We start from the raw sequence: 72,089 nt of genomic DNA, 5'->3' as shown, positions 1-72,089 counted from the left end.
AGTGTCATCCACAGATCCCCCTCCTATAACAGTGTCATCCACAGATCCCCCTCCATAACAGTGTCATCCACAGATCCCCCCTATAGCAGTGTCATCCACAGATCCCCCTCCTATAACAGTGTCAGCCACAGATTCCCCTCCCTATAACAGTGTCATCCACAGGCAAGTAGGACTTTTGCGGTGTCCCTGTTGCGGTTTTAGGTATTGGGTAAAGTATCGCAGCATTTCTAAGCATACTGTCACGGCTGAGTGTTACCCCTGAGCAGCGATATAATGATCCCCACCCTCCGTTCCTCATCACCAGAGGAATGGGGAAGAAGACGAAAATGGAGTTTGCAAGCCTCTCTAAAACGCACAAAATTCTCACTACCCCCGGAGAACGTATCCGGGAGCGAGATCTTAGGCTCAGAACAAACTCCATGAACGCAAGCTGAACCGGTCACTTGAAGCTGAGAAAAAGTCTTACGGAGATCAGCTACCTCCAATGAAAGACCCTGGAAGCGTTCAGCCAAAAGTGAAACCGGATCCATGCTTGAGACGGTTATGGCGGCTTATAATGTCACGGAAGGTGTACAGGAAACAAGACAGCACAAAATGAATATACGACTCACTGGATCCAAAACTAAGGAACAAAAAGGGAGACCCCTGCATCAGACCTGGCACTCTCCCTGACTGCTCAGCCTATGTGAAAATCCCAATGGTAGATGATCGCATATCCTCGTACCTCGACTGTATAACACCTGAACACCCTATAATAGTGAGGGGACACGACCACCGGCTCCCTACACTAGATACGGAGGGAGTCAGGGTCACCTGGGATCCAGCAAACAGAAAATCACAAATGAATGCACAACACTTATCTTGTAGAAGACCGGAAGTAGGATTAGCATGCACACACACTCCAGGAAGAACTATAAACCGCACACTAATGCACTATGGGGAGGAATTTAACCCCTTAAGGACACAGGGCGTACAGGTACGCCCTTGTGCCCTGGTACTTAAGGACACAGGGCGTACATGTACGCCCTGTGCATTTTCGATCACTGCCGTGCGGCTGGCAGTGATCGGAACCCGGTGCCTGCTCAAATCATTGAGCAGGCACCTAGGCTAAATGCGCGGGGGGGTCCCGTGACCCCCCCATGTCGGCGATCGCGGCAAACCGCAGGTCAATTCAGACCTGCGGTTTGCTGCGATTTCTGCAGTTTCTGATCCCCGCGGTCCCTGACCGCGGGGATCAGAAACTTTTGCATTCGTAAAATATATCCCCCCTGCACCCCTGAGTTATTCGAGCACGGTGGGAGGTGCAGGGGGAGGGTTGCGGGCGGTGCGGGCGGTGCGGGAGGCGGGCGGTGCGGTAGGCGGGATCGCGATCCCCCGCCCGCCTCCCATTGCGTAATCGTTGGCGTCTAGTGGGTTATACCAGGGTGCCAGCAGTTTTGAATACCTTGAGGGGTGTAGTTTATAGAATGGGGTCATTTGTGGGTGGTTTCTATTATGTAAGCCTCGCAAAGTGACTTCAGAGCTGTAGTGGTCCCTAAAAATTGGGTTTTTGTAAATTTCTGAAAAATTTCAAGATTTGCATCTAAACTTCTAAGCCTTGTAACATCCCCAAAAAATAAAATATCATTCCCAAAATAATTCAAACATGAAGTAGACATATGGGGAATGTAAAGTCATCACAATTTTTAAGAGTATTACTATGTATTACAGAAGTAGAGAAACTGAAACTTTGAAATTTGCTAATTTTTCCCAATTTTTGGTAAATTTGACATTTTTTTATGCAAAAAAAAATATTTTTTTTAACTTTATTTTACCAGTGTCATGAAGTACAATATGTGACGAAAAAACAATCTCAGAATGGCCTGGATAAGTCAAAGCGTTTTAAAGTTATCATCACTTAAAGTGACACTGGTCAGATTTTCAAAAAATGGCCTGGTCCTAAGGTATAAAAAGGCTGTGTCCCTAAGGGGTTAAAGGGGGAACCTGGTGCGCGGGATGCTAAAAACTGAGCAACAGCAGCATGGGGGCAAGCTGGGCCGTCAATCTTATGTAACGGGAGCCACGTGCCTTTCGCAAAACCATCCGTTTTTGATTGCCTGATTAAAACCCTAAGAGCAGAATCGTTGAGGAAAACATCACTAACGCCTAAACCTCCTAGTCGTGTGACAGAAGGAGATACCAACTCACCAATACGTATGTAACGGGGTTTTGAGGGCGCCCCCTAGTGTCTTTGGGGTCCCTAAACCTAGTTAACTCACTATGCCTGACAGGCGGATCCTGAGCCTCCGCTATCTGGGAGCTGGGGTACATGCCTGCGGCAGTGCCTCCACCCAGTGGAGCATCCGGGGTAGGGATGTGGGGTCCCACTGGGAACATACTTGGTGCAATGAGACTGACACAGCCTAACTGGAATTCACTTTATATAGTAAGCAGCAAATTAACCATCATACATAAGAAAATACAATAGAGTAATACAGGTAACAATGCAAATGTGGATTTTCCTCTCCCACCCACAAGCACGCCTGTGTCCCACCCGCTTATCTTCGCCCTAGTGGCCGTTGGTGCACATGGGAGAGTTGGGGCCCTTATAAGTCCTGCTCTGCAGGGTCACTGAAGCAGCCTGAGCTGTGTAATGTCCGTCACTGGACCTCAGAGTCTTTACTGCGAGTGAGGAGACAGGTGCCCCGTGGTGATACAGGGAGAGGTTTGGCTTACCCTCACAACACGATTAGCCCGGTCAGTCAGCAGCAGTCTCCTCTCACTGGATTCACCAGACGTCTGGACTCAGTGCTTGTCTTTGCCAGCAGGTCCCTCTCTGAGCAGGTGTGATCTTGGGTGAAGCAGGTTCTCTCAGCAAGGTTCCATCTCTGTGCTGCAGTCTCTCACAACATGTCCTTTCTCTGGCTGAGCATGTAGTAACTTCCAGAAAACTCCAGGACCTACGATGATGTCACAATCATGTGACCAATGCTCAATGTTTTATTAACAGCATACTGAGTCCATCTGCCATCTACTGGGCATTTCAGCTAATGCAGCCTGTGTAACTTCACAGGGTTACATGCTCCCCCTTGAAAATACTTGCCTTCCACTGGCAAGTCCTAGCCAGGGAGCTTAACAAAAAAACTCAACAGAAAAAGGTTTAGCATACATACAGTACAGTTAACACAGTAACATCCTAGCTAGCTAGTTATCTAGGGTAAAGAGTCGCTAACATTTACCACTTCAGCTAGTGCATGTAGGAAAGTGGCCATTTTAGATGCTGCTTGTGTCAGCGGGGCATAACTGGGCTCTCCTATATTATCATAAACTAGGGCCCTAGGGGGTTGCCGCACTCTGGTGCTGTGTCTCAGTTCTCGCTGTGGGAGAGGATCTTGGGACATCAACTGTGGAACTTCAACTCCTGCCCTCGAAGTAGAGTCTCTAAGGGAAGTTCCAGGCACAAAACATGGACTTTCTGGATTCAACCTTGGAGAACTTTGTGACCCAGGAGAGGTTTCGGGACTTGGTGAAACCACAGGAGTTAAAGGAGGCAATTGCTGTGTTTCTTCTGCGGGTGATGACCACCACTGATCCTCTGCACTGGGAGTTCCCGGGGTCTCCTCTGTCCCATTTCCAGGACTCTCTGCTGGGTTTTCCTCCAGTTCTTCACTACTCTCTTCCTCTTCATCAGCATACACAACTGGAAGCAGATGGTTTCTATGCCAAGCCTTTATTCGGCCCTCCGGGCCCCTAATGTTGTACACTGGCAGTCCTTCCAGTTTGGACACAACCTCAAACAGGATATCTTTCCATCTGTCAGCCAGTTTGTGTTTTCCAGGCACACCTAGATTCCGGAGAAGAACTTTATCCCCTGCTTGAATCTCCCGATATCTCACCTTAGAATCATACCTTCTTTTGTTCCGTTCTTCCATTTTTGCTGCAGCTTGGGTAGCCAACTCATAGGCCCGATGAAGGTTTTGTTTGAGGTTCCTCACATATTGAAAGTGTGAAGTTGAATCTGTTCCATCAGGAGACACTCCCAAACGGACATCTATCGGCAATCGAGCTTCTCTTCCGAACATTAGGAAATAGGGTGAGAACCCTGTAGATTCATGCCTTGTACAATTGTATGCGTGGACCATGGCTTCCACATGTTTACTCCAAGACCGCTTCTCGACTTGCTTGAGAGTCCCTAGCATATCTAGGAGGGTCCTATTGAATCGTTCTGGCTGTGCATCCCCTTCCGGATGATAAGGTGTGGTTCTGGACTTCTGCACCTGCAACATGTCCAACAGCTCCTTGATCAACTTACTCTCAAAGTCTCTACCTTGATCAGAGTGTATCCGATTGGGTAGTCCATAGTGAATAAAATACTTCTGCCAAAGGACTTTGGCTACAGTCACAGCCTTTTGATCTTTAGTGGGGAAGGCTTGAGCATATCTGGTGAAATGGTCCGTTACCACCAGCACATTTCCAATTCCCGCTGTATCGCTCTCAATGCAGAGATAGTCCATGCACACAAGATCCATGGGTCCCGTACTTTTCAGATGACCCATAGGGGCAGCTCTCACAGGAAGGGTCTTCCTCTGGATACACCTCCTGCATGTCTTTACATGTTGCTCGACATGTTCCCTCATGCAAGGCCAATAGAACCGATCTTGTACTAGGCCATAGGTCTTGTCCACCCCGAGATGCCCATGTTGATCGTGGAGAGCTCTCAGGACCATGCCACGGTGTCTGTGCGGTAGTACCAATTGTTTTCTGTCAGGGTGATCATGATACTTCACAACCCTATAGAGTACTCCATCTTCGAGATGTAGTCGGCTCCATTCTCTTCGGTATAATTCTCTTTGACTCACAGGTAGAGAAGTCAGCAATTTAGGATTCTTAGTCTTTATGGCTCTGATAACTATCCCAATATACCAGTCCTGCGCTTGAGCCTTCCTCTTGTCTTCTGTGGTTATACTGGACCACTGTTGAAGCATGACTGGAGCATGGAACACCTCAGGCACGGCTTCTGGAGAGTGGCTAATGGAGTCTATCCCTCTTAGCTCGGCAAATTCTTCTTGACTCTCGGCCACCACATACATCTGACAAAAGGCTCCTACCCCCGGCCCAGGGATCTCTTCCCACTCCTCTTCTTCTTGGTGAGGAGGGAGTCTAGGTCTGCGGGACAGGGCATCTGCGCTGACATTCTTGGGCCCAGGCTTGTACTTCAGGCTGAAACTGTAGCTTGACAAGGCAGCCAACCACCTATGTCCTGTGGCATCCAGCTTAGCTGTAGTCTGGATGTAGGTAAGTGGATTGTTGTCAGTCCTTACTTCGAATGTTGCTCCATACAAATAGTCATGCAGCTTATCCACGATGGCCCACTTGAGTGCCAGAAACTCCAATTTATGGACTGGATAGTTCTTCTCTGCTCCTGTAAGACTTCTACTTATATAAGCCACCGGCCTCAATCCTTCTGGATAACTTTGGTGCAATACACCCCCTAGGCCTTCCATACTGGCATCCACATGGAGGATATATGGTTTCTCAGGGTCTGCATAGGCTAAGACAGGAGCTTCTGTAAGTCTCTTCTTCAATGTCACAAAGGCATCTTCACATCCTGAAGTCCATTTTTCTCCAAAGGGGTCTTTAGGATATAGTGCCTTAGCACCCTTTACGTCAGAGGTAATCTTCAGTAGGTCATGTAACTCCCGAGCAATCTTTGAGTAGTCTTTCACGAACCTTCGGTAGTAACCACAGAATCCGAGAAAGGACCGCAACTCACTGATGTTATTTGGTCTTGGCCAATTCAACACTGCTTCAATTTTAGCAGGATCTGTGGCTACTCCTTCAGCGGAGACTATGTGCCCCACATAAGTGACAGAGTTCTGGGCAAATCGGCATTTGTCCACTGATAGCTTCAGGCCTTCAGCTTGAAGTCGATCCAACACCTTTAGCAATCTTTGTTCATGCTCCTCTGGTGTCTTCCCGAAGACAATTAGGTCATCTAGATACACTAGACACTCTTTGGGATTCATATCCCCCACAGTTTTCTCCATCAGCCTCTGAAAAGTAGCAGGAGCTCCTGTGACTCCCTGTGGCATTCTGGTAAACTGGAAGAACCCCAAAGGGCATATGAACGCTGTCTTTTCCTGATCCTCCTTCTTCATGGGTACCTGATAATATCCAGACCTCAAGTCAAGCACACTGAACCACTGGCTGCCAGATAGGGCGTTCAGAAGATCCTCTATCCGGGGCAAAGTGTACTGATCTGGCACAGTCCTCTTGTTCAGAGTACGGTAGTCCACACATAGCCGAACTGAACCATTCTTTTTCCTCACTACCACAATAGGTGAGGCATAGGGGCTCCGGGACTCTGTGATGATGCCTGCTCCTTCCATCTGCTGGAGTATGTCCCGGACATCTTCCACATCTCGAGGGGGTATTCTTCTTGACCTTTCTCTGAAAGGAGTAGGATCAGCAAGTCTTATAGCATGGGTGGCACTCTTAGAACACCCCACGTCCATCTCTGCTCTGGAGAACACTCCCTCTCGGGTGGCCAGTTTTGAACGAAGGCTGTCTTTCCACTGCTGTGGTAGAGGAGAATCTTCTAGATCAAAATCTAAAGGTGCTTTCACATGATCCTTCTGTTCTGCACTCACAGACATGATGGACGAAACTTGATCTAAAAGGTGTATCACACCAATCTTTTGATGACGATCAATCCGGATTTCTGTGGGGGTTAAATTCTGTACCATCACAGGAAAGCTCCGACACCACCTTTTTCGCCAATCTTTTACCTCAGGTATGAGAGTCCACCCCTTCTTCTGATCCTCTTCAGGCAGAGACTCAATAAGGTATTGTCCAGTTCCCCCCAACATTTCATGGTGCATTGAGGCTATGGCTCGTAAGGTTTTGGTCTCACCAGGCTTCACAAATGCGGATTCTGTTCCTGAATAGTGGCACGACCCTGGTTTTGTTTCAAGGGCTAGTCGTCTACACTCTTTTCCTAGGACAGGGCTGACCTCCATCAATCGGTCTAAGGAGACGTCTCCCACTTCGGTCAGATAGGCCTTGAATACATCCTGTACCATCTTTGCATTAGTACCCAATATTATTGGGGCACACACTTTCTTGGCTGCAGGGCATATCAAAACTTCCAGCTCCATAGGACATATCATCCCGGTGTTTAACTGGGGAATAGTTATGGTCACTTTTATGCATCCCTCCACAGGTTGAGCTTGAGACCCAACGCCCCATAGCTGAAACTCTCCTGCAGGTTCCATAGGAATGTGTTTCAAATGACGTTCATAGAAGTCTCTGTAGATAATGGTGACTTGAGAACCTGTATCTAGTAATGCTGAAGCATGAATTCCTTCTACTTGCACGTGTATCAAAGATTTTGGCCCAATCTTGGCCCCTACAGATAAACTATTTGTAGGCCGGGTCTTCCGTCGCTTGTAAGACCTGGTCATTTGAGTCTCCTCAAGCTCGGTTGCCAGCACCTCCACATCCACCTCCATGGAATTCGCAGGGCACTCCCGCTGAAAATGCCCTGACTTTCCACATTTAAAGCAGTCCCCTCGGCGGGGTGAATCCTCAGGAAACAGTTTTTTCTGAGTCTTCCTGTGTTGCCCCCCACTTCCAGGGGGAGGATCTGCTCTCTCTGGTGGTGATTTGCATAAGAGCTCCAATTCAGCCACCTTCTTCCTAAGAGCTGACAGTTCTGTATCCTCTTTCTCCTTCTGTAGGGGTGGACACGTCTGATCTTCCAATCTCCTGGCTGTATTTATTAATGTGGAATAAGGCAGAACTTTATCATCCAACTTGGCTCTCAGCAGAATCATAACTGGATTATTGGTCAAACCACCTCTCTGAATTTGCTTAGATAGCCGAGCATCCAACTCAGAGGCAGTGACTGCTCCTTTATGGAATAACTTTCCAAGCGATAGCTGTAACCGGTTGATATAGTCAGTGGCTTTTTCATGCTCCTTCTGCTTAGTGGCTAGGAACTTAACCAACAGATCATCCAAATCTTCTGATCTCCCATAAGCATCCTGTAAAACTTGTAGATAGTCGTGCACAGTAGCTTGCCCATTTACTCCCTTGTACAGTCTTATCATGTCTGTAGCGGGAAAACGGAGACTCTCCACCAACCGCTGTTTCTTTATGGTATCCGTACAAGACCATTCCTCCAACAACTGCATAGCATTATCCTTCCAGACCTCAAAAGGCTCTTCTCCTGAAGGAACAGGCTGATTCCCAGAAAACACCTTTAGTTTGCGGTAACTATGAGTGTGGTTTGCCGTCACTATGGCTTCTGAGAGTTTCTGTAGTATGTCCGATACATCACTACCTCCTGTAGGCAGGGTGCGTACTTCAGGGTTGTCTGGTTTCAGTAATGCTGTAGATGGATGAGATTCTGCTTTAGGAGTAATCATCCCCTGTCCTCTAGGAGGATGGGCAGCTTGTTTAGGAATGGCTCCGGTCTTTCCGGGGATGGGAGTCAGGAGCTTAGAATAATTTTCTGTGACATAATCTCTCTGTTCTAATTTAAAGGGTTGTTGCAGTGAGACCCTTTCTTTCTTATCAAGGAGAGCGTACACTAAGGAGCATCCTTCATCCGGGGCTCCATATAAATGAACGTTGGTAGGCATCTCATGGTCTCCCAAGTCCGTATGACAATATATTAACATGTAAGTTTGGCCTCCGGAATCCTGCAGGATATCCCTGACGGTCGCCATTTCTATTCCCAGTCGAATTTCTACACACAAGATGACGTGATTCATCTCACAGCAGGATGGGACTTTGCATAACATCACAGCTTGCTGTAATGGTACATTTCTTTGCTGGGCCCACTCTTTTGCAAAGGAGGGAGTGGCCTGAGGACTTAACTTATTCTCACTGGTTGTACCCCAGTTCATCTCAGCAGTGCCTCCACATGTAACGGGGTTTTGAGGGCGCCCCCTAGTGTCTTTGGGGTCCCTAAACCTAGTTAACTCACTATGCCTGACAGGCGGATCCTGAGCCTCCGCTATCTGGGAGCTGGGGTACATGTCTGCGGCAGTGCCTCCACCCAGTGGAGCATCCGGGGTAGGGATGTGGGGTCCCACTGGGAACATACTTGGTGCAATGAGACTGACACAGCCTAACTGGAATTCACTTTATATAGTAAGCAGCAAATTAACCATCATACATAAGAAAATACAATAGAGTAATACAGGTAACAATGCAAATGTGGATTTTCCTCTCCCACCCACAAGCACGCCTGTGTCCCACCCCCTTATCTTCGCCCTAGTGGCCGTTGGTGCACATAGGAGAGTTGGGGCCCTTAAAGTCCTGCTCGGCAGGGTCACTGAAGCAGCCTGAGCTGTGTAATGTCCGTCACTGGACCTCAGAGTCTTTACTGTGAGTGAGGAGACAGGTGCCCTGTGGTGATACAGGGAGAGGTTTGGCTTACCCTCACAACACGATTAGCCCGGTCAGTCAGCAGCAGTCTCCTCTCACTGGATTCACCAGACGTCTGGACTCAGCGCTTGTCTTTGCCAGCAGGTCCCTCTCTCAGCAGGTGTGATCTTGGGTGAAGCAGGTTCTCTCAGCAAGGTTCCATCTCTGTGCTGCAGTCTCTCACAACATGTCCTTTCTCTGGCTGAGCATGTAGTAACTTCCAGAAAACTCCAGGACCTACGATGATGTCACAATCATGTGACCAATGCTCAATGTTTTATTAACAGCATACTGAGTCCATCTGCCATCTACTGGGCATTTCAGCTAATGCAGCCTGTGTAACTTCACAGGGTTACACGTAGCGCTGCGAAAAAGGCTAAGCAAAAAGCTGCCCTAAATAATTACACCTCATAAGGAGATGAACAAACAGAGGGAAGAACCTGGCAAATGCGCGACAACAAAGAATATGACACAGGGCGACGACATTCACGCTGAACATGTTCTTTGCGTTATCCTTTGATAGCCTGTCTAATCAAGAAATGCTGGGTGACATCCGTCCAACCACGCAGTCTAAGGTGGAAACCTACTCCCCATAGACGACGCTGCGCAGTTAATACTAAAAAACCTCTATTGCGCAGTTTCAACAGATAAGGAATGGTCACCTCAAAGCATGCAGCTGGCAATGTAGCCCCCTTGGAGTCAAGCACCACCGCCCACCATTCTGCCCAGGCCTTACCATATGCCGACCAAGTTGCTGGAGCCACTGAAGCACGTATCATCGACATTAATCGAGGATCGATAAATCCCACAGCATCGGCGGGCAAGGTAAACCCTCTGGGATTGCCCCTGGCAAGAGAGTACTGAAGTCCTGCCAACGAAAGCGGGAAAGAGCATCAGCCAACGAGTTGTCAACCCCAGGCACATGACGAGCCCGAAACCAAACATTAAACTCCAAACAACGAAGGACAAGGTGGCGCAGTAAGGAGAGGACTGGAAAAGAATTGGACGTTAGAGCATTAATACAATAAACCATTAATACAAAAACTGATCCTTTTGTTTTGGGGGCCCCATAAAATAATGGCCACAATAATTGGGAACAATTCTAACAGGGTGATATTGGAACAAAGACCAAGGTTTCGCCAGGTGTCCAGCCACTCAGCAGCACACCACTCACAGCCAAAGATGACACCAAAACCGGTAGACCCGGCAGCATCCGAAAATAATGATAATTCCGGGGACGAGAGTTCACCTGATTGGTAACAAGTATGACCATTATATTGAGCTAAAAAGGAATTCCAGACATGTAAATCCAATTTTATTTGCTTGACCAAGCGGGTTCGATGATCCGGCTTTTTCACGCCGCAGGTAGCTAAAGACAGGCGATGGGAAAAAACACGAGCCATAGGCATAATACGGCAGGCAAATACCAATAGTCCCATTAAAGACTGCATCTGCCGTAGCGTAACAGATTTAACTGCCAGGAATCCCAAAATCATACCTGTTAACTTTTGTAGTTTATCAACGGGCAACCGGAACACCATCAATTCGGTATAAATTTCAATACCTAAAATTGTGAGGGTCGTAGTCGGGCCGACCGTCTTATCGTCTAAGAGTGGGACACCAAAATGGGACATGAAATAACGGAATGTATCCAGTAGGAATTGACATGCATTTGAATTTCCCGAAGAAACAAAAAGGAAATCGTCCAAATAATGAATAATATTCTGCAAATCGGTTTCATATCGGATGACCCATTCCAGGAAGGTGCTGAACATTTCAAAATAATGGCACGATATAGAGCAGCCCATCGGTAGACACGTGTCATAATAATAATGGTCCGCAACCATGCAACCTAGCAAATGATAGCAGTCAGGATGAACAGGAAGAAGACGAAAAGCCGCCTCAATGTCTGATTTGGCCAACAACGCACCTCTTCCTGCCCGCCTAACCAGCGAGACCGCCCTATCAAAAGACACGTAGGACACCGAGGCCTCCTCCTTGGAGATGCCATCATTTACTGAGGAACCTTTCGGAAAGGACAAGTGATGGATCAAACGAAATGAACCCGGTTCCTTCTTAGGGTTAAGGCCTAGGGGAGAAATACGTATGTTTTTAAAAAGAGGTGAAGGAAAAGGGCCCATTATCCAACCAAGGGACACTTCCTTAGCTAATTTGCTTTGTAATTAGTCTAAGTGATCGTTAGCTGATTTTAGGCTGCGTGCAATTGTCGGATGAGCAGAAAAATAAAAGGGGTAAAACCAGAATGTATTTGGGCCGCCGCTTGTTTATTGGGGTATTGGTCTAGCCACGGGGACATCGCGAGCGCACTTACCGGGGTCTTTCCCTCCAATGGCAGCTGGGGTCTTGGGAAATGCTGTGTTGCGTTGGCAACGTATGGAGGGATGTGAACCTCCGCAGATGGAGCATTCATGCTTATATTTACAGAGGGCAAAGAATTTGCAATGACCCTTGTTATACAACCAGCAGGCTCCTGGTCTGCGTATAGCCACTGTCCCTTGTGAATTGATTGAGGAAACAGTGGCCACTGAGGGAAAGGGCTGATATTTTTGCGCCATCATCAGGCGTAGCCATAAATAAGCTGCTTTTACGCCCCAGCAATGTCTGGGTGCAGCGCCAACCGGGGGCGGAACTCCTCGTTGTATCGCCACCAGGCGGATGCGCCATAGGATTTAAAAGCATTATAGATCGAATCCATATATACAAAGAGTTCAGCCGAACGTTCCGGATGGCGCTGCACCATAGTATAACCTAGCACTGAAAAGGCCTGAATCCAATTCCCTATCGTGCGAGCCACTTTAGGCCTACGATCTATAAAACGCTCAGCGTTAGGACGCCGCTCCTTGTCCACTGTGTTTTGATCTACAGAAATCAACGACCAAATATCAATGTACTGATTAGCCCATATCTTATTTCTGATATCCTCGTCTAGATGAGTGCCAAGCGGCGTCAGGCCGCAAAATAATGATTCCTTATGGTCGCTAGGTCTCGGCTTATCTGCCTGAACGACCGCGGGGACTGACTGCTGGAGGCTAGGACTAGGATCTAACTACGCTAGAACGCTCTAAGGGCAGGAACTAAACCTTTGGCTACAGTGTTCGCCCCCCATGCCCCAGTAAAATAAAACTCACCGGAAGGCGTATTATGCTGCGTAGGAGGCAGGCAAATTGCCGGAGGAGGTGGAGCAGGAACCACGCTGGTGGGCTCAACCATGCGTGACGACCTACTGGTTCTATGTCTGGAAGCACGCACACTACGGGTTTGTGACCTGCCGGAACTGGAGCCGCAGGAGCTCAAATCTGAAGAGGACGGAGACTGCCACCGCACTGATCTTGACCGGGTCGCACGTCTACTCCGGCTACTGGGACATTTGGACTTGTGCAGCAGGAACAGTGGGGGGGGGGGGGAGTTCCTATGGGCTGCTGAAAAAGAGGAGGGGGGTGCTGATGTACTGATGTATCAAAGGGCTGTATTGGGGGGGAAAGGGGGGGCATTAGCATGGCAGGATGTATTATATGCATCACAGGCAGCTGTACTGCTGCATCAGTGCCAGGGGGGAAAGGTCTCATCTAGTGCCTGAACTAGTGTTTATGCAATTCAGTGGTCACTAGGACCGAAGTGTGGCTTTTTCTCACCTCACTGACTAATTATTTTCATAAAACATACATTTTAATGGTTAATTTTAAAATATTTATTTATTTCCACTCTAAATTTAAAATTCCTCAATAGTTGGAGAGATGGGAATTGTGTATAGTACTGACATATGAACTTATTCCCTATTGGGGTGCCTGATAACTTCTCAGGGCTATCTCCCTTCTTTTCATGTGTCCTACTCCTATCTGTCAGTCTATTTTGTATCCTTGCTCTTGTTTTACTATATGTACTTTCTCCCCTGTTGGGGTTCCCCTCTCTCCAATATTGAACTAAAAATCAATGTTACTCCTGCATCCCTACATGTTTCGCCGTACAAACGGCTTCTTCAGGGGATGGCGTGCAGGTAACAACATGTGCGAGGCTATTCCTAGGCTTTATGCCTTCTCTTTGTGTGGGCGAGTGTCATCCTGCCAATCGCTGCGAGATTCAGCTTGATTGACACCCCTTGCGGCCAATAGGTGTTTATTGCCGGTATCCTGTGTTGACGTCATCAGTCCACCTTTGATGACTTAACGTCGCCTACCCGTGACGTCTCTGCTCTGCGTCCCGGGTCCTCCTATAATGACGTGTATTTTCTCTTGCGATTCGCATTACATTCTTGCTTCGCGCATGCGCCAGGACTTAGAGATTTTCAACATCTCGATCGGTTTCTCTCCCCGACTACCTTACCTGCGCCTGCGCCCGAACTTTATCATTTTCTATAGGAGAAGGTGGGTGATGGAGGTGGGGGAAGAAAGGAAAGAGGACCATCAGGAGAAAACTAATTTTGACATTACCTACATTTATCCCACTTCAGGGGGAGTATCTCATCTATTATTTTGTTTTTTTAGGGGAGCTGTTATACTTTTAATCCATATTATTCATTGTTTATTGATTTATTATTTTCAAATTAATTTCTTTCCTATGTTAATTCTTAGGAAGAGGGAGGAGAACTAAACTTATTTTATGATACTTATAATAAGGCTGTTAACAGCCTGCATTTGTGGGAGGGGCGTCTGGCTATTTATCCCCCTACCTGCCGCTCAGCCAGGCGCCCGAGCCTCACGCATCTCCTGCGTATCGCGCTTCCTCATTTCGTCCGTCCAAGTGGCTTCCGGTCTTCTGCGCCTGCGCCACCGAATTCTGGATCGTCGATCGTCTGGCTCCCAGAAAGTAATCAGGGCTCGGCTAGCTTCGGTCTAGCTCAGCTCCTCTCCCAGCCGGTTTCCAGCTCCCGGGGCTGGTTTTAGACGCCGCTCTCCCCCAGCACGGATCCCCCTCGCTGGTTCAGGTGACGGGGGCGGCGGGGGGAGCGGCGTCACAGTACTATGTTTTGCCTCTCCGCTCTGAGATGTGTGGGCTGCTCAGGCAGGCTGACATGATAATCATACGGTGACACTCCAGCAAGTTTTTTATTATATTAAGGCTCAGACCGCTCTTTTAGGCGAAAGTAGCATTACACTCTGGAAAAGGAGTTCATTTGATGGTATTCCAGCGGATGAATGCACGCAGTGCGATGCTGCGCTATCAATAATTGTGGCAGCATCAGTGCAGCACATATAGCAAGGGTCAATTGGGGTTGTTAGGCGTTTAGTCAGGTTCGGATCCGGTGTGCATATGACTCTGGAGTGGGGTTGGTCGCCATGGCATCGTGGATGGGTCCTTGTGGAGAGTTGGCAGCATGGGTAGTTTTCCTAGGAATATGGTAGCATGAGTCACTTGTCTAGCGTTCTGCAGTTGTCCGGCGAGCTATTTCAGTGGTTGGTCTGGCTCCATTTAGGTATTGGATTGCCCAGGGTCTCAATGTGCCTGGATCGCCCAGGGTGTCTGTGTCGCCTAAATTAAAAAAAAAAAAAAAAAAAAAAAGGTGGTCGAGGCTCAGCTCGCTCCGTTCTAGCTGCGTCTCGCACCCGACCTGGTTTCCTGCCCCCTGCTGGTGCACGCTTGATTGCCGCTCCCCCCAGCATGTTGCGCTCGCACGTGTGCGGGCGGCAGGGTTGGGGGAGCGGCGTTCTAGTCAGGGAACTGCCGGTCACATGCCGGCTCAGCATGAGAGCCTATTGTGTTAAAAATGGTGTCAGAGGTTGTTTTCACATATAACCATGCTATCTTGCATATCTATTAATTCTGGTTTTGGGATGCAGGTTGCCCTCCCGCTTTCAGGGGGGGGCGCAGTTTTGGGTCCCCTGCCAAATTATTTGGGGCTCTGTACGTTTAATTTTTAGTTTATCCGCCTTGCATCACAATACCAGAATTAGCAATTTACGTGTTTTCACTTCACGGTCTCAGAAAACACAGGTTTTTCGTTTTCCGGTTCCAATCTGCTTCTGTCTCCTGGTCTTTACGTATGGCCGGGGTCCCCTGGCCCTCCCGGGATCTCAGTGCCTCCCAGATCGCCCAGGTTGTCAGTGTTTCCTGGATCGCCCAGGTTGTCAATGTTCCTGGATCGCCCAGGTTGTCAGGGTCCCTTGATCGCCCCGCTTGTCAGCGTCCCTGGATCGCCCAGGTTGTCAGTGTCCTTGGATCTCTCAGGTTTTCAGTGTCCCTGGATCGCCCTGGTTGTCAGGGTCCCTGGATCGCCCAGGTTGTCAGGGTCCCTGGATCGCTCAGGTTGTCGGTGTCCCTGGATCGCCCGGGTTGTCGGTGTCCCTGGATTGCCCGGGTTGTCGGTGTCCCTGGATTGCCCGGGTTGTCGGTGTCACTGGATTGCCCGGGTTGTCAGTGTCACTGGATCGCCCCGGTTGTCAGTATCCCTGGATCGCCCAGGTTGTCAACGTCCCTGGATCGCCCAGGTTGTCAGTGTCCCTGGATCGCCCAGGTTGTCAGTGTCCCTGGATCGCCCAGGTTATCAGTGTCCCTGGATCGCCCAGGTTGTCAGTGTCCCTGGATCGCCCAGGTTGTCAGTGTCCCTGGATCGCCCAGGTTGTCAGTGTCCCTGGATCGCCCAGGTTGTCAGTGTCCCTGGATCGCCCAGGTTGTTAGTGTCCCTGGATCGCCCAGGTTGTCAGTGTCCCTGGATCGCCCAGGTTGTCAGGGTCCCTGGATCGCCCAGGTGGTCAGGGTCCCTGGATCGCCCAGGTTGTCAGGGTCCCTGGATCGGCCAGGTGGTCAGCGTCCCTGGATCGCCCAGGTGGTCAGCGTCCCTGGATCGCCCAGGTGGTCAGCGTCCCTGGATCGCCCAGGTGGTCAGCGTCCCTGGATCGCCCAGGTGGTCAGCGTCCCTGGATCGCCCAGGTGGTCAGCGTCCCTGGACCGCCCAGGTGGTCAGCGTCCCTGGATCGCCCAGGTGGTCAGCGTCCCTGGATCGCCCAGGTGGTCAGCGTCCCTGGATCGCCCAGGTTCTGTCTTCGTTTAAATGTCAGTGTCTCTGGATCGCCCAGGTTGTCAGTGTCCCTGGATCGCCCAGGTGGTCAGTGTTCCTGGATCGCCCAGGTGGTCAGAGTCCCGGGATCGCCCAGGTGGTCAGTGTCCCTGGATCGCCCAGGTGGTCAGTGTCCCTGGATCGCCCAGGTGGTCAGCGTCCCTGGATCGCCCAGGTTGTCAGTGTCCCTGGATCGCCCAGGTTATCAGTGTCCCTGGATCGCCCAGGTGGTCAGCGTCCCTGGATCGCCCAGGTTGTCAGTGTCCCTGGATCGCCCAGGTTATCAGTGTCCCTGGATCGCCCAGGTTGTCAGTGTCCCTGGATCGCCCAGGTTGTCAGTGTCCCTGGATCGCCCAGGTTGTCAGTGTCCCTGGATCGCCCAGGTTGTCAGTGTCCCTGGATCGCCCAGGTTGTCAGTGTCCCTGGATCGCCCGGGTTGTCAGTGTCCCTGGATCGCCCGGGTTGTCAGTGTCCCTGGATCGCCCGGGTTGTCAGTGTCCCTGGATCGCCCGGGTTGTCAGTGTCCCTGGATCGCCCAGGTTGTCAGGGTCCCTGGATCGCCCAGGTTGTCAGGGTCCCTGGATCGCCCAGGTTGTCAGGGTCCCTGGATCGCCCAGGTGGTCAGCGTCCCTGGATCGCCCAGGTGGTCAGCGTCCCTGGATCGCCCAGGTGGTCAGCGTCCCTGGACCGCCCAGGTGGTCAGCGTCCCTGGATCGCCCAGGTGGTCAGCGTCCCTGGATCGCCCAGGTTCTGTCTTCATTTAAATGTCAGTGTCTCTGGATCGACCAGGTTGTCAGCGCCCCTGGATCGCCCAGGTGGTCAGCGTCCCTGGATCGCCCAGGTGGTCAGCGTCCCTGGATCGCCCAGGTGGTCAGCGTCCCTGGATCGCCCAGGTTCTGTCTTCGTTTAAATGTCAGTGTCTCTGGATCGACCAGGTTGTCAGGGTCCCTGGATCGCCCAGGTGGTCAGCGTCCCTGGATCGCCCAGGTGGTCAGCGTCCCTGGATCGCCCAGGTGGTCAGCGTCCCTGGATCGCCCAGGTGGTCAGCGTCCCTGGACCGCCCAGGTGGTCAGCGTCCCTGGACCGCCCAGGTGGTCAGCGTCCCTGGATCGCCCAGGTGGTCAGCGTCCCTGGATCGCCCAGGTTCTGTCTTCGTTTAAATGTCAGTGTCTCTGGATCGACCAGGTTGTCAGTGTCCCTGGATCGCCCAGGTGGTCAGTGTCCCTGGATCGCCCAGGTGGTCAGCGTTCCCGGATCGCTCAGGTTGTCAGCGTTCCCGGATCGCTCGGGTTGTCAGCGTTCCCGGATCGCTCGGGTTGTCAGCGTTCCCGGATCGCTCGGGATGTCAGCGTTCCCGGATCGCTCGGGATGTCAGCGTTCCCGGATCGCTCAGGTTGTCAGCGTTCCCGGATTGCTCAGGTTATCAGCGTTCCTGGATCGCACAGGTGGTCAGCGTTCCTGGATCACCCAGGTTCTGTCTTCGTTTTCTAAAGCCACCCTTCGGGGTATTCAAAAGGAGGGGAAGGGGTCCGTGAGCCATAGGCAACCTGTGTCTGGTAAATTGTTCAGGGATCTTTTTCGTCATTGGATGGTAATCCTTTTTGGGCCCTTCACTAACCTGATTTTGAAAGCGGCCATGCATCTCACCTTTTATGGATTCCTCCGGCCCGGTGAGGTTCTGGCGGGTTCAAATCGCCATAACCATCCTCTGAAGCAGCATCTGTTATGGGGCCAGGGCCATTACACTCCCCTGCTACCTTCCACCAAAACCATTCAGACGGGACCCCCTTCTGAGGTAAATTCTATCCCACGCTAAACGATTGGTGCCCAGTTCAGGTGCTGCGTCAACTGCTAGGCCTCATCCAAGGTTCATCACCAGATAGCCCGCTCCTGCCACACGCAGGCAAACTTCTCAGCACCCTCAGTTTACATCTTCATCCGTGCCCTCGCCCAGGGTCTAGGCTATGACCCCAGGGTAAATTCGGGCCACTCATGTCGCTAGGGGCAGACTCCGCTGCTTCTCGGCATCAGGTGCCAGCTCATGTCATCCGGTCCATGGGGCGGTGGCGGCCCTCCTGCTTCACTAGGTATATACCCAATCCTCGAGTAGAGATATCTTGCGCCTTTCGATCACTGGCTTTGTAGTTTGCAAAAAGTGTTGTACCTAACTGATGTTTTTTGCCCCCTTTTTTTCACTGGTGTACCCGCGCCGTGGCTCCCGGCACAATTCAGCCACTATGTTCAGGGCAGGTGTCTCTGCGTGCGCCGACGTTGTCCTAGCCCTGACCATAAATATAACATATTTGTATCACTCCTTGTTGTTATTTACATAGAGAGAATTATATTCTTTTATATGTCCTATAGATATTTTCTTTTATTTTTTATTTTTTATTTTTTCATCCCTATTGAATTATCTAACATCTTGATCCTATTTTTATTTTTTATATATGTTTTTATTTTTTATTATTTTTAATGTTTACTTTTCTTTTATTCCTTTTTCAAAAATTTTTATCTTTTTATTTCTGTTTTTTTGTTTTTTTATTTTATTTTTATTGTTGTTTTTGTGTTTTTAATAAGTTTTTATTTATTTTATTGTTTTGTATCTTTATATTTTCATTATTTATTATTTAATATTTTATTATTTTATCTCTTTTTTTCTCTTTCTCTCTTTTTGTTCTTTTTTTTCCCTTTTTCTTTACTTTTTATCTCTTTATCCCCCCTTCCCCCCCCCCAAATTTCATTCTTGTTGTTTCCTCTCATTCATACTGTAATATCTGCTTATAATTATTTTACTGTTATTTTTCCTATAGGTTCCTTTTCCTCATTTCCTCGGATATCTTCCTCTCTAAAATGTCCACCAGGATCAAGGATTATAGGTCAGTACCTCATTTGTTATTGTTGTTTGTACCGTCCGATTGGATAGATGACATTTCTCTGTCCACGATTTTTACCATTTGTAGTTCTTTATATTATATTTATTGTTTTAGCTTTTGGGGGCCTCTCACAATGATCTCCATTAGAGTTCCTTATTTAATTTTTCTTTTTTTCTTTTCTTGTTCATCTTTTTTCACTTTTGTTTGTTGAGTATCATCTTGCCATTAACTCAAAAATTATATTATTATAAAAAAAAAATGTTATTATTATAAAAAAGGAGAAAAGGTGAATCCTTCATTTAGGCCATTCGGTGCTAATGCATGGAGGCGGTATATCCACCTCGTCTCCTCTTGCTGGAGTTTCTTATCTATACTCCCTTGTCTAGGGTTTGTCTTTATTTTCTGTATCCCCCATATCTTTAGGCCTATGGTTTGGCCCTTATGGAATCTCTGCAAATGTCTGGATAAAGGTGTTTCTTCCGTTGTATTTAGGACACTAAAATGTTTTGAAATCCTTCTTCTAAATTCTTGAATGGTTTTTCCTACATATAGCTTGTTGCACTCGCATTGTATTCCATATACAATACCCGTGCTTCTGCAATTTATGTATTCCCTAATCTGGTAAACTTTACCATCCACAGGATTTACAAATTCCTTCTTGGGTACCATGTATTTGCAGAAGCTGCATGCCCCGCACGGGTATGAGCCTTTCGTTCTTAGCCAAGTTTCTTTTTTTCTGATAGTTTTTTGAAAGTGGCTTTTCACCAACATTTCCTTCAGATTTGTTCCACGTCTGTATGTGATACTTGGATTTTTTGGAAGTATCTGTACCAAGTCTCTGTCTGATTTTAAGACATGCCAATGTTTTTTCAGGATATTGTACACCTGTCTGTTCTGTACATCAAATGTCCCTATGCATCTGATCATCTTATCAGTATTTCTCCTTTTTTCCTTCAGAAGGTCATCTCTATCTGTACTTTTTGCTCTATTGTATGCCTGGTGCAACACTTTCTTCGGGTAGCCTCTTGTTCTAAATCTAGAGTATAGAATTTCACTTTCTCTAGTGAAGGCCTCAATGTCAGTGCAGTTCCGTCTTGCCCTAAGATATTGTCCTATGGGGATTCCTTTCTTTAATGGTTCTGGATGAAAGCTCTGCCAGTGTAGGAAGGTGTTCGTTGATGTAGATTTCCTATATATCTCTGTTTGTATCTTGCCTCTCTCATCCATCATGATTTTTAAATCTAAAAAGCCAATGCTGTGCTCCTGGATCTCCATGGTAAATTTAAGGCCTAGACTGTTGGTATTTAATTCCTCCGTGAATTGAATAAATTCTGTTTTTGTCCCCTCCCAGAAAATTAAAATATCATCTATAAATCTCCCCCAAAATAATATTGAATCCGTGTATTTGGTATTGGCTTCTGTGAAAACGTGCTGGTCTTCCCACCACCCTAAAAATAAATTCACAAAACTTGGTGCACAAACCGTGCCCATTGCGGTCCCGTGTGTCTGTAAATAATAAGTGCCGTCAAAAATAAAATAATTGTGAGTGAGAAGAAATTGTAACATTTCTATTACAAGCTCATTGTGATTGTGAAAGTGAGTCCCCTTAGTGTATAGATATCTTCGGACTGCTTCTATTCCTAACTCATGACTTATGCTTGTGTATAGCGCCTCAACATCGAGGCTCGCTATTAAAGTGTTGGGGCTTACTTCGATATCTTTCAATTTTCTGACCATATCTAATGCATCTTTAATGTAGGATGGGAGGCTTGCAACGAATGGTCTGATCATTATGTCCACGTATGTACTGATGCCTTCACACAGATTGTCGTTTCCGGACACTATCGGTCTGCCAGGTAAGGGGTCTCTTTTTTTGTGTACCTTAGGTAAGGCATAAAAAGTTGCTATTGTAGGGTATGGATTGAACAAAATTTTAAATTCTTCTTTCGAAATTAGGTTCTCTTTTTTGGCATTTTTCAGAAGGGTCTCAAGTTCTTTTTTGAATTTCTCTGTGGGATTTAGTTCTAATTTTTTATATGTTTTCCCATCCCTTAATAATCTATTTACCATGTCGATGTAATATTCCTGTTTCATCAAAGGGCTGTATTGGGGGGGAAAGGGGGGGCATTAGCATGGCAGGATGTATTATATGCATCACAGGCAGCTGTACTGCTGCATCAGTGCCAGGGGGAAAGGTCTCATCTAGTGCCTGAACTAGTGTTTGGTCCGCAGTAGGCAGAGCTCCTCAGCTGAGGACGGCTCGCTCTGCCTGTTACCCATGGCGACCGGGAGCGGGGACACTTGCTGAGGTGAAGTAGCCTGCTGTGGTGGGAACAGCGACTGCTGCTTGCGCCGGAAAAAAAGTGGGTGGGGAGGAGGCGTGGCCTGCGCCCGTGCAGGCCGAGGCGCCGAAGCCTGCCGAACACCTACGGCAGAAGTGCTGGTGCACTGCTTCTGCCGCCGGCTCCGGGATCGCACTGATGCAGGTACCTGTGAGGGGCTGAGGCGTGCGGGTGGGCAGATTGTTCTAGTGGGCCGCCTGCCACCCGCACGCTCCGGTTGCTGTAGTGGAGGGGGAGGGGGGACCGCCGGGACAAGCGTCAGCTGCTGGGGTACTTGTAATCCCGCCAGCAAGCGGGAGAGAAAAGTCGGGCCCTCAGTATTCAAGTGAGCAGCTAGAGCTGCTATCAGATCCTTCTCTGTGGTCATACCTGCGCTGAAAATTGCAGTGCCTTAAGAGGAAGGGACAGCCGTCCCTTGGGCCCTTCTAAAACAGCCCAGCCCTACCAACTCAACATCCAATCAGGAACCAGGGGAGGGGGGTGATATAGGCATGCAGTACCACCCTAACTTTCTTGTCCTGCTCTGCCCCCCCCCCCCTTTTCAGATTACACCACTAGCCTATCTGCTAACTAAATAACTTAACCCTAAAGCTCCCTAAATTCTCGACAGACCAGGACGACTTCTTTTAACCCTTCGGCGCCCTCTACATTTCTGTCACTATTTAATGCTGCCCTCAGTGAGGTCAGCATAAAGTTGATGACAGGATCCCTTTAAGATGTTTTGTCTCTGAGAACCAGGAGGAATGGACCTTGTTTTTGTCTTTTGCAGCGTTTGCCATAAACAATCGTAGACAGGAGTCCACTGGTAAGTCACCATTTTTTGGGGCATATGGGTTTCACCCGCAATTTGGCACATTCCCTGGTACGGATACTTCTGGTATCCCTGAGGAGGAATGTTTTTTGTCATCATTGTCTTCTATATGGCAGAAAATTCTAAATAACTTCATGAATATGGGCAACAAGTATAAACGTGTGGCTGTCCGGAGACATATGAATGGTTGGGACCTGTGGGTGATTTTGTGTGGCTGTCCACAAGAAATATCAAGTTGAAGGTTCCTTCTTGGAAGTTGGGTCCCAAGGTTTATTGGTGCATATAAGATCACGGCCAATATTAATCCTGTAGCTTTTCGTCTTGAACTTCCTCAGGCCCTGAAAATTCATAATGTGTTTCACAAATCTTTGTTGAAGAGATATGCTGAACCTTTGGAGTCGTCCCCCTTGTCACCCACTCTTGTCAGTCATGGTGGATGGCAGTTTGGAATTCCAGATCGACAAAATTTTGACTCCCGAGTTCTCCGTAGATCTCTTCAGTATCTTGTTCACTGGAAGGGTTATGGACCAGAGGAGAGGATGTGCCAGTCATTTGGTGAAAGCCTTTCACAGGTCTCATCCGGATAAAGTTGGTCCTGGGTGCCCGGAGGCAACCAGTAGAATGGGGGGGTGATAGATCAGTGAGACTGGCAACATGTGGTTTGATCTGACATGTTTTCCGTTTGGATCAAATGACGTCTGTGTTGTTTCTGGTGCTTGCCGCACCTTCTTTTCCCAGGTGTGGCTATTATGGTCATTTAACCTTCTCTATTGTTGTTTCTTCCACTATGCCAAACGGTTTAGAGCTTCAGTTTGAGTTGTGGGTAGCTGGTGTGTGGATCTCGGCTGAATTCCTGGTGCTGCCATAGCCACTTGAAGTTAAGTGTTTACTTTCTCTTTTGCATTTTGTTTGGGTTATTTTGTGTGTTGCATTTCCCTGTCATTTGTATTAAGGCCTGAGGGCGACTCCTGTTCGTCCTTCTTTTTGGAGGAACAGGTTGTCTCAGTCCTGAAATTAGTACCAGGGTCCTATAGGGTGAGTTAGGACATTAGGTATTCCGGTGTATGAACTCACCTACCTCTGGGGTCTGTTCATACTGGTAGTTAGTCAGGACTTTGATTAGGATTTTACTAGGAGGTGTCCATGTCCTTTCCCTAGTTTCCAGGCCTTATTCCCTCACCCCTTTTCCTACTATGTTCGGTGTGGTGTTTCCCTCCCACACCTGAATGTGACATCCTGAGGCTAGTTTCACACTAGCGGCAGGGGAGTCCGGCAGGCTGTTCCGGCGGGTGAACAGCCTGTCAGATCCGTCCTGCCGCTAGTTCACGTGTGCCCCGGACTGCCACTGCTTCCCCATTGACTATAATGGGGGCGGGAGCTGAGTTCCTGTGACAGCACGGCAGAACACGGCGAGAGGCATCCGGACTAAAAAAAAATCTTTTAAAAAAATCGCCCCTTTCCCAAAAATGTAAATAAAAAAATGAAAACTATAAAAAAAATTACACAATATGGGTATTGCCGCATCCGAAAGCGCCCATACTTTTAAACTATTAAATATTTTTCAGATATGGCAAAACAAAACAAAAAAACGCAATTTAAATTCCCCCCACCCCTCCACCTCCTCAGTGCTTTACAAATTACCCGAAAAGGTGGAAAACATAATAAAGGATATTGATTCATATCCCCTAATATATTATCATCTATATCTTTCTACTCCGTTTTTTGGCTTGGTGGTGCTGCCGGTAATTTTTTTTCAAATACCTATATATATATTGAAGGAAAAATCTACGCAGCACTCGTCTTGTAAAAAACGCAGTGTCTTTATTCACACACGTGACACAAAAATAGGCAACGTTTCAATCCCCTTCCGGGATCCTTCTCAAGCCAAGTGCCAAGGGATTGAAACGTTGCCTATTTTTGTGTCACATGTGTGAATAAAGGCACTGCGTTTTTTTACAAGAAGAGTGCTGCGTTGATTTTTCCTTGAATATACAAGCCTATGGTCAAAGGCAAGATGCTTGCACCTGATAACCTCTAAAGTGAGTGCTGCCGGATTTCATATACTATATACAGGTCCTTCTAAAAAAATTAGCATATTGTGATAAAGTTCATTATTTTCTGTAATGTGCTGATAAACATTAGACTTTCATATATTTTAGATTCATTACACACAACTGAAGTAGTTCAAGCCTTTTATTGTTTTAATATTGATGATTTTGGCATACAGCTCATGAAAACCCAAATTTCCTATCTCAAAAAATTAGCATATTTCATCCGACCAATAAAAGAAAAGTGTTTTTAATACAAAAAAAGTAAACCTTCAAATAATTATGTTCAGTTCTGCACTCAATACTTGGTCGGGAATCCTTTTGCAGAAATGACTGCTTCAATGCGGCGTGGCATGGAGGCGATCAGCCTGTGGCACTGCTGAGGTGTTATGGAGGTCCAGGAGGCTTCAATGCGGCGTGGCATGGAGGCAATCAGCCTGTGGCACTGCTGAGGTGTTATGGAGGCCCAGGATGCTTCAATAGCGGCCTTGAGCTCATCCAGAGTGTTGGGTCTTGCGTCTCTCAACTTTCTCTTCCCAATATCCCACAGATTCTCTATGGGGTTCAGGTCAGGAGAGTTGGCAGGCCAATTGAGCACAGTAATACCATGGTGAGTAAACCATTTACCAGTGGTTTTGGCACTGTGAGCAGGTGCCAGGTCGTGCTGAAAAATGAAATCTTCATCTCCATAAAGCTTTTCAGCAGATGGAAGCATGAAGTGATCCAAAATCTCCTGATAGCGAGCTGCATTGACCCTGCCCTTGATAAAACACAGTGGACCAACACCAGCAGCTGACATGGCACCCCAGACCATCACTGACTGTGGGTACTTGACACTGGACTTCAGGCATTTTGGCATTTCCCTCTCCCCAGTCTTCCTCCAGACTCTGGCACCTTGATTTCCGAATGACATGCAAAATTTGCTTTCATCCGAAAAAAGTACTTTGGACCACTGAGCAACAGTCCAGTGCTGCTTCTCTGTAGCCCAGGTCAGGCGCTTCTGCCGCTGTTTCTGGTTCAAAAGTGGCTTGTCCTGGGGAATGCGGCACCTGTAGCCCATTTCCTGCACACACCTGTACACGGTGGCTCTGGATGTTTCTACTCCAGACTCAGTCCACTGCTTCCGCAGGTCCCCCAAGGTCTGGAACCGGTCCTTCTCCACAATCTTCCTCAGGGTCCGGTCACCTCTTCTCGTTGTGCAGCGTTTTCTGCCACACTTTTTCCTTCCCACAGACTTCCCACTGAGGTGCCTTGATACAGCACTCTGGGAACAGCCTATTCGTTCAGAAATTTCTTTCTGTGTCTTACCCTCTTGCTTGAGGGTGTCAATGATGGCCTTCTGGACAGCAGTCAGGTCGGCAGTCTTACCCATGATTGCGGTTTTGAGTAATGAACCAGGCTGGGAGTTTTTAAAAGCCTCAGGAATCTTTTGCAGGTGTTTAGAGTTAATTAGTTGATTCAGATGATTAGGTTAATAGCTCGTTTAGAGAACCTTTTCATGATATGCTAATTTTTTGAGATAGGAATTTTGGGTTTTCATGAGCTGTGGCCAAAATCATCAATATTAAAACAATAAAAGGCTTGAACTACTTCAGTTGTGTGTAATGAATCTAAAATATATGAAAGTCTAATGTTTATCAGTACATTACAGAAAATAATGAACTTTATCACAATATGCTAATTTTTTTAGAAGGACCTGTATATATATATATATATATATATATATATATATTATTATTATTTTTTTTATTATTATTATTATTTAGGAGGGGGGGGGGGGGAATAGTACGGGCCGTCATGGTAGATTCAAGGAAACGGAATTACCGGTAAGTCTAATTGATGTTTTTCCATTTCATCCACCATGACGGCCACAATGAGAGGTAACAAATGACTAAGTGGGTGGGAATATCGCCTGGAGAACCCTCCGGCCAAAAAGAGTCTCATTAGAGTCCGGAAGACAAAGACAGTGTCTCACAAAGGTATTTACACTTGACCAGGTTGCAGCCTTACAGATCTGGTCAAGTGAGACACCTCCTTTCTCAGCGCAAGAGGAGGCAGTGGCCCTAGTGGAATGGGCTTTAATGACCCCAGGGCTGAATTTGCCCTCAATCAAATAGCAACACTCAATGGTGGATCTAATCCACCTAGCTATGGAGGATTTAGAGAGCTTTTTCCCCCTATTTCTCCCTGAGAACTGTATTAGAAGATTATTATCCTTCCTGAATTCCTGGGTAGTCTCAAGATATTGAATGACTGTATCTCTGACATCTAATAGGCGTATTTTATCGTCTGTCCCTCTATCCTGGGACCTGGTAATGGAGGGTAGAAATATCTCCTGGTTATGGTGGAAGGAGGAGACCACTTTAGGGAGGAACCCGGGATTGAGCTTTAAACGAATGTGATCCTCTTTGATCTGGAGATACGGTTCCTTGCAGGAAAGGGCCTGAAGTTCTCCAATATGTCTGGCTGAGGTTATTGCTATCAGGAAAGCTGTTTTAGGGAAAGGTGCTTTAAAGAAATATCAGACAGCGGCACGAAGGGAGGTTTTGTTAAACCTTCTAGGACGGTGTTTAGGTCCCAAGTGGGAGCCCTAGATTTAAGAGTAGGTCTTAGTCTGATTGCTGCTCTAATAAATCTCCTGACCCACCTGTGATCGGCTAGGCTGGAGTCGTAAAAGGTGCTAAGAGCCAATATTTGTACCTTCAGGGTACTGGGTCTCAACCCTAATTCCAAACCGTTCTGAAGGAAATCTAAGATTTTATTGATGGGAGGAAATGAGGTGTCAGGGTGATCCACCCCTAACCAGGAACAGTATCTTTTCCAGATTTTAACATAGATGGAATATGTAACTTTCTTCCTACTGGCTTTGAGGGTGAGGATTACTCTATTTGAAAGGCCTCTACTTCTTAAGGTCTCGCTCTCAGGATCCAAACAGCTAGTCTGAATATTATTGGGTTGGGATGTAGAAGAGGGCCCTGGACTAGCATGTCTCTCTGAAAAGGGATCTCCCAAGGACCCTCCAACGACAGCTGTTTCAGTGTGGAAAACCAGCTTCTTTTTGGCCATAGAGGAGCTATCAGGATTAGAGTGGTTGGTTCTCCTAGGAACTTCTGGATGACTCGAGGGATTAGAGGTATTGGAGGGAACGCGTGCGCTAGTCTCCATTTCCAGGGTATTGATAGAGCGTCTATGGCCCAAGGTCTGTCCCCTGGATTTAGGGAGCAAAAGAGATCTACCTGAGTATTTCGTTTGGAAGCAAATAAATCTATTTCAGGATGACCCCATATTTCGGATATCCTTTGACAGATCCTCCTGTTCAGGGACCATTCTCCCGGATCTATTCTCTGCTCAGGTAGTCTGCCACTGTATTTTTGCATCCTTTCAAGTGGACAGCGGAGAGCAATAAGTTGTTTCTTTCTGCCCAAGAGAAGATTCTTTTTGCCACTTTTCCTAGCAGGCTAGACTTTGTTCCTCCCTGGTGTCTCAGATATGCCACCGTTGTGGTGTTGTGGAACAGGATCTTTAGATGCTGATCTTTTAACAAACCTTCTCCTTTTGTTATGGCCTTGAGAACTGCGTATAGTTCTCTGAAGTTGGATGAATTTCTTTTTATGTCCTCTGGTCAGGTATCCTGAAAAAATGGTCTCCTATTTTGGCTCCCCTGCCCTTGAGACTTGCATCCGTTACTACTTGAACCTCTGGACGGTTCCGCCAATCCAATCCCTTGAGTAGTCTTTTCCTTTGTTTCCACCAGTTGAGATCTGATTTCACAGATTGTGGTATCCGGATCAGTCTGTCCAGGTCTCCCTGTCTTTCATTCTCGTGTGGCTCTGGCACCAAGGTACTGATGGTAGGCAGGCGGTTAGGCTTCCTAATAAGCTCATGGCTTCCCTGATGGAGCATCTGTGAGATCTCTGAAATGCCACAACCTTCTTTATCAGAATCTCTGTTTTGTCCTGAGGAAGAAAGGTTTTTAGTAAGGTTGAGTCCAGTTCTACCCCTAGGAACCTTATTCTCCTGGATGGAGTGGTTGTGGACTTCTTTTTGTTTATAATCCAACCGAGATGCGTTAGAGTTTCTGAAAACCTGTGAGTTGTCAATAGGTTTTCTTCTTTTGTCCTGCTGAGAATGAGAAAGTTGTCGAGGTATGGAATGATCATTATGCCCTCTTGGAGAAGATAAGCCACCATCTCTACCACGAGTTTTGTAAAAATTCTAGGTGCAGAGGAGATGCCAAATGGAAGAGTGACGTACTGGAAGTGGTGGATTGAACTGTCCGAACCTTTTAGTGCGAACCGTAGGTACTTCTGAGAGAGCTGGTGAATAGGGATATGATAATAGGCATCCTTGAGGTCGATTGACGACATAAATGCCCCCTTTTGGATGAGAGGAATTGTGAATGAGATGGTCCGCATCTTGAACTTCCTGTATAGAATGGACCCGTTTAATGGCTTTAGATTTATTATAGTCCGGAAGGACTGGTCTGGTTTCTTTACCAAAAAAAGGTTGGAGTAGAATCCCTTTCTCTCTTATGGTTTTGGAACTCTTTGGATTACACCCAGACTCAGAAGATCTCGGACGCCCTGCCATATCTTTGGTAATTCTGCCCTGTTTTGGGAAGAGATACGGAATCTCTTTGGGGGGACTGATGTGAATTCTTGTAACCCTGGGAGATGATATATAGTGCCCAGGGGTTTGAGGTGATCTGTTCCCAAGAAGATAGGAAGCGCATCAGTCTGCCCCCTACCTCGGCATCATTGCTGTTTGGCCTGTCTGTTTTGAGGATTAGGGATGAAGCGTCGCCCTCTTCCTCCTTTAGGGTAGCTCCATCTTCCAGATTTTCCTTTATTCCTATAGGATCTCTGTTGGGGTTGAAACTGACGAAACGGCTTCCTTTTAGTTTCTTTATCCTCAGGAAAACTCTTTTTCTTATCTGCAGCTCTTTCTAGAATTTTGTCTAGAGTGGGTCCAAATACAAATTCTCCCGAGAATGGGATAGAACAGAGTTTGGCTTTGGAGGCTTTGTCCCCTGACCAGGCTTTCATCCATAGCACCCGGCGGGCGGCATTGGAAAAAGCAGCTTCTTTTGCGGAGAAGCGGATCGATTCCGTGGAGGCATCAGCTAGAAATGCTGTAGCGGATCGGAGAAGCGGGATAGAATCACAAATCTCCTCTCTAGAGGTTTTATTTTTCAGATGTTCGTCGAGCTCTCCTAACCAGATGTACATAGCCCTGGCCACGGATGTTGCTGCTATGTTTGTTTTGATCCCAAACATCGCAGATTCCCAGGACTTTTTTAGCAGCCCGTCCGCTTTTCGATGCATTGGATCGCCAAGCTGAGAGGAGACCTCGAAAGGTAAAACCGTTCTCTTTACCACTTTGGCCACTTTTTTCTGGATCAAACCACTCTTCCATAAATCATTTCCCGTATATTTTAGTTTATTGGGAAAACGATGGATGTCTTTGATCTAAGACCCCCGAACATCTCATCCGGGACAGTACAGGGTTTATGGGGTGTCCTCAATCTCCATTGTAGACCTGACAACCCTTAGCAGTTCCTCCATTTAATCCGAAGAGAAAAAATATTTTTTATCCTCATCCAAAATCTCCCCCTCATTATAAATTTGTCTGGATGAGACGGAGGCTTCTTCAGCATCCTCAGCATCTGAGGATATAACAAAGAGCTTGCGTTTCTTGGGAGGATTAGGAGTACTGCCGGGAGTCAACATAGAAGGCAAGGAAGACTTAATCTCGTCCAGAATAAAGGATTTAATCTCTGTAAGAATATTTGGTTGTTCTTCCTTCCAGATTTCAGCTGTGCAAGACTTGCAAAGTCTTTTCTTATAATTCTCCGGTAGCCTTTTTGAGCAAGCATTACACTTTAGTAACTTCACTTTTGCTTTACTCTTTAGTACCCTGGAAGTGAGGGAACAACCAAATATACCACAGGGGGGGGGGGGACTCACAGTACTGACGGCAGAGGGATCAGGACCTTCGTGGCGGGGAGTAGGTGTCACCGACATCGTGGTGATTGCAGGCAAATGCTGGCTTGAATCGCGATCTCTTCAGCAGCCCCGGCGTGTGCCTGCGTCGCACCAAGCTCTGTATAGGTGCGTGCGTCGGCGCGGTCTGCCTCCTAATGCTTGCACTTCATGCGCCGCACCTACTCCCCTGGCCGGTCATGTGGATGCAAGAAAGACGCCAAACACAGCGCGCGAACCTCAGTGTGAAGCCGGCACCCCAGACTGCTTCCTGATGCGAGGAAGGAGGTCTCGAGGAAAGGGAGGACCGCATGCCCCAGCATAGGCCGGGGGGACGAGGGTCCTAGTTGCTCCATGCTGTCCAGCCTTAGCCCTTGCCGCGGGAGGACAGCAGGAGATTCCTGTAGGAAACAATCTTGAATAGGATACTTCAACCCTCCCGACAGGAGGGCTCTCTCCACATGTTGGCCCCTGTAGGGGCAGGAAAGCACTGAGGAGGTGGAGGGGTGGGAGGAATTTAAACTCTTTTCACTTGTTCCTGCCCCTACAGAGGTCAAGGGTCAATATCATTGTGGCCGTCGTGGTGGATGAAATGGAAAAGTCAAAATGGTTGATTAGCTGTTTTTTTGGTCTCTTCACCTCCCACAAAAAATTAAATAAAGTAAAATTAAATTTCATAAATAAAAAAAGTGATTAAAAAAATACCCCAGAATAGTATGAATGAAAACTACAGCTCATCCCTCAAAAAATTTGCCCTCACACAGCTCCGTACACATAAATACAAAAAAATTATAGAGGTCACAATATGGCGAAGAAAAGGAAAAAAAACTTTTTTTTTCAACTTTTTTTCAGTATTAAAATGCAAGAAAAACTATACATATGTAGTATCGCCGTAATTTTATTGACCTGGAGAATGGAAGGAACAGGTCAGTTTTACCATATAGAGGACACCGTAAAAAGAAAAAAATAATAATTTTCCTCACTACATCGTTTGCAATATTGCCGGTAAATTGTGGAATTAGAAAATGCAACTTGTCCCGCAAAAAGCAAGCGATCATACAGCTATGTAAACAGAAAAATTTTAAAGTCCTGGAAAGGCAGGGGGTAAAAAATGAAAATGCAAAAAAAAAAACTCCGGGCTGAAAAGGTTAACTGTAAGGTTTAAAATATAAGTCATGAACGGAATATATGTCTTCCTAAACAGGATTTATCAGATGTTTTATAGAAGCCGTTATGTGATATCAATTTAGCTTTTATATCCAAATATACAACCTGAAATGAAGACAAAGTCTATGACCCAGTGATATATTGTTTCCTTATAATGTGGCCATATGGCTTCTCTCTTGTGTGACTTCACTAATGACCCCTAATTATGGCTTTAGAAACAAAAACATTTTTCTCATTCTGAATGCTGCTTCTCTCATGTGTGATTCCTCTTATGTTTAAGACTTGATTTCTGTGTAAAACATTTCCCACATTCTGAACATGAATATGCTTTTTCTCATGTGTGACTTCTCTCATGTCTAACAAGGGATGATTTCCGTGTAAAACATTTCCCACATTCCGAACATGAATACGGTTTCTCTCCCATGTGACATCTCTCATGTCTAACAAGATTTGATTTCTGTGTATAACATTTCCCACATTCTGAACATGAATATGGCTTCTCTCCTGTGTGACATTTCTCATGTGTAACAAGATTTGATTTCCGTGTGAAACATTTCCCACATTCTGAACATGAATATGGCTTCTCTCCTGTGTGAATTCTCTTATGTTTAACAACATTGGATTTATGTGTAAAACATTTCCCACATTCTGAACATGAATACGGTTTCTCTCCCGTGTGACATCTCTCATGTATAACAAGATGTGATTTCTGTGTAAAACATTTCCCACATTCCGAACATGAATACGGTTTCTCTTCCGTGTGACATCTCTCATGTATAACAAGATGTGATTTCAGTGTGAAACATTTCCCACATTCCGAACATGAATACGGTTTCTCTCCCGTGTGACGTCTCTCATGTATAACAAGATTTGATTTCTGTGTATAACATTTCCCACATTCTGAACATGAATATGGCTTCTCTCCTGTATGACATTTCTCATGTGTAACAAGATTTGATTTCTGTGTATAACATTTCCCACATTCTGAACATGAATATGGCTTCTCTCCTGTGTGACATTTCTCATGTGTAACAAGATTTGATTTCAGTGTGAAACATTTCCCACATTCTGAACATGAATATGGCTTCTCTCCTGTGTGAATTCTCTTATGTTTAACAACATTGGATTTCTGTGTAAAACATTTCCCGCATTCAAAACATGAATATGGTTTCTCTCCTGTGTGAATTCTCTCATGTTTAACAAGATTCGATTTCTGTGTAAAACATTTCTCACATTCTAAACATGAATACATTTTCTCTCCTTTGTGACATCTTCGGTGTGTAGAAAGTCCTGAGCCGTTTGTGGATTCTTTACCACAATGAAACCTTTTAATCCTTTTCTGACTTGTACTTGCGGTAACAATCGGTGATTGGTCAGGAGAGGGTTCCTCATAACTAGGATTATATGACAGATCTGTACTGTGAAGTCCTGGATGTACATTAAGTGTAATGAGGTTTTCTCCTGAAGAGCGATGCAGGATATCTTCATCTAGTGGTAACATGACATTTTCACATTTCTTACTGAGATTTTCTGTAAAGATAAAATTTAAAACAAATTTTCATATTTTTTTTTGTGTGCAAACTAGAGAGTAAACAAACGCATAACCATCCAATTAGGCTGGAAGTCGATCCAGCAGGAAGGAGAAGCGTTCATTCATTTGGAATCCATTCCTGACTTTGGCCAAAAAAACTGCACTTGTGATCCCAGCCTTACAAAGCTTCTATAACTTCCTGACAAAGTCCAGGATTCTGGTTTACACCAGGTCATGACTTTTAATACATACAGTAAATAATGACTTAACAGAACTAAAAAAATTGAAAAGCCTGACCATGTCTGGAAACAATGGGAGCATCGTAAGCCCCACCCCTGCAGAACCTTAAAATCCCCCCTTTTTGGACAGATTATAAGAGCAGCACAGATCAGTCACTGGTTATCTACCAGCAAGTTCACACAGAGCAGATCAGCTGCAGACATTTCTGTGACTGTCCCGCTGCCCTGAATGTGGCTTGTAATAATCCATGCACCTGCTGCAGAAACAACCCAATACATGGAAATGTCTACAATAAATGTGCCCTGTGTGAACACGCTCTAACACGCTCTAATGCAGCTGGAACATTCTGGGACATGCAGTTACTGCCAGAAGTCACACGTTCAGTCTGAAGGGGATGAGCAGATAATCGCTGAAGTGATGGACAACATGGTCACATCTAGCAATTTAAAGCCGATGTCAGACAAGAATTGAAATTTTTCACATTTTATTGAGACCCCAACGACTTACATAACACACGCCTGTTCTACATCGGTGACAAACAGTCGTACAGGGGCGGACATTGCCCATAAACTCCATGTATGATCTACAATATATATACAATGCAGAACACGGATTGTACAAGACGTCTCTGTAGTATAGTCTACTATACCGGCCCGATGGAGGCCAGAAGGACACGCTCTCATCATGTGACTGGAGCTCTATGGATATGACTGACATATAAAGAACACGTAGCCTCTAATGTAATGTGAGAAGGAACTGTGGAGCTCCTCCATTACATGTCACTGCACACACGTGTATACACTGCACATGACAGCTCTTACCCTGTGATATAAGAGGCTGGTGCTTCTCCATTACATGTCACTGCACACACGTGTATACACTGCACATGACGGCTCTTACCTTGTGATATAAGAGGCTAGTGCTCCTCCATTACATGTCACTGCACACACGTGTATACACTGCACATGATGGCTCTTACCTTGTGATATAAGAGGCTGGTGCTCCTCCATTACATGTCACTGCACACATGTGTATACACTGCACATGACGGCTCTTACGTTGTGATATAAGAGACTGGTGCTCCTCCATTACATGTCACTGCACACACGTGTATACACTGCACATGACGGCTCTTACCTTGTGATATAAGAGGCTGGTGCTCCTCCATTACATGTCACTGCACACACGTGTATACACTGCACATGACTGATCTTACCTTGTGATATAAGAGGCTGGTGCTCCTCTATTACATGTCACTGCACACACGTGTATACACTGCACATGACGGCTCTTACCTTGTGATATAAGAGGCTGGTGCTCCTCCATTACATGTCACTGCATATACGTGTATACACTGCACATGACGGCTCTTACCCTGTGATATAAGAGGCTGGTGCTCCTCCATTACATGTCACTGCACACACGTGTACACACTGCACATGACGGCTCTTACCTTGTGATATAAGAGGCTGGTGCTCCTCCATCATGGCCTCCTTGTACAGATCCTTGTGTCCTTCTATATACTCCCACTCCTCCATGGAGAAATAGACAGTGACGTCCTGACACCTTATAGGAACCTGACAACACAATGACACCGTCATCACCCAGACCCCTCCAGTGCTGTTACTGGAGAATTTCCCAGCATTCCCAGCAGTGTCACCTCTCCAGTCAGCAGCTCCATCATCTTGTGGGTGAGTTCTAGGATCTTCTGCTCATGTATCAGGGGGTGAGGGGGAGGCTCTGTGATGGGGGGAGGGGTCCTACTCCACCTTCCTGACTCCTGGAGATGGATGATGGGAGTCACACAGTCCCCTGATGTCTTCTTCACTATTGTGTACTCCTGTGGATGGAGAGAGACACTTAGGGAATAAACCCTTCAGGGGCCATGTGCTCTCCTCCGGCCCTCTCCTCCTGGTACAACGTGCCTACTTACCTCCTCATGGCTCCTACAATATGACTATTGGTCACTGGTCACATGACACATCACTCACCATATTGGGGGCTGATCTTCAGGTTCTCCATCACTTGGAAGGTCTGGAGGCCGTTCTCCAGGACCCTGGACTCTTCCTATCACTTCCTATGATGGATTCTCCTTCCCGATGTCTGACTTGTTACAGAATACAATACAGAGGAGAGAAATCTAGAAAAGTTTACCTCTCTGCTCAGCAGGGAGATGATCTCCAAGGTGAGGTCCAATATTCTTCTGCTGATCTCCTTCCTGTCCATCCTTGGTGGTCATTCAGGAGAAGAGGAGAGAACTGGAGGAGCTGGAGGCTTCTAGTACTGCAGGCGCCTTTATGAGAAGAGGAGAGAAAATCATCCAGGGGACAAAACCAGATGTCACCTCCAGAACCGCACTTCCTGATCGTCCTACGGCAGCAGAGATTGTGATTAAGTCCTATCCCGACAACTTGCAGAAGATATAACAGCATAACAAGTTAATTGAATAATTAACACACTATACATGCCCATATAAGCCCCTCCTTAGTAACAGACAAACAAGTTTTTTTTCTTTCTGTGCAGAAGGTCACAGTATGATTTTCCAGCATTTTAGATACAGAGAGTTGCGAGACAGTGAACGTCTCGCAGGATTTTACGATATATTACTTGCATGGCGGCAGTGCATGAGCCATAGGTATCAGTCATTGGGCTGTCCCCGGGATGGCACGTAGAAGCGCCGGCCGGGAAGAGAGTTGCGGGGTTAAGCAGCCGAGTGATGTCACACCGGTGACGCGGACAAACACGGTCGTTCTAAAGCGGGAGTTTTAAAAGACGGCCGGATCCTGTAAGTAAACCCTCGCACTCTAAACAGGGCAGCCGAGTCTCATTGCCAGTAATGTAAGTAATGCTACTGTGAAAGCAGCAGCGGAACTTTCATTTTACCATAACTGCTGTCTGTACTACTGTGAAAGTGAGATACAGGTAGAAGTAATGTGATGCGGATGGTTACTGTGAAAGTGCCTATAATTAGTATGCATTATTAATAGTCTGTTAACAGGTATTGCCAGGGATTATCCTTATAGTAGCTTTTTATACTATAGATGTCCAGATCGTCAGCTTCAAATGGAAAGAGGACTGGGAAGTCTAGACACAGACAGTGCCACTCCTGTATACAGCCCTTGCCGTGGGAGGATGTATGTGAGCTTTGTGCAGCACTACCAGAAAGGCAGATGCAAGAAACTTATGAAAACTTCCAGTCAGAAGCACAGTCATTTTTTACATGAGTCAAGTCCAATATGTCAGAAATAATGAAGGATGTGGAACCCTCGACAAAGAGGCGTAAAACTACAATACATGCTAGTTCGCTTCCTGCATCTAGTATTTCCCTTTCTAAATCTTCCTCTGACTCGGAGGATACTCAGGAATATGAGTAAAAATAAAGTCTATTAAACACGTCATGGAATCAGATAGGGATGTGCAGAATAAGGCACCCAAGGAGGGGTTATATTACTTCCCTGTGTCAGCTGCTAAGCTGTTACCATCTCACCCCTGTCATAATACGTGGCTAAAATCTGTTTGGGAAAAACCTGAAGGTTGGGTGGACCTGGGCGGCAGATTTTAAGCTGTATATTAGACAGATCTGGAAGCCGCGTCTTCTTGGCAGAATCCACCTAAGGCTGATCTTGCGCTAGTCGGCCCTGTTGAGTGATCCTATGGATAAAAAGTCAGATACTCTGGCCAAGAAGTCTTATACGGCATCAGCGGCTATTTCTAAAATAGCCTTGGCATCCGTTCCAGTCGCCAGGTCTCTCAGAATCTGGTCAAGCCAGACATTGAAGAAGGACATTGAAGAAGGCGTCCCAAGAGAGGATGTTTAATCAGCCGCATAATAAAGAATGCGGCTGAATATTTATGCGACGCTCCTTTAGATACACTGAGGTTATCATCCCAAAATTTGGCAATCACTAACTCAGTGAGAAGAGCTTTATGGATAAAGCAATGGAAAGGGGATGTGTCATCAAAAAAAACTTCTGTTCATTACCCTTTTTTCCAGGAATCTTCCCAGGTACCAACAAAAAAGAACCACAAAGGTTCAGACGCAGGTTCAGAACATCCCCAAAAAGTCAGAGGAATTACAAAGCCAATCGCTTTGGGCGATATGGCCAAAGGAGGGCCCAGAATACCGCATCCAGCTCCAAGGCGAAACCCGCTCCCAGTCATGACGCCACCTTACCCCGCCACCAAAAAAGACAGATGGGTTCTATCCATCATCAGAAACGGTTATTCCCTGGATTTCATAAAAACACCACCAGAAAGATTTTGTCTAAACAGCGAACAAGATCCGCATATTCTTCCCCTAGTACAAGAATTTCTGGACAAAAGAGCCATGGAGTGGGTCCCAGAACATCAACAAGGTTCTGGATTCTACTCAAGAATATTTTTGGTACCCAAACCAGGTCACAGGTGGAGGTTGGTGATAGATCGGACGATCCTCAACCAGCATATTCAGAAGTCCCATTTCAAAATGGAAACTATCAGATCAGTCTTCCCTCTATTGAGCGAGGGAGATTTCATGGCTACCCTGGATCTAACCGACGCCTACCTACATGTGCCAATAGCCCTGAGGTACAGGAAATTCCTCAGGTTTGCTATCCGGAATAGAGATGGCCTTGCGGTTCGCCCAGCGGTCATTTTGTGGCATACTTTGCACGTTCGCGCTTCGCCAAACATGCAAACATATGGCGATATTCGCGCCCGCCATATTCTTTTACATTGTGAAGAACTTTGACCCATGACACATCCATCAGGTGGTATAGGACAGCCAATTGAGACATTTCAGCACATGGACACACCCCCTACCTTATAAATAACCCTGATCTGGCCGCCATGTTACATTCAGTGTTTTGCCAGTGTAGGGAGAGGTTGCTGTGTGGAGCAGAGACAGACTGTTAGGGACACCAAACGCTAGCTAATAGGGCCACAAAAGTAATTTTAAGGACTGGTATAGGTGTGCTATCGATAGGTGTGATACACAGAGGGGTGCGATATACTTATAATATACTTTCTAACATAGAAAGTATATTATAGTGCATTTGTATTGTGCAGCAGTTGTGTGGGGTTCTGCTGAGATACCGCAGCCACACAGAGTGACAAACGCTATTGGAACAAATTATTTCTACTGGTGAGATATACCAGTTGCCCCCCCCAAAAAACTGATTGAGGCAGAGGTGCGATATACCCTCTTCCACAAATACTGCTCTTCTATATGGACTTTTGTCACAGGGTCATTTTCAAAATGACAGGCAGAGGAAGAGGCAGGCCATTCCGCAGGGGTGGTAGGGGTTGGGCAGGTGCACCAGGCCGGAGCCTAAGTGAGAAGTTGCAGAAGGTGCGTGCGATTACGTCAAAGGGCGCACCAGATTTGGTTGAGTGGCTCACTCAGCCTTCCGCTTCTGCACCCTCCTCACTCTCTGCTGTGTGCACACCCAAAGACACCACCACCACCATATCCCCTCCGCTCGAGTCAGAGAAATTATTTTCCCATACATAACAAGACCTTACCGATGCGCAGCCATTCTTGGCATCGGATCAGGAAGAGGAGGTATCAACGGTAGCCACCCAGCAGTCTGATGACAGTACCCAGATCAGCCCAAGGAGGGTGGTCCCTGCGTGGCTGCCTACTCCGAGATCTCTAATGTGAGTGGTGGTGAAGGTGACGAATCCAATGATGACGCGTCGATGGACGTCACATGGGTGCCAACAAGAGAAGAAGAGGAGGGGAGTTCAGAGGGAGAGACGGAGCAGCAGATAGGGGGTAGAAGGAGGCAGAACTTACAGTGCACAAAAGGGAAAAAGCAGACTGCTAATGTATCTGGAACAAAACATGCACCATGCACGGTCACATCTTGCTCTCCCAGGCACATGGCTCCGCAGTGTGGGCTTTTTTTTAACGTGTTAACTGCTGACAATAGTGTTGCCATCTGCAGCCTGTGCTGTCAATGCATAAGTCGCGGTAAGCCCAACACTCACCTAGGGACGACCGCCTTAAGAAGACACCTGGCCTCCCATCACCAAGCCCAGTGGGAGCAACACCATCAGAAGCTGCAAAGCCACACGTCCTGCCTCTTCTCCTTCTCCTCCCATTTGTCCTCCACTCCACCTTCCACTGTGCTATTGTCGCGTTCATCTGGTAAAAGGCAGGTTTTCTTGCCCCAAATGTTCGAGCGAAAAAAGATGCTGACGCCGGATAACCCTCTTGCCCAACGGCTGACCGCTAGCTTGTCAGAACTGCTAGCCCGCCAATTAATGCCATATAAACTGGTGGACTCGGAGGCCTTTAGAACTTGTGGCCATTGGAACACAGCAATGGAAGGTTCCCGGAAGGAAATATTTCTCCCAGAAGGACATCCTAGAGCTATATGGCCACGTTCAGTGGCAAGTGAATGTATCTCTGGCACACAGTGTCGGTGCCAAGATACATCTGACCATAGACACGTGGTCTAGCAAACACGGGCAGGTAAGGTACATAGCTTTTACTGCCCACCGGGTGAATCTTCTGACGGCCGTCAAGCATGCAACCCGTGGCACCCGTGTAGATTTGGTGTTACCGCCACGGTTTGCATGCAGGCCTGCCTCTTCTCCTCCTCCTACTCCATCCTGTCTCCTCCTCGGCTGACTCCTCCTTTTCCAATGCTACTGCCTCTTCCACTGCACCCCCCAAGCTCCCCAGAACCTATTCGACGTGCCAAGTGAGACGTTGCCATGCTGTGCTGCAGCTGTTGTGCCTGGAAGCCAAGAGCCATACTGGTCCTACACTCCTTTCAGCTCTGCATTCACAGGCAGATCATTGGCTAACCCAGCTCAATTTGACAGTTGGTAAAGTGGTGTGCGACAACGGTGCCAATCTGCTGAGCGCGCTGAAACAGGGCAAAATGACACAAGTGCCGTGCATGGCACACGTCCTGAACTTAGCCGGGGTCCAGGACGTCTTGCGGAAGGCCAGGAGAATCTCTGTCCATTTTTAGAAGATCCATGTGACATACTGACATTCAGCGGTGACACCACCTGCCCGTCAGACGTCTGATTTGTGACAGCTCCACGCGCTGGAACTCCACCTTGTATATGCTGGATAGGCTGCTCCAGCAGAAATGTGCAGTTAACGACTACCTGTACGAATTCTGCGGCAGGACAGGTTCTGGGAGCTTGTTTTTTTCCCAGCGCCAGTGGCTGCTCATGTGCGACACATGCAGACTTCTGCGGCCATTTGATGAGATCACCAAATTGGTAGGTTGCAGCCAGGGCGCCATCAGTGACATCGTACCTTACACCTTCTTTCTGGAGCGTGCATTGCATTGTGTCATTGATCAAGCCGTCGAGGAGCAGGAAGATGAGGAAGTCGCAATGCTGAATGAATTCCCGGGGGGGGGGGGGGCTACTCCATCTGAGACAAGTCAACAGGCGTCTGAAGAAGAGTCAGAGGAGGATGGTGCCTGGGGGGAGGAGGACAAGCAAGAAGATCACTGCATTTACAGTGATTGTTATAACATGCATGTGAAATGTAATGAAATTAGGGTTGTTGCGGGTATCGAAATTTCGATACCCAATCGATACTTTTGTCCCGGTATCGATACGATACCGGGATTTCAGTTTTTTCTGCGCAGCCCAGTATCTCTGAACATGAGCGCGCTGCTATCGGCGCACTCATGTTCTCTCAGCAGCACGGGGAGAAGGAAGCTGTCCTCCCTCCCCCTGTGCTGCTGCCGCCAATGAGAAGAGAGGGGCGGAGGAGGGGCGGCAATGAGAAGAGAGGGGACGGAGGAGGGGTGGGCGCACTGTGCCACCAATGAGAAGAGAGGGGCAGAGGAGGGGCAGGCGCACTGAGCCACCAATGAGAAGAGAGGGGCAGAGGAGGGGCGGGCGCACTGCGCCACCAATGAGAAGAGAGGGGCAGAGGAGGGGCGGGCGCACTGCGCCACCAATGATAGGACTATTCCCATTTCCCACACAGAGCGGCGCCCAGCGATGTCTCGGCACTCACCATTAGTCCTGGGCGCCGCTCCGTTTGCCCGCAGTGCCCCATTACTGTCTCCTCTCCTGCTCCACATGCTGCTCATTACTATCGGAGCGATGGGAGGAGACATCAGCTTCACTAGTGGGCGTTCCTTCTCCCTGCGCTGCGATTGGACAGCGCTACAGCCAGTGAGAAGGAACGCCCACTAGTGAAGCTGATGTCTCCTCCCATCGCTCCGATAGTAATGAGCAGCATGTGGAGCAGGAGAGGAGACAGTAATGGGGCACTGCAGGCGAACGGAGCGGCGCCCAGGAATAACGGTGAGTGCTGGGACATCGCTGGGCGCCGCTCTGTGTAGCCTGATAGTAAAAGTCTGGAGTCCCATATAGTCAGTCTTTAACACAATACAGGAGGCGGGTGCCGGCAGCAAAATCGCATTGCCGGCACCCTGCCCCTGACAAGGAGCTGCGATCAGAGGCAGTTAACCCCTCAGGTGCGGCACCTAAGGGGTTAACTGCCGCTGATCTGCCAGTACCCGCCTCCTGTATAAAGGGGTAATTATCATTGGTGGTGCAGTGTGCCCCCCCTCAACCCCCTATCCCATTAAAATCATTGGTGGCACAGTGCGCCGACCCCTCTCAACCCCCAGGATAAAAATCATTGGTGGCAGTGGCCACAGGGACCTCTCCCCTCCCCCTCATTGGTGGTGCAGTGGCAGCTTCTGATCGTAAAAAAAAAAAAAAACCCACCAAAATATGAAGTATAAATCACCCCCTTTTCCCAATTTCACATATAAAATATATAAATAATAAGCATATTACATATCGCCACGTCAGAAAAGTCCAAACTATTAAAATATTTAAAAAAAAATCTAGGTGGTGAACGCGGAACAGAAAAAAATAAATAAAAACTGCGCGATTCGCCATTTTTAAAAATGCGGAATGCACGTGGCTTTTTTGGTTTATTTTTTTCGCGTGGTATCGAGTATCGCAATACTTTTTCATGGTATCGAAACCGAATCAAAAATTTGGTATCGCAACAACTCTAAATCAAATACACTGCTTTAATGTCAAATTACTTACAGTGATCAGAGATTCTTCCTCAATGTTGCGAAAATTGTTGGCAACCATCTTTTCTGATCGCATCCAACTTCGGTCTGGTGGAAACCCAGTTTCTGTAAGTAGGCCGTGCATATTTTGTGCATAGGGGAAAATTACATTGCCGATATTTCGCATTGAAAAAATAATGAATGGAGGTCGCAAATTTGAATAATCCATCTGGTGTCAATGTCCATGTTGTGGGACTATTTTTGCACTTCTAGTAAGTATTTGGTGGCTGCAAAAATGACCTGAAGGTATTCCAAGTTGGCCTGCCTTTAAAGTGAACATTCGATCGCGTTTGCGAACCGTCCCGGCCGATGGTTGTCTATCACTAATCAGGAAGGACGACTCTATATGGCACCTTCAGTTTTGCTGCCTCCCCTCGCCATATCTCGACAATTGGTGGCTCAGAGCACCATCACAAGAGGTGCTATTGCTCCATAGCAACATGATAATTAAGTGTCCTCAGAAACATGGGTTTTTAATCAATTTCAAAAAGTCTCAACTTTCACCATCTCAGAAAATTCTCTTCTTGGGTTTTGTCATAAACTCAAAAGGAAATGACAATATCCATATCAAAGGCCAGGGCAGACAAAATAAAGAAGGTCATGCGGATGTGCCAGCAAAGAAGAATGTCTATACGGAAGTCCATGGGAATTCTAGGAAGTCTGACATTGACGTTGGATGCAGTGGGCACATATAAGACCTCTACAATCACAGAAAAGACGTCAAATCTAAAGGAAATGAAAGCAGTCAGAATGGCGTTATTACACTGCTCCCCTTTCCTGAAGAACAAGGAAGTTCTGGTGAAATCAGACAATTCGTCCACCGTCTACTATTTAAACAAACAAGGGGGCACAAAGTCCCCATCGTTGATGAAGGAGTGCAAGGAGATCCTCAGATGGTCGGAAGCCAACATCAAAAGCCTGACAGCGGTTCACATAAAGGGGGAGAAATATGTGACAGCAGATGTTCTGAGTCATCAGAAAACCCACCCAAGGGAAAGGTCACTGAAGGACAGTGTGTTCTAGGAGATGATCACCAGATTCAGCTGTCCACGCCACCAGGGACAATGCAAAGACATGGATATTTTGCTCGCTAGTGAAGAATCATCAGCCATACTGTCTGGACGGCTCACCATGGATTGGAGAGAGATGTTTGTAGTCTGGGAGTTGCAAGCCCTATCATGCCGTGAACCATACATGAGAGATCTGGGGGATGCACTCTCACTAAGAACTTTACCAGACTTTAGGCCGAAAGTCTCATCCACTCTAAACCTACACCAATAAATTCTTCTTCCGGCTTTATCCCCTGCAGAGAATGCTCTAGAGGCCTCAGCCCTGGACGTGAGAAGATCGGTGTTAGCTTATGTAGCTAGGACGGAAACATCCAGAAACGATGAACATCTTTTCATGCAATTTGGAAAGAAGTCGAAAGGAAACAGGGCGGCTAAATCCACTATATCTAACTGGATAAAAACGCCATATTATTCTGTTGTGCTGCCGTAGGACGATCAGGAAGTCATACATTTTTCTTACCTGAAAATGTAGTTTCCTGGAATCCGTAGGCAGCACAGGGATCCCACCCTAATACATTTCATTTGCTTGATAATAACTTGTTTGCCGGTTACTAAGGAGGGGCTTATATGGGCATGTGTCGTGTGTTAACCATTCAATTAACTTGTTATGCCGTTATATCTTCTGCCAAGCTGTCGGGATAGGGCTTAATCCCCCAATCTGTGCTGCCTGCGGACTCCGGGAAACAACATCTTCAGGTAAGAAAAATGTATTACTTCCTGAGCCTGGAGGGGCCCCGCTTCTCAGAGCCCCACCACATGGATTCCAGGGGCCCCAACATGGAGATCTCTGGTGGCTCCACAGGAGATAATGTCTGATAGATGCAGGTCCCACCTCTGGGCTGTGCTCAGCTGTGTCCCGAACTCCTAGAGAAGAGACCGGAGAGAGCTGAGCTCAGGCCGGGCCCCCGCTCCATTCATTCTCCTCCTGGAGGCAGGGGCTCCTCACCAGGACAGTCAGGGGCCAGCGAATGATGACAACCCCCACTATCTCCACTACTCCCCCCCATCATACTAATCTGAGGAGCGGAGAAGGATTCCTTGTGTGTAATGGAGGAGAATCTCCAGAGGTGACATGTCTGAGCTCTCCACCACACTGTCTCCTCACAGCTCATCTTACCTGCAGGCTGGAGTAATGGCTGATACCAGAGAGAACAAGAGCCCTGACTACCGACCAGGACCTGCCCAGTATCTGCTGCACTGCCAGAGCTGAAGGACCTGGGGTGACGTCACCGTCATGTGATCAGTGCAGGGGGCGGGGCTCAGGAGAGGAGAAGAGGTGGTGAAGGACCTGGGGTGACGTCACCGTCATGTGATCGGGGCGGGGCTCAGCAGTGGAGAGGAGAAGAGGTGGTGAAGGACCTGGGGGTGACGTCACCGTCATGTGATCGGTGCAGGGGGCGGGGCGGGGCTCAGCAGAGGAGAGGAGGTGGTGAACGACCTGTGAAGATGTCACCATCATGTGATCAGTGAAGGGGCGGGGTCAGCTGTAAAGTGTAGATAAGAAGGAGGAGGAGCTGTAATTGTGGTCATGTGACCTGTGAGGGATGATCCTTGTATGGAGAAAGCATTTCCTGATTTCTTTCCTACAGAACTGGAGAAATGCTGGGAGTTGTAGTTCTCGCCTCTGAAACCTGCAATAACAGCCTGGAGTGTTACTTCTGAGATATCATATAACATTCTGTACTTTTCTCCTCTAATATATAACAGTCTGGACATTGTGAGAGTTGTAGTTCTCTCCTCTGATATATTACTGTCTGGACATGCTGGGGTTTGTAGTTCTGATATAACAGTCTGTACAGAGCTGTGGTCACCTCTCTAGAGTCTCCTATGGACGACATAAAAGACTGAAATGCAGGGGCGTAGCTAGAACTGACTGCCCTCCCCCCCCCCCCCCACACTTTATGGACACACTCACCACTAGAGATGTCGCGAACATAAAATTTTCCGTTCGCGAAAAGCGAATGCGAATTTTCGCAAATGTTCGCGAACGGGTGACCCGGGCGAACCGCCATTGACTTCAATGGGCAGGTGAATTTTAAAACTCACAGGGACTCTTTCTAGCCACAGTAGTGATGGAAAAGTTGTTTCAAGAGGACTAACACCTGGACTGTGGCATGCCGGAGGGGGATCCATGGCAAAACTCCCATGGAAAATTACATAGTTGACGCAGAGTTGGATTTTAATCCATAAAGGGCATAAATCACCTAACAATCCTAAAATTTTTGAACAACGTGGTTTAAAACATCCAGTGTGTGTATACGATCAGGTATGATGTTGTATGGATCAGGTAGTGTAAGGGTTACGCCCGCTTCACAGACATTGACAGACCAAACTCCCCTATTAATGCACCGCAAACAGTCCATTTGCACAAGGTTGGATACCAAGCTAGCCATGTCCCGTTGATGTCATTGAAGGTTTCTTCCTCCGCCACGTACAACACCAAGGGTCCCCGAAAGGTGAATTGAATAGATTTTTCGAACGGGGAGATGGTTAAAAAAACGCTGTCTCCCTCCCCTTTGTTTGAATCCACGGTCACTGCGTCTGCGCCGTGCAATTTACTGTCACACCCGATATGAGTGGTATTTTCTGTAGTTCTCTTCTCATCAGTTTAATCCCTGTTACGTCCCATATCAGGGATTGCCTTTTGTGAAAAAATAATTAGGCCGGGTACCTTCACAGACCAAACTCTGATACACCAAACTGAATTGATTTTAGGAACCGGGAGATGGAAAAAGCAGCTTGGCCGGTCCTCTTACTCCCAAGTTGGGGCACTGCGCGTGCACGGAGCAATGTGCTGTGACACCCCATATGAGTGGTATTTTCTGTAGTACTATTCCTATCAGTTTAATCCCTGTTACGTCCCCTATCCGGGGACGTGTGTCGAATTGATTACCCATTGTCGAATTAACGAACCATTACGACATCCTGGAATAATTTAGTTCTGAGCTCTGTACTTGCTTTGTATTGGAATTGATGGGGATTTTTTAAATTGTCTGCATTATTTCTAATAAACTATTAAGAGACTTTATTATGATTTTTTTATTTTATGTATTAAAAACCCATACAACTTAAAAAAAGATAAATAAAAAATTTAAGTTTTTTCTATGAAAAAACATCCAGCCGTCCCGATCGCTTTTGGTCTGATCATAATGAAGCAACGGCCTTATCTGGGGTGTGGTAACATTGCCAACACACTCATAGAGGTGATGATCGCTTCACTGTGATACGCAAGCCCCTTCACCACAACAAGGTAACGATCACGAAGGGGAATTTACACTTGTATGTGCTTTTTTTTTGTTTTGTTTTTGCAGCCACAGTGCAGCACCAGAGGCCAGAAAAATTAGGTATTGTTGCAGCCGCTGTTGTAGCAGCAGCCGGAAAAATTTATGTTTTCCAGGCAGAAAGGTGACTAAAACATTGCGGCTTGAACCCTAGTTGGTGGCGGAGAATTCACGAAAGTCATCCGGTATGCAGACATTAAATACAGCAGTGTGGGGACCATTTTGAAGCCAAGGCATGTCATCAGGCCTTTTGTTAGTCAAACGTATCCCCTACTGTCAGTCCCTTCGGGATCCATGCCTCATTCATCTTAATGAAGGTGAGGTAATCAACACTTTTTTGACCGAGGCGACTTCTCTTCTCAGTGACAATACCTCCTGCTGCACTGAAGGTCCTTTCTGACAGGACACTTGAAGCGGGGCAGGCCAGAAGTTCTATCGCAAACTGGGATAGTTCAGGCCACAGGTCAAGCCTGCACACCCAGTAGTCAAGGGGTTCATCGCTCCTCAGTGTCCATATCTGCAGTTAAGGCGAGTTAGTCTGCCACCTGTCGGTCGAGTCGTTCTCTGAGGGTGGACCCCGAAGGGCTGTGGAGATGTGTAGGACTGAAAAAGCTCTGCATGTCCTCCATCAACAACACATCTGTAAAGCGTCCTGTCCTTGCCGCCGTGGTCGTGGTAGGAGGAGGATTACTTTCACCTCTTCCCCTGTTAGATTCCCGTTGTGCTGTGACATCCCCCTTATAAGCTGTGTAAAGCATATTTTTTAGTTTGGTTTTGAACTGCTGCATCCTTTCTGACTTCCGGTAATTTGGTAACATTTCCGCCACTTTCTGCTTATACCGGGGGTCTAGTAGCATGGCCACCCAGTACAGGTCGTTCTCCTTCATCCTTTTTATACGAGGGTCCCTCAACGGACATGACAGCATGAAAGACCCCATTTGCACAAGGTTGGATGCCGAGCTACTCATTTCCCGTTCCTCCTCCTCTCTGATGTCATTGACGGTCTGTTCTTCCCCCCAGCCACGTACAAGACCACGGGTCCCAGATAGGTGACAACAACGAGCACCCTGGGATACCTACTGTGGTTGGTCTTCATCCTCCTCAAAGCCACATTCCTCCTCTGACTCCTCTTCCTCATACTCCTCTTGCAGCGTTGCCGCAGGTCCGGCAAGCGATGATGATAAGGCTGTTTCTGGTGGTGATGGTGACCCCAACTCTTCCTCTTCCTCTTCACGCTCATCTATAGCCTGATCCAGCACTCTTCGCAGGGCACGCTCCAGGAAGAAAACAAATGGGATGAGGTCGCTGATGGTGCCTTCGGTGCGACTGACTAGGTTTGTCACCTCCTCAAAAGGACGCATGAGCCTACAGGCATTGCGCATGAGCATCCAGTAACGTGGCAAAAAAATTCCCAGCTCCGCAGAGGCTGTCCTAGCACGCCGGTCATACAAATACTCGTTGATGGCTTTTTCTTGTTGGAACAAGCGGTCGAACATTAGGAGTGTTGAATTCCAACGTGTCGGGCTGTCGCAAATCAAGCGCCTCACTGGCGTGTTGTTTCGCCGCTGAATGTCTGCAAAGTGCGCCATGGCCGTGTAGGAACGCCTGAAATAGCCACATACCTTCCTGGCCTGCTTGAGGACGTCCTGTAAGCCTGGGTACTTATGCACAAAGCGTTGTACGATGAGATTCAACACATGTGCCATGCGCGGCACATGTGACAACTTGCCTAAATTCAATGCCGCCAACAAATTGCTTCCATTGTCACACACCACTTTGCCGATCTCCAGTTGGTGCGAGGGTCAGCCACTGATCCACCTGTGCGTTCAGGGCGGACAGGAGTGCTGGTCCGGTGTGGCTCTCTGCTTTCAGGCAAGTCAACCCCAAGACAGCGTGACACTGTCGTATCCGGGATGTGGAATAGCCCCTGGGGAGCTGGGGGGGTTCAGTTGATGTGCAGCCAGACGCTGCAGCAGAAGAGGACTCAGCCGAGGAGGTTAGCGAAGAGGATGGAGTAGAGGAGTAGAGGAGGTGGCAGTAGGCCTGCCTGCAAGTCGTGGCGGTGTCACCAACTCCGCTGCAGAGTCACGCATTCCATGCTTGGCAGCCGTCAGCAGGTTGACCCAATGCGCAGTGTAGGTGATATACCTGCCCTGACCGTGCTATGCAGACCAGGTATCAGTGGTCAGATGGACCCTTGTCCCAACACTGTATGCCAGAGATGCCATGACTTCCTTTTGAATCACTGAGTAGAGGTTTGGGATTGCCTTATTAGAAAAAAAAATTCGTCCGGGTACCTTTCACTGTGGTGTCCCAATAGCGACAAATTTTTTGAAGGCCTCAGACTCCACCAGCTGGTATGGTAAAAGCTGGCGGGCTAAGAGTTCCGTCAAGCCAGCTGTCAGACGCCGGGCAAGGGGGTGACTCTGTGACATTGGCTTCTTACGCTCAAACATTTCCTTAACAGACACCTGACTGTGGGCAGATGAGATGGAACTGCTCAAGGTGAGAGGCGGAGTGGTGGGTGGTTGAGAGGGGGCAAGGAGGACAGCAGTGGTTGACGTGGCTGAAGATGCTGGACCAGGAGGAGGATGGTGGCTTTGAGCTTGTGTGCTGCTTCTACTCGTCATCATGTGTTGATCCCATAGGCGTTTGTGATGTGCGATCATGTGCCTTCGCAAAGCAGTTGTACCTAGGTGGGTGTTGGATTTCCCACGACTCAGTTTCTTTTGGCACAGGTTGCAAATGGCATCGCTGTTGTCAGAGGCAGACACACAAAAAAAATGCCACACTGCTGAGCTTTGCAATGACGGCATTCTGGTGGTGGCAACAGCATGCGTTGATTGGCTTGCTGTCTGGTTGACCCCGGGTGCAGATACATGCTGTCTGACTGTGCCACTAAAAGCTGAGCTGGAGGAGGATGGTGCGTCAAGGTTCTTAGCGGAAGCTGTTGAAGATTGGGTGTCCTATGTAAGCCAGTCAACTATTTTATCCGAATTTTTTGGGTTCAGGATACGTGGCCTCTGAACACTGGGCATTATTCCAGGGCCAGTGGAAATCACAGCACCAGAAACTCGACGGCCCCTGCGGCGTGGCCTGCCTCTGCCTGTCATTTTTTATTAGATAAGTGTTACTATGCGTGCAAGGTACTGTGCCACCCTATATAAGTGGTGGGCAGTGGACACAATACAGTATGTGTGGGGGCCTGACACACACGGGCTTGCAAATGTGATTAGATCACAGTTAAATTTTAAATAGAATTTTTTTTTCTGAAAGGTATTTGAGTGAATGACGCCCTGTAACGGTATGAGTGGAGGCCTAGCCACTAGCCATTGGACAAAATACAGTCTGTGTAGGCCTGACGCACACAGGCTTGCAAATGTGATTAGATCACAGAAAAATATTAAATAGAATTTTTTTTATCTGCAAGGTATTTTCTGTCACACCCTGTATGAATGGTGTGCACACAGTGCTGTCTGTGACTGAGCCTGCAGCCTCTCACACACGGGCAGCCAGGCAACTGCAATATATATATATATGAAAAAAAAAAAAGCACACTGATGTACCAGGACGCTGTCCTTACAGCAGATGAGTCTGTGGACACAGAACACCGCCCTAGCTAACGCTTTCCCTATTGAATCAGCAGCAGCAGCAACACTGTCCTTCCTCTCACTGAGAATGCAGCTTCAGAATGAATCTAAAATGGATGCTGTCCAGGAGGTGGGAGGGTCTGGGAGGGAGGGTCTGCTGCTGATTGGCTGGAATGTGTCTGCTGATTGTGAGGTACAGGGTCAAAGTTTACTCAATGATGATGTATAGGGGGCGGACCGAACATCGCATATGTTCGCCCGCAGCGGCGAACGCGAACAAGCTATGTTCGCCGGGAACTATTCGCCGGCGAATAGTTCGGGACATCACTATACTTGTGCACAAGCTAAGGTGACACAACACTCGGCCTTCCAGATCTTTACTTCCATTGCCCTTCCCGTCCAGACCTTGGACTCATTTATCTATGGATATTATCACTGATTTACCAAATTCTTCAGGGAAGATTGTGATTCTGGTTGTTGTTGATCGATTTAGTAAGATGGCGCACCTTATACCATTACCAGGTCTACCCAATGCTAAAACTCTTGCACAGGTGTTTGTCGACAACATTGTGAAACTACATGGTATTCCCTCTGATGTGGTATCTGATATTCTGGAAGGTCTTCTGTACTCGTCTGAGGTTACAATTGTCCTTCTCTTCGGCCTTTCATCCTCAGTCGAACAGACAGACTGAGTGCATGAATCAGAATCTGGAAGCTTACTTGAGATGTTTTGTCTCCGAGAACCAGGAGGAGCGGTCTTCATTCTTTTCTTTGGCCGAGTTTGCCAAAATAACCGTAGGCAGGAGTCCACTGATAAGTCGCAGTTTTTTGGGGCATATGGGTTCCACCCGCAATTTGGTACATTTTCTGGCACAGAGACTTCTGGTATACCTGAAGAAGAAATATTTTCCTCTCTTTTGTCATGTATTTGGCAGAAAACTCAAAATAATCTGAAAAAGATGTGCAAGAAGTATAAACGTATAGCTGACAAGAGACGTATGAGTGGTCCAGACCTGAGAGTGGGTGATTCTATGTGGCTGTCCACAAGGAACATTAAATTGAAAATACCCTCTTGGAAGTTGGGTGCAAGGCTTATTGGTCCATATTAGATCACTGCCACTGATAACCCTGTAGCCTTTTGTCTTGAAAATTCATAATGTGTTCCATAAGTCGTTGAAGAGATATGTGGAACCGGTGGTGCCGTCCTCCTTGCCTCCCACTCCTGTCATGGTGGACGGTAATTTGGAATTTCAAATTGCCAGGATAATTGACTCCCGAGTTCTCTGTAGATCCCTCCAGTATCTCATTCACTGGAGGGGTTACAGACCAGAGGAGAGGATGTGGGTCCCAGCAGCCGACGTTAATGCCAGTCGCCTGGTGAGGGCCTTTCACAGAGCTCATCCAGATAAAGTTGTCTTGTGTATCTGGAGGCCACCCATAGAAGTGGCGGTACTCTCCCGGTCCCTCTCGCGATGGGTGTTAGAAGATCTGAGAGACTGGCTGCACGTGATGTCATCTGACAGCCTATTTTGGTTTCACTTTCTTTTATTGTTGATGATTGCAATGACCACACCTCTAGTCTCAGGTGCAGCATAGTGGTCACCACTATTACCTATTTAGTCTAGCTACTCCCATCACTCCTTGCGGTGAATAGCTTTATTTGGTTTGTGGAAGAGTGTGGTCATCTTTGGTGTTCCTGCTCGTCCATCTTATCTTCAAAAGTTGTGTCTCGTTTCTTTACGTTTGGTTGTTTCTCCCCTTGTCTCTGTTACTAGGCCTCAAAGAGATGCTTGTTCCTTTATCTGGGAAGGAACTGGTTGGTTCCTACTCTGTGCATACTACTAGGGTGCTAGAGGGCTTCTAGGGCTTCTAGTTTACTGTGTATGAGCACTCCTACCTTCAAGGTTTGCTTATACGGTTTAGAATAAGAGCAAGGAGTAGGGTTTCTTTAGGGTGTGACCTTTCCTTCCCTAGCGTTAGGGCCTACTGACTTCTACCTTCCCTCTTGTCCTTAGTGTGGTGCTCCCTCCCATACCTCATCCATGACAGTCACTGTCACTAGTGGAGTACCTCAGGGGTCAGTACTGGGCCCTATTATCTTCATTATATTTATTAATGATCTTGTAGAAGGCTTGCACAATAAAATATACATTTTTGCAGATGACACTAAACTGTATGAAGTAATTCACATGGAAGACAACAGTATACTGCTACAAATGGATCTAGATAGATTGGAGGCTTGGGCAGAGAAGTGGCAGATGAGGTTTAATGCTAACAAATGTAAGGTTATCCACGTGGGAAGGAATAATGCAAGTCACCCGTACATACTAAATGGTAAAACACTTGGTAACACTGACATCGAAAAGGACCTAGGAATTTTAGTGAACAGCAAACTAAGCTGTAGAAACCATTTTTAGACAGCTGCTGCCAAGGCCAATAAGATAAAGGGTTGCATCAAAAGAGGCATAGATGCCGGTGATGAGAACATAGTCCTACCACTTTACAAATGACTGGTCAGACCACACATGGAGGACTGTGTACAGTTCTGGGCTCCTGTGAACAACGCAGACATAGCAGAGCTGGAGAGGGTCCAGACGAGGGCAACTAAAGTAATAACTGGAATAGGGCAACTATAGTACCCTGAAAGATTATCAAAATTAGGGTTATTCACTTTAGAAAAAAGACAACTGAGGGGAGATCTAATTCTTATGTATAAAGATATCAGGGGTCAGTACAGAGATCACTCCCATCATCCATTTGTGCCCAGGACTGTGACGAGGGGACATCCTCTGCGTCTGGAGGAAAGAAGGTTTGTACACAAACATAGCAGAGGATTCTTTATGGTAAGAGCAGTGAGACTATGGAGCTCTCTGCCTGAGGAGGTGGTGATGGTGAGTACAATAAAGGAATTCAGGAGGGGCCTGGATGTATTTCTGGAGCGTAATAATATTACAGGCTATAGCTACTAGCGAGGGGTCGCTGATCCAGGGAGTTATTCTGATGGGTGGTCTCCACTCTTGACGATGCACTTTATTAATATGTGGGAGTGCGTTACACCTGTCTGGTATCCGGACGGGTGGATTTCACTCCCATATATTGTCACTTTTTATAGTAGTTTTGTGTGGGGTTTTTTTGTTCACTATTTTTCTCACGTTCGTAGTTTTTACCATTTTCTGTATTTATATTTTTCTTTCATCTATTACTTTGTGATGTCAGAGTACACGTCACTTTATTTGTGTGTGCTCTAGATGGCAATATGTCTTATATAGCACATACTACATATATATATTGTTTAATAACATTTATCACTTGTGGCACGTTCACGTTTTTTTCTGTGCACTAGCTTTACATGGTGTCGCACATTATATGGATTATATATACATTTTTATATTTATTGTCGCTTTTTATTTTTGTATATGGGGCAAAATTGCTCTTATTGAGTTTTTACATAAACTAAACATGTTCTTTCATCACGAATTGCTAAATAATTGAGTTCATATTGATTATATTATGCTGATTCGTGTTGTTCATATATGACTATTTTGTATATCTGTATTAATTATAGGCCCTCATTTTGTATGGTGTGCCTAATTTACATAGCAGCTATTCGATTTATTCTATCTTATCTATATACAACAGCCATTCTAGATTATTGTGTATGGTGTGCCTAATCCACATTCTATCTTACTTATATACAACAGCCATTCTGGATTATTGTGCAAGGTGTGCCTAATCCACATTCTATCTTACTTATATACAACAGCCATTTCAGATTATTCTAGTGTGGAGAATGCGCTACGTTGCCGATCACATGATCCTGTGGTCACATGATCACATCAAGACGCAGCCCGATACATCCTCTGGATGACCTCACCTGTATGCGCTCCTTCACACGCTGCCATGCGCACCACGCATGAGCGATGGTAGTGTGAGGACGCGCTGAAAGATGATGTCCATCCATCATTACGGAGCCGCGCTACACATGATGTTGTTCAGGTGATCCCTCTAATTATTCATCTAGTGCCCACCTCCTTTCCCTTTATATACCCCCCTTTTTAATTGCATACTCACCTCCTGATGAATCCTGAGGGGCAAAACACGTCTCGTCACAGGTGTTTGTGCGTGGGGTGATACTTCAGCATATTGCACATCATGTCTGTGGGTAGGTTTGTGGCAGGCGCAGCACTATGAAGGGCCTTTTGCGCTGTGGCATTAGTAGAATTTTGATATCTCTGACTTTTTAGTTCAACCAGACTGTCTGTTACTCTGTAATTCCTCTAGCGCAGTTCTATGGAAGCAGTAGGTTTAAAGAGCACGCCAAATGCTTGAAATAACTTATTTATTAATGTGGCGAAACCAATCTTGCCACTGGGTTTTGGAGGGGCCTGGCTACTAGCCTCTTGCCCCAGGATTATGGGCCCTCTCATCAGCCAGGCCTCCTTTGTTCACAAAGGACTTGGACTAACTTGAACCCCTGGTCTAATTCGTGCCATTTTGGGATGTTAAATGTCTATGTGTATTGAAAAGGGTGGGACATTGTATACGTTGAGTAGGGAGGTCTGTTCCATTGTCTCTCTGTGTGTATTGGCGATGTCCTTTGTCCTGAGAGATAATTGAATTACGTCTCGGTTGTGTCCAGGACAGAGGATATTGTGTATTCGCCTGCCTGTGATGATTGCATCAACCCTGTGTGAAGTAATTCTATCACGGGCAGAGGGGAGGATTTTGTGTGGGAGTGTCTGAGTGTATTGTACGTGATTATTGGCTGTTTTTACAAAGCCCTGTGGGTGGTAACCTTGTTGGAAGATGTGTATAAAATGCTTGTGTGTTAAAATAAAGAGGCTGCTTTATACCTTCATGAAGTTTTGGCTCATGTTTGGGGAATGCGATAACTACACTCTTGGGGATTGCTATATCACAATACTCCCCTGAGTATAAGCTCTTGTAAGAGCTTGTTAATGGCTCCTGCTCTCTGGATGTAGGAGAGGTTCACCCACTGGAAGCTGAAGCCCGGTCTTGGGTCCAGCATGGGTGGAGGACGGTGAGACCCCAACCAAGCTGCTGCTAGGTTATGGGGTCTGCAGTGCGTATTGTGTCAAGTGGAGTGCTTGGAGTCCTCGGAAAGCACTAGGAGCATCTATCAACGGAGGTACCCGGTCAGGGTGCCAGGAGATCCGTTACAATTAACTTCAACTTTTCTTCATATATAACACTGCCGCCTCCACAGCAGATAGTCCATGTACAAAACACGTGTTGAATAAAGTACCATAAAATGGCGGTATGCATAAGATGGTGGTTCAACTGTTCAATCTTGTCATTCAACATAAAATTCTGGATATATTTCTCTCTTGAGCATCTGGCAAATGTGGCACAAATGTTTGAGCGAAAAAAGATGATGATGCCGGAAAACCCTCTTGCCCAACGGCTGACCGCTGGCTTGTCGGAACTGTTAGCCCGTCAACTACTGCCATATAAACTGGTGGACTCGGAGGCCTTTAGAAAATTTGTGGCCATTGGCACACCGCAATGGAAGGTCCCCGGAAGGAAATATTTCTTCCAGGAGGGCATCCCAGAGCTATATGGCCACATTCAGCGGCAAGTAAATGTATCTCAGGCACTCAGTGTTGGTGCCATGATACATCTGACCACAGACACGTGGTCTAGCAAACACGGGCAGGGAAGGTACATAACTTTTACTGCCTACTGGGTGAACCTTCTGACGGCCGTCAAGCATTTAACCCGTGGGGATTTGGTGTTACCGCCACGGATTGCATGCAGGCCTGCCTCTTCTTTTCCTCCTCCTACTCCATCCTCAGTCTCCTTCTCGGCTGACTCCTCCCTTTCCACTGCTACCAGCTCTTCCGCTGTGCATGCTTTAAACGTTCCTGGGATCCCTGGTGTTGTCCGTGGCTGGGGGGAGGAGACCGAGGACGACATTATTCTGGACGATGAGCAGGATCCAGGCCGCTCCACCGCTTCCAGTTTAGTGCAAATGGGGGACTTTATGCTCCAGTGTTTGAAGAGGGACCCCCGTATAAAAAGCGTAAAGGGCAAGGACCAGTACTGGGTGGCAACGTACTTGGACCTCTTGTACAAACAAAAAAAAAGGCGGACATGTTACCAGCATCACGTTACCATTTGTGCACTTCTACTAAGTATTTGGTGGCTGCAAATATGAGTTGCAGGTTTTTCAGGTTTGCCTGCCATAAAAGTGAATGGGGCCGCCGCGAACTTGCGGTTAGCGAACATTTGATCGCGTTTGCGCGATCGCGAACCATCCCGGACGATGTTCGTCCATCACTAATATCAAGTATTTAAAGAAAAAGGAGAATAACAGAACAATAGAGAAAGAAAGAAAAATAAAGAAAATATGTATCTGTGAAAATATGTATCTGTAATATGGCATGTGAGATCAATAGATATCAACGTAGATCAATAGATATCAATGGAGCATTTAGTATGTGGGGGTGCACTGCATCCGTCTGGGTGGCCTCCACTCCTGACGATGCACTTTATTAATATGTGGGAGTGCGTTACACCTGTCTGGTATCCGGACGGGTGGACTTCACTCCCATTGTCACTTTCTTTTGTAGTTTTGTGTGTTTTTTTTTTGCTCACGATTTTTCTCACGTTCGTAGTTTTTACCATTTACTGTAATTATATTTTTCTTTGTGATGTCAGAGTACACGTCACTTTATTTGTGTGTGCTCTAGATGGCAATATGTCTTATATAGCACATACAACATATATATATTGTTTAATAACTAGTCTTCATTTATCACTTGTTGCACACGTTTTTTAATGTGCACTAGCTTTAGATGGTGTCACACATTATATGAATTATATATACATTTTTATGACATTTATCGTCACTTTTTATTCTTGTTTATGGGGCAAAAGCGTTAACTTCTTAACGATAATTTGTTTTCCCTTAGTCCTAACAGCAGCACATGTGGGGTTTATCTGCCCCAGTAAAACTGGTAGGACAGACGGAATATTTAATGAAGTAAAGTAATCAAATAAATCCACGCCCCCATTACCTCACTATAAGAGGCCAAAACCCTCATACATCAGTGTGTCATAACAAGAAACTCTCAAAAAACAAACAAAGGGAGGGATATTTGTGTGCTGCTGTTAGGACTAAGGGAAAACAAATTATCGTTATGAAATTAACGCTTCCCTTACGTCCTAACCAGCAGCACATGTGGGGACTTAGCAAGAAGTTAACCTAAAGGGTAGGGACTTCAATGCTGAATGGAATTCAAAACAGACCGCCCAAAGGCAGTGTCTTCTGAACCCCTGTGGTTGAGTCTATAATGGCTCACAAAGGTAGAATGTGAGCTCCAGGAGGCCGCGGAACAGATCTGTTCCAGTGGAATAAGAGACCTTTCGGCCCAACTAGTAGAGACTGCTCGGGTGGAGTGAGCAGTAACAAAGGCAGAAGGAGGTCTATTCTGGGACGCGAAAGATTCTCTGACGGCCTCTCTGATCCATCTACTTAGAGTAGGCTTAGAGGCCTTCTTCCCTTTTTTCCTGCCAAAGAACAGGATAAGAAGATTCTGTGACCTGAACTCCCGGGATCTCTCAATATAGATTCTCAAACATCTGGCCACATCCAGAGTATGGAGGGAAGTTTCTTCTGTAGAGGAAGAAGAGGAACATAACACAGGCAAAGACACAATTTGATTAATGTTGTGCACAGAGGGCACCTTAGGCAAAAAGGTGGGTAAAAAACATAAAAGGACTCTGTCCGGTAAAAATAAAGTGTATGGCTCATACGCCGAAAAAGCCTAAAGCTCTGAAATGCATTTGGCCGAAGTTACGGCCAACAAAAAGGTTACCTTCCAGGATAAAAACTTAAAGTCCACTTCTTCCAAGGATTCAAAGGGAGGACCACTCAACCCTTTAAGCACCACTGAGAGATCCCACTGCGGTATAGGTCTTGAAATGCTAGGCTTAAGACGTACGGCTCCTTTAAGGAACCTCTTAATCAGAGGGTCTTGATGTAAGGATCTGCCAAAGGCGGCTGACAGAGCAGAGATCTGTACCTTGAGTGTAGAAGGGCTGAGGCCCTTATCTAGTCCATCCTGCATGAACTGGAGAATAGCTGATATTGGAGGATCCTGAGATGGTACTTGATGAGATGCACACCATAGAAGAAAAATGCGCAGGAGCTCTGGAATGAGACATCGTTCTTAAGACCGCTGCTGATAGCCCTTCAGGCTCTAGAAGGGACTCGTCAATCTCCAGGCTGTCAGATTGAGTCTGGATGGATCCAGGCAGAGCTGAGTGCCCCGGGACACCAGGTTCTGCATTGGGGGAAGCTTCCAATATTGCCCTCAGCTCATCTGCATGAGCAGGGTAAACCAAGACCTCCTGGGCCAGAATGGAATCACAGCTATTACTGAGGCTTGGTCCTGCCGAATCTTCATCAATACCCTGGGTATCATGGCGATGGGAGGAAAGATGTAGGCCAGCCTGAACTCCCAAGGAATTGACAGAGCATCTACTGCCAAGGGATTGTCCTCCCGATACAGGGAACAGAACGTTTCCACTTTGGCATTGAATCTTGTCGCCATGAGATCTATGTCTGGGCGACCCCACCGGAGAGTGATCTGATGAAAGATCTCCTGATTCAGAGACATTTCTCCCAGAGCTGGGACTCCTCTGCTGAGCTGGTCTGCAACCACATTCAGGGACCCCCGAATGTGGACTGCTGAAAGGTGGGAAAAATTCTGCTCTGCCCAAGACAGAATTAGACTCTGAGACCTGGTGCCTCCCTGTTTGTTGATGTAAGATACCGCAGTAGAATTGTCTGAGCGAACCCTTACAGCCTTGTTTCTGATAATAAAAAATAAGAGAGCCATCCGGATTGCTATGAGTTCTCTCAGATTGGATGACATCAAACGCTCTTGAGGGCTCCAGGATACTTGAACTTGAAGTTCCTCTAGATGGGCACCCCAGCCTAGAAGGGATGCATCTGTCGTCAACAGGATCCAACAAGGTTGGATCAAGGACCTCCCGTCTTTGACCTGTTTCCACCACCTCAGTGAGCGGCGAGCTTGAGATGACAGGGAGCACTTTGTCCCTAGCCCTCTGGGAGTTCGATCCCATAGACTCAGAACTTCCGCTTGAAGAGGGCGAATATGCCACAAGGCCCAAGGAACCGCATCCACGGCTGCTGACATTAGGCCTAACATCCTCATCAATACTCTGATAGTTACCCGGCGGGGAACCATGAGTTGATCTTCAGTCTTGGAAATGCGTAACTTCCTTTCCCGGAGAAAAGTAGAGCGTCATGTTGGCAGAATCTATTATGAACCCTAGAAACCTCCTGGTAGTGGAGGGAGAAATCTCTGACTTCTGCCAATTGATAATCCAGCCCTAGGGGTTTGAGGGAGGCATTTACCTTTTTTATCGGCAAGACCCTCCATAATGCGGTCCAGTTCAGCCCCAAAAAGCCTTCCTGGCTCGTAAGGGAGGCTGCATAAATTATACTTGGAGGCATTTAGCCATAGTGGCCTCCTACCCGCTGAAGAGAGGGCCATAGCTTTAGAGGCTAATTTTAACTGCTGTGGGCCGGAGACACACAGAAATTCCACGGCAAGTAGAATGGACTTAAACTGCACCAGGATGTAATCACGGGATATGCCAGAGTCGATATCCGACTGCACCTGTAGGAGGCGTCTTTGGAGGAAGACGGCTACCTCTGTAGAGGATATAGCCACAGATGCAGCAGCAGCAGTGGAGTAAGACCTTCTCAAGGTGCATTCTACCCGCCTGTCCATCGGGTCCTGTAAGTTGGAGCCCTCATCAGCCGGGACAAGAGTCCTCTTAGACAATTTTGCAATTGCCAAATCAACTTTGGGCACAGTGCCCCACTGGTCTAATTGGGATGTCACAATCAGGAACATGGACTTGAAGCGCTTTGAGATGACCGGTGCCTTCTCAGGATGTTTCCATTCTAGCTTCATTAACCGAGACAGAGTCTCGTCCACTTTGAAGGCCCTTGGCCCCCTAGAGGTGGACTCTGAAGCTTCCCCGGGATCAACATCCTGGTCCCCCGACCGGATGGATCTAAGTAACCTCTGGGTCTTCTCTACAGGAAAGGAGTACCTTCCAGCCTCTTCCTACTCGCTAGACTCAGAGGAATGGACTTCGTCCACGGTATGGTATGCTTCCTCCTGCATAGGAGTGGGTTTTTAGAGGAGATCGGACACCGGATCTTCTGGATGACACGGAATCCCTTAAGGTGTTCATTGAGGACTCCACAAAGTCCTTTACCCAGACTACTACGTCCCGTATGGTAGGCTCCGTATCAGGAGGCAGAGGAGGAGGACGGCAAGAGGGACACCTATTAAATTCATAGGAGTCTGCTAGAGGGGTGTCACAATCCATACACACCAAATGCTTGCGCTTGGATGACGTCTTGCGCCCAGTCCGATCCCCATCACTGGCAGAGGACATTATCTGCAGAGAAAGAGTTAAAATGAATGAACAATGTCTATTCATTAGCTAAACAAAGAAGCAGCAAACCTACCAGACACAGGAAAGATAGTAACTAAAGTAGTTTGCCTCAGTAACCAATCCAAGGCTGCAAACAGCACAGCCTGGAAGGACTGGAGGCTTTATATATTCAAATTTGGCGCCGAGAATGACATCAGACGCCAGGTTTGAACAAACTTTAATCATTGTTGTTCACCAACAAACCACCAGAGGGCGCTGGAACACAAGCTCCCGCAGGAGATGTGAGGAAGCCAAACAGGAAGCTGAATACAGGAGCTCCGTGCCTCCACCATGCCGGCAGTATCAGCTTCCATCAGATAAGCTGCAACCCTGAAAGAAAAACACAAGGTTAGCATGTAATCTAAGAGTACGGCAGCCAAATGGCTGCCCCCGTCTGTCCTGCAGTCCCAAGGACAGAAAATAACACACTGATGTATGGGGGGTTTGGCCTCTTATAGTGAGGTAATGGGGGCGTGGATTTATTTGATTACTTTACTTCATTAAATATTCCGTCTGTCCTACCAGTTTCACTGGGGCGGATAAACCCCACATGTGCTGCTGGTTAGGACGTAAGGGAATTGCTCTTATTGAGTTTTTACATATACTAAACATGTTCTTTCATCAGGATTTGCTAAATCATGGAGTTCATATTGATTGTATTATGTGCATTGATGTTGTTCATATATGATTATTTGGTATATCTGTATTAATTATAGGCCCTCATTTTGTATGGTGTGCCTAATTTGCATACCAGCTATTCGATTTATTCTATCTTATCTATATACAACAGCCATTCTAGATTATTGTGCATGGTGTGCCTAATTCACATTCTATCTTACTTATATACAACAGCCATTTCAGATTATTCTAGTGTGGGGAATGCGCTCCGTTGCCGATCACATGATCCTGTGGTCACATGATCACATCAAGACGCGGCCGGATACATGCTCTGGGAGACCTCATCTGCATGTGCTCCGTCACACACTGCCGTGCACGCCACGCATGTGTAGTGGTAGCGTGGGGACACGCTGAAAGATAATGTCCATCCATCATGACAGAGCCGCGCTACACATGATGTTGTTCAGGTGATCCCTTTAATTATTCATCTACTGCCCACCTCCTTTCCCTTTATATACCCCTTTTTAATTGTATACTCCCCTCCTGACGAAGCCTGAGGGGTGAAAGGAGTAGTTTATCTTTCTGTATGTACATATGTGTGCTGTGTGCAACTATTGATTTGATTACTATATGTCATTATTTATATGTACTCAGCCCGGCACCAGCACTACTGCTCCAGTGAAACATAGCACCTAGGACTCTGTGTACTTTTCATGTATTCAGCAAATATACAGTACAGACCAAAAGTTTGGACACACCGTCTCATTCAAAGAGTTTTCTTTATTTTCATGACTATGAAAATTGTAGATTCACACTGAAGGCATCACAACTATGAATTAACACATGTGGAATTATATACATAACAAAAAAGTGTGAAACAACTGAAAATATGTCATATTCTAGGTTCTTCAAAGTAGCCACCTTTTGCTTTGATTACTGCTTTGCACACTCTTGGCATTCTCTTGTTGAGCTGCAATGGTTTTCACTCCACAGGTGTGCCCTGTCAGGTTTAATAAGTGGGATTTCTTGCCTTTTAAATGGGGTTGGGACCATCAGTTGCCTTGTGGAGAAGTCAGGTGGATACACAGCTGATAGTCCTACTGAATAGACTGTTAGAATTTGTATTATGGCAAGAAAAAAGCAGCTAAGTAAAGAAAAACGAGTGGCCATCATTACTTTAAGAAATGAAGGTCAGTCAGTCTGAAAAATTGGGAAAACTTTGAAAGTGTCCCCAAGTGCAGTCACAAAAACCATCACGCGCTACAAAGAAACTGGCTCACATGCGGACCGCCCCAGGAAAGGAAGACCAAGAGTCACTTCTGCTGCGAAGGATAAGTTCATCGGGGTGACCAGCCTCAGAAATCGCAGGTTAACAGCAGCTCAGATTAGAGACCAGGTCAATGCCACACAGAGTTCTAGCAGCAGACACATCTCTAGAACAACTGTTAAGAGGAGACTGTGTAAATCAGGTCTTCATGGTAGAATATCTGCTAGGAAACCACTGCTAAGGACAGGCAACAAGCAGAAGAGACTTGTTTGGGCTAAAGAACACAAGGAATGGACATTAGACCAGTGAAAATCTGTGCTTTGGTCTGATGAGTCCAAATTTGAGATCTTTGGTTCCAACCACCGTGTCTTTGTGCGACGCAGAAAAGGTGAACGGATGGACTCTACATGCCTGGTTCCCACCGTGAAGCACGGGGGAGGAGGTGTGATGGTGTGGGGGTGCTTTGCTGGTGACACTGTTGGAGATTTATTCAAAATTGAAGGCATACTGAACCAGCATGGCTACCACAGCATCTTGCAGCGGCATGCTATTCCATCCGGTTTGCGTTTAGTTGGACCATCATTTATTTTTCAACAGGACAATGACCCCCAAACACACCTCCAGGCTGTGCAAGGGCTATTTGACCATGAAGGAGAGTGATGGGGTGCTGGCCTCCACAGTCACCGGACCTGAACCCAATCGAGATGGTTTAGGGTGAGCTGGACCGCAGAGTGAAGGCAAAAGGGCCAACAAGTGCTAAGCATCTCTGGGAACTCCTTCAAGACTGTTGGAAGACCATTTCAGGTGACTACCTCTTGAAGCTCATCAAGAGAATGCCAAGAGTGTGCAAAGCAGTAATCAAAGCAAAAGGTGGCTACTTTGAAGAACCTAGAATATGACATATTTTCAGTTGTTTCACACTTTTTTGTTATGTATATAATTCCACACGTGTTAATTCATAGTTTTGATGCCTTCAGTGTGAATCTACAATTTTTATAGTCATGAAAATAAAGAAAACTCTTTGAATGAGAAGGTGTGTCCAAACTTTTGGTCTGTACTGTATATCTAGCTAGAAGTCTAGTCTAGTATAGTATCTGCAGCTCTGTGCAATACTTATGTACTCAGCTTCAGGTATTATAAAGCCTTTATATGATGCGATGAGGAGAAAGTAAAGCTATTAAATATTTTTTTCTCCACTGTATTCATTGAAAAACACCGTCAGATGAAATGCCGATTATAAAAAGTACAGCGGTGTCTTAAAAAGATTGAAAAGACAAATCGCCAGGACCAGATGGCATAAACCCCCCTATCCTAAGAGAATTAAGTAATGTCATAGCCAGACCCTCCGTAATGAACTGAAGCTGCCGCTTGTTAGCTCCTATGAAAACCCTAGAAAATGCAACTTGTCCCGCAAAAAACAAGCGCTCATACAGCTATGTAAACGGAAAAATAAAAAAGTCCTGGAAAGGTAGGAAGTAAGAAATGAAAATGCAAAAAACCCTCCAGGGCTGAAAGAGTTAACTGTAAGGATTAAATATATAAGTCATGAACAGAATATATGTGATCCAGCCCAGACCTCCTCTACCACCAACTACAGATAATAAGACCGCTGAATCGAAACGTGCGGTCGCCATTATTAATGAGAGCGGTTAACTAATCTAATTCATGATGTAACTGGATCCCGATTTGTATGATATCGCACCAATAAAATATTGAAATTGCATCTGAATAATCTGTGTGCTTCAATTTGCATACTACTAAATAGGAATATACAGTCCTTGCTGGCGCCAGTAATTATAGTGTGCGGTGCTCCAATTCCAATATTAACTAACAGAATATATGTCTTCCTAAACAGGATTTATCAGATGTTTTATAGAAGCCGTTATGTGGCATCAATTAAGCTTTTATATCCAAATATACAACCTGAAATGAAAACAATGTCTATGACCCAGTGATATATTGTTTCCTTATATTGTGGCCATATGGCTTCTCTCTTGTGCGACTTCACTAATGATCCCTAATTATGGTTTTAGAAAAAAACATTTTTCTCATTCTGAATACAGCTTCTCTCATGTGTGATTCTTCTTGTGTTTTAGAAGATTTGAATTCTTTGTAAAACATTTCCCACATTCTGAACATGAATACAGCTTCTCTCCTGTGTGAAATCTCTCATGTATAACAACATCTGATTTATATGTAAAACATTTCCCACATTCTGAACATGAATATGGTTTCTCTCCTGTGTGACTTCTCTCATGTCTAACAAGACTTGATTTCATTGTAAAACATTTTCCACATTCTGAGCACAAATATGGTTTGTCTCCTGTGTGACTTCTCTCATGTATAACAACATCTGATTTATATGTAAAACGTGTCCCACATTCTGAACATGAATATGGTTTCTCTCCTGTGTGAGTTCTCTCATGTCTAACAAGATTTGATTTCATTGTAAAACATTTTTCACATTCTGAACACGAGTACAGCTTTTCGCCTGTGTGACTTTTCTCATGTGTAACAAGATGTGATTTTTGTCTAAAACATTTCCCACATTCTGAACATGTATATGCTTTCTCTCCTGTGTGAATTCTCTCATGTGTAACAAGAATTGATTTCCATGTGAAACATTTCCCACATTCTGAACATGAATATGGCTTCTCTCCTGTATGAATTCTCTCATGGTAAACAAGATTTGATTTCTGTGTAAAACATTTCCCACATTCTGAACATGAATACATTTTCTCTCTTTTGTGACGTCTTCGGTGTGTAGAAAGTCCTGAGCTGTTTGTGGATTCTTTACCACAATGAAACCTTTTCATCCTTTTCTGACTTGTACTTGTGGTAACAATCTGTGATTGGTCAGGAGAAGGTTCCTCATAATTAGGAGGATTATATGACAGATCTGTACTGTGAAGTCCTGGATGTACATTAAGGGTAATGAGGTTTTCTCCTGAAGAGCGCTGCAGGATATCTTCATCTAGTGGTAACATGACATTTTCACATTTCTTACTGGGATTTTCTGTTAAGATAAAAATTAAAATTTGTTTTAAAGGTTTATTTTATTTTTTGCAAACTACAGAGTAGACAAACTTATAACATTACAATTAGGCTGGAAGTTGATCCAGCAGGAAGGAGAAGCGTTCATTCATTTGGAATCCATTCCTGACTTTGGCCAAAAAACTGCACTTGTGATCCCAGCCTTACAAAGCTCCTATAACTTCCTGACAAAGTCCAGGATTCTGGTTTACACCAGGTCATGACTTTTATTACATACAGTAAATAATGACTTAAGAAAACTAAAGAATTTGAAAAGCCTGACCATGTCTGGAAACGAGCCCTGCTCTCTGCCAACACATTGTGCCTTTCAACAGCAACTAGACATCATTTGAATAAAACAAGGAGCATCATGGTTCGAGCTGGTGAAGGGACATCATGGTTTGGAGCTGCTTTGCTGTCTCATGGTCTGGACACCCTGCAACCATTGGGTAAACAACTGGGAAGATTTACTAATCCTGTCTAAAACGTACAGAGTAAATCTAGAAATGCTCCACATTTATCACAGGAGCTTGGGCTGGAGGACAGATCTGCTGCACAGCTACACAAGTCTGTCTACCTCTATACCACTTAGTGGTTGGCTTTTCTATCACAATGGAGCAGCGTAAGCCCCGCCCCTGCAGAACCTGCCTGTTGTTTCTATATGTGGAACCTTAAAATCCCGCCTTTTTGGACAGATTATAAGAGCAGCACAGATCAGTCACTGGTTATCTACCAGCAAGTTCACACAGAGCAGATCAGTTGCAGACATTTCTGTGACTGTCCCGCTGCCCTGAATGTGGCTTGTAATAATCCATGCACCTGCTGCAGAAACAACCCAATACATGGAAATGTCTACAATAAATGTGCCCTGTGTGAACACGCTCTAATGCAGCTGGAACATTCTGGGACATGCAGTTACTGCTAGAAGTCACACGTTCAGTCTGAAGGGGATGAGCAGATAATCGCTTAAGTGATGGACAACATGGTCACATTTAGCAATTTAAAGCCGATGCCGGACAAGAATTTTACTACAAATTTTTTCACATTTTTTTGAGGCCCCAACGACTTACATAACACACGCCTGCTCTACATCGATGACAAACAGTCGTACAGGGCGGACATTGCCCATAAACTCCATGTATAATCTACAATACAGGTCCTTCTAAAAAAAATTAGCATATTGTGATAAAGTTCATTATTTTCTGTAATGTACTGATAAACATTGGACTTTCATATATTTTAGATTCATTACACACAACTGAAGTAGTTCAAGCCTTTTATTGTTTTAATATTGATGATTTTGGCCACAGCTCATGAAAACCCAAAATTCCTATCTAAAAAAAATTAGCATATTTCATCCGACCAATAAAAGAAAAGTGTTTTTAATACAAAAAAAGTCACCTTCAAATAATTATGTTCAGTTCTGCACTCAATACTTGGTCGGGAATCCTTTTGCAGAAATGACTGCTTCAATGCGGCGTAGCATGGAGGCAATCAGCCTGTGGCACTGCTGAGGTGTTATGGAGGCCCAGGAGGCTTCAATGCGGCGTGGCATGGAGGCAATCAGCCTGTGGCACTGCTGAGGTGTTATGAAGGCCCAGGATGCTTCAATGCGGCGTGGCATGGAGGCAATCAGCCTGTGGCACTGCTGAGGGGTTATGGAGGCCCAGGAGGCTTCAATGCGGCGTGGCATGGAGGCAATCAGCCTGTGGCACTGCTGAGGTGTTATGGAGGCCCAGGATGCTTCGATAGCGGCCCTAAGCTCATCCAGAGTGTTGGGTCTTGCGTCTCTCAACTTTCTCTTCCCAATATCCCACAGATTCTTTATGGGGTTCAGGTCAGGAGAGTTGGCAGGCCAATTGAGCACAGTAATACCATGGTCAGTAAACCATTTACCAGTGGTTTTGGCACTGTGAGCAGGTGCCAGGTCGTGCTGAAAAATGAAATCTTCATCTCCATAAAGCTTTTCAGCAGATGGAAGCATGAAGTGCACCGAAATCTCCTGATAGCTAGCTGCATTGACCCTGCCCTTGATAAAACACAGTGGACCAACACCAGCAGCTGACATGGCACCCCAGACCATCACTGACTGTGGGTACTTGACACTGGACTTCAGGCATTTGGGCATTTTCCTCTCCCCAGTCTTCCTCCAGAGTCTGGCACCTTGATTTCCGAATGACATGCAAAATTTGCTTTCATCCGAAAAAAGTACTTTGGACCACTGAGCAACAGTCCAGTGCTGCTTCTCTGTAGCCCAGGTCAGGCGCTTCTGCCGCTGTTTCTGGGGAATGCGGCACCTGTAGCCCATTTCCTGCACACGCCTGTACACGGGGGCTCTGGATGTTTCTACTCCAGACTCAGTCCACTGCTTCCGCAGGTCCCCCAAGGTCTGGAATCGGTCCTTCTCCACAATCTTCCTCAGGGTCCGGTCACCTCTTCTCGTTGTGCAGCATTTTCTGCCACACTTTTTCCTTCCCACAGACTTCCCACTGAGGTGCCTTGATACAGCGCTCTGGGAACAGCCTATTCCTTCAGACATGTCTTTCTGTGTCTTACCCTCTTGCTTGAGGGGTCAATGATGGCCTTCTAGTCAGCAGTCAGGTCGGCAGTCTTACCCATGATTGCCGTTTGGAGTAATGAACCAGGCTGGGAGTTTGTAAAAGCCTCAGGAATCTTTTGCAGGTGTTTAGAGTTAATTAGTTGATTCAGATGATTAGGTTAATAGCTCGTTTAGAGAACCTTTTCATGATATGCTAATTTTTTTAGATAGGAATTTGGGGTTTTCATGAGCTGTAGCCCAAATCATCAATATTAAAACAATAAAAGGCTTGAACTCCTTCAGTTGTGTGTAATGAATCTAAAATATATGAAAGTCTAATGTTTATCAGTACATTACAGAAAATAATGAACTTTATCACAATATGCTAATTTTTTGAGAAGGACCTGTATATATACAATGCAGAACACGGATTGTACAAGACGTCTCTGTAGTATAGTCTACTATACCGGCCCGATGGAGGCCAGAAGGACACGCTCTCATCATGTGACTGGAGCCCTATGGATATGACTAACATATAAAGAACACGTAGCCTCTAATGTAATGTGAGAAGAAACTGTGGAGATCCTCCATTACATGTCACTGCACACACGTGTATACACTGCACATGACGGCTCTTACCTTGTGATATAAGAGGCTGGTGCTCCTCCATTACATGTCACTGCACACACGTGTACACACTGCACATGACGGCTCTTACCTTGTGATATAAGAGGCTGGTGCTCCTCCATTACATGTCACTGCACACACGTGTATACACTGCACATGACTTCTCTTACCCTGTGATATAAGAGGCTGGTGCTCCTCCATTACATGTCACTGCACACACGTGTACACACTGCACATGACGGCTCTTACCTTGTGATATAAGAGGCTGGTGCTCCTCCATTATATGTCACTGCACACACGTGTACACACTGCACATGACGGCTCTTACCCTGTGATATAAGAGGCTGGTGCTCCTCCATTACATGTCACTGCACACACGTGTATACACTGCACATGACGGCTCTTACCTTGTGATATAAGCGGCTGGTGCTCCTCCATTACATGTCACTGCACACACGTGTATACACTGCACATGACGGCTCTTACCTTGTGATATAAGAGGCTGGTGCTCCTCCATCATGGCCTCCTTGTACAGATCCTTGTGTCCTTCTATATACTCCCACTCCTCCATGGAGAAATAGACAGTGACATCCTGACACCTTATAGGAACCTGACAACACAATGACACCGTCATCACCCAGACCCCTCCAGTGCTGTTACTGGAGAATTTCCCAGCATTCCCAGCAGTGTCACCTCTCCAGTCAGCAGCTCCATCATTTTGTGGGTGAGTTCTAGGATCTTCTGCTCATGTATCAGGGGGTGAGGGTGAGGCTCTGTGATGGGGTGAGGGGTCCTGCTCCGCCCTCCTGACTCCTGGAGATGGATGATGGGAGTCACACAGTCCCCCAATGTCTTTTTCACTATTGTGTACTCCTGTGGATGGAGAGAGACACTTAGGGAATAAACCCTTCAAGGGCCATGTGCTCTCCTCCGGCCCTCTCCTCCTGGTACAATGTGCCTACTTACCTTCTCATGGCTCCTACAACATGACTATTGGTCACTGGTCACATGACACATCACTCACCATACTGGGGGCTGATCTTCAGGTTCTCCGTCACTTGGAAGGTCTGGAGGCCGTTCTCCAGGACCCCAGACTCTTCCTTTCACTTCCTATGATGGATTCTCCTTCCCGATGTCTGACTTGTTACAGAATACAATAAAGAGGAGAGAAATCTAGAAAAGTTTACCTCTCCGCTCAGCAGGGAGATGATCTCCAAGGTGAGGTCTAATATTCTTCTGCTGATCTCCATCCTGTCCATCCTTGGTGGCTCATTCAGGAGAAGGCTCGTATTGCTGGTTTTCTTCATGATACCTCCAAAAAAAGAGAAATAAAGGTTAATCAGTGAGTTCCATGTCTCCGATAACGAGGCCGAGAGAAAGTACAACTCATCCCACAAAACTGAGACCCTCATGAAGCTGCACTGATGGGAAAAACACTGAGCTCCATGTGTATCTAAGCTCCTGGCAGTGCAGTGTGTGGAGGCAGGAGACATGTCCTGAGTATCTCAGCCCCCTGATCTGGTGCTGGTCGGCGCACAGAACACTGCACATGACGGCTCTTACCTTGTGATATAAGAGGCTGGTGATCCTCAATTACATCTCACTGCACACACACGTGTATACACTGCACATGACGGCTCTTACCTTGTGATTAGAGTTGAGCGAACACCTGGATGTTCCGGTTCGAGAAGTTCGGTCGAACTTCCCGGAAATGTTCGGGTTCGGGATCCGAACCCGACCCGAACCCCATTGAAGTCAATGGGGACCCGAACTTTTCGGCACTAAAAAGGCTGTAAAACAGCCCAGGAAAGAGCTAGAGGGCTGCAAAAGGCAGCAACATGTAGGTAAATCCCCTGCAAACAAATGTGGATAGGGAAATGAATAAAAATAAAATAAATAAAAATTAACCAATATCAATTGGAGAGAGGTCCCATAGCAGAGAATCTGGCTTCACGTCACCCACCACTGTAACAGTCCATTGTCATATATTTAGGCCCAGGCGCCCAGGCAGAGGAGAGAGGTCCGGTAACAGTGAATCTGGCTTCATGTCAGCAGAGAATTAGTCTGCATGTCATAGCAGAGAATCAGGCTTCATGTCATAGCAGAGAATCAGGCTTCACGTCACCCACCACTGTAACAGTCCATTGTCATATATTTAGGCCCAGGCACCTAGTCAGAGGAGAGAGGTCCGGTAACAGTGAATCTGGCTTCATGTCAGCAGAGAATTAGTCTGCATGTCATAGCAGAGAATCAGGCTTCACGTCACCCACCACTGTAACAGTCCATTGGCATATATTTAGGCCCAGGCACCTAGTCAGAGGAGAGAGGTCCCGTAACAGACAATCTGGCTTCATGTCAGCAGAGAATCATTCTGCATGTCATAGCAGAGAATCAGGCTTCACGTCACCCAACATTGGAACAGTCCATTGTCAGATATTTAGGCCCCGGCACCCAGACAGAGGAGAGGTTCATTCAACTTTGGGTAGCCACGCAATATAATGGTAAAATGAAAATAAAAATAGGATTGAATGAGGAAGTGCCCTGGAGTACAATAATATATGGTTAGGGGGAGGTAGTTAATGTCTAATCTGGACAAGGGATGGACAGGTCCTGTGGGATCCATGCCTGGTTCATTTTTATGAACGTCAGCTTGTCCACATTGGCTGTAGACAGGCGGCTGCGTTTGTCTGCAATGACGCCCCCTGCCGTGCTGAATACACGTTCAGACAAAACGCTGGCCGCCGGGCAGTCCAGCACCTCCAAGGCATAAAAGGCTAGCTCTGGCCACGTGGACAATTTAGAGACCCAGAAGTTGAATGGGGCCGAACCATCAGTCAGTACGTGGAGGGGTGTGCACAGGTACTGTTCCACCAGGTTAGTGAAATGTTGCCTCCTGCTAACACGTTGCGTATCAGGTGGTGGTGCAGTTAGCTGTGGCGTGTTGACAAAACTTTTCCACATCTCTGCCATGCTAACCCTGCCCTCAGAGGAGCTGGCCGTGACACAGCTGCCTTGGCGACCTCTTGCTCCTCCTCTGCCTTGGCCTTCAACTTGTTCCCCTGTGACATTTGGGAATGCTC

At 46.6% G+C, this 72,089-nt stretch overlaps 1 protein-coding gene and 1 long non-coding RNA gene across 2 annotated transcripts; both read right to left on the bottom strand.

Annotated features, from left to right (window-relative positions):
• Positions 1–31,404: 31,404 nt before the first annotated feature.
• On the bottom strand, positions 31,405–69,551 carry LOC122923014 (gastrula zinc finger protein XlCGF26.1-like). The gene is made up of 3 exons (XM_044273804.1): positions 69,496–69,551; positions 64,884–65,826; positions 31,405–32,826 (listed from the first exon to the last, which is right to left on the bottom strand). Exons 1-3 carry the CDS (start codon positions 69,527–69,529, stop codon positions 31,983–31,985), a joined length of 1,821 nt encoding a protein of 606 aa, XP_044129739.1. The 5' UTR covers positions 69,530–69,551; the 3' UTR covers positions 31,405–31,982.
• A 302-nt stretch (positions 69,552–69,853) lies between these two features.
• On the bottom strand, positions 69,854–70,592 carry LOC122923016. Its single transcript, XR_006387222.1, has 3 exons — positions 70,573–70,592; positions 70,197–70,321; positions 69,854–69,882 (listed from the first exon to the last, which is right to left on the bottom strand). It is a non-coding gene; the product is annotated as an uncharacterized LOC122923016 (long non-coding RNA).
• Between the last annotated feature and the right edge of the window lie 1,497 nt (positions 70,593–72,089).

This window comes from Bufo gargarizans, unplaced genomic scaffold (genome assembly GCF_014858855.1).
Source record: "Bufo gargarizans isolate SCDJY-AF-19 unplaced genomic scaffold, ASM1485885v1 original_scaffold_1157_pilon, whole genome shotgun sequence".
Classification (NCBI taxonomy): Eukaryota; Metazoa; Chordata; class Amphibia; order Anura; family Bufonidae; genus Bufo; species Bufo gargarizans.
Note: the sequence above shows the minus strand (reverse complement) of the source record. Positions and strands in the feature narration are given on the sequence as shown.

What these genes read in the sequence shown, in the direction of transcription:
- LOC122923014 (XM_044273804.1), bottom strand. Translation starts at nt 69,529, where the DNA reads ATGATGGAGGAGCACCAGCCTCTTATATCACAAG. An exon ending in CCAGCCTCTTATATCACAAG is followed by an intron (nt 65,827 to 69,495) that starts GTAAGAGCCGTC and finishes TTATCTTAACAG; the next exon opens with AAAATCCCAGTAAGAAATGT. An exon ending in AAACACAAGAAGAATCACAC is followed by an intron (nt 32,827 to 64,883) that starts ATGAGAGAAGCT and finishes GAGAATTCACAC; the next exon opens with AGGAGAGAAACCATATTCAT.